The following is a 58,908-nucleotide window of genomic DNA, read 5'->3' as shown; positions in this document are numbered from 1 at the left end:
TTGGTTTGTGTCCTAAGGAAACCAGGCTCTGAGCCCTTGCAGCCATCCCTCGCAGCCAGAGACCTTTCTTGGGGTCACAGTCTTCAGAATAGATCCCGCTTCCTGGAGCCCCTTGACATGTCCACCTCCTCAGGCTGAGCTCAAGACTCTCTCCTGGGCTGGATTCAAGGCTGCCTCTCCCAGCCTCAGTCAGTGACATAAAAGGACAGGCCTAGATCGTTTTTCTATGGCCCCTTGCAGCTCAGACTTTGATTCTAGTGAAATATCCAAGAATACAAACTATGTTAAGTCAACAGAGCGGTAGATCCAGAATCCAGCTCTGTTTCTCTTTGAGGCGATTGTTACTGAGTTCCTGGATCTGAATCAATCCATTTAGAGCCTGCAATGCCTCGAGTAATCCCCATTCTTCTTTCAGTCCAGTCAGTATTTCTCCCTCTGCTTTGTTCCCATATTCAAGAAGTCTCTTCTCTGTAAACCAGACTAAACGTCTTTCTTTCTCTGCTTACCTGAGTGCGGGCCCCTGTTCTTACCTCAGCTGTTTCTTACCTGAAAACCTTTCATTTCTTAACCTCATTGTTTTCTTACCTTCCTAGATGTCTGGGCCTTTTTCTTGTTTCCTCAACACCTGAGTCAGGCCACTTCTGGAGGTTACTGGATTGCATTTCATTTATCATTAACAAGTAATACATGGCTAGGGACAAGGAACATAAATAAGTCAGAGCTCCAGCACTTCCAAGGCTCTGTTGGTTGGATGAAGCAGACAAGAACTGATAATGATACAGTGGTGGAGATGTGTACAGAGGCTAGGAATAGGACCATTCTACCTGGGAGGAGAGAGATGGGAAGAGCTTAGAAGAGTCACGGAAGATCTTGATCTAGGGCTTTAGAGGCAAGTTTAAGTTCAAGTTTGTTGGGCAAAGAGGTGGGGAAGGGCATAGACAGAGGGAACAGCATGCGCAAAGGCGGGAAAGTGAATGCATTTCCCAGCGCAGTTTTCAGTGTAAGTGCAGTCACGTAGCTGCTGGATCTTCTCTCCTTACACCCTACTCCATTAAAAGTTGATAGAGGGGGCTTCCCTGGTGGTGCAGTGGTTGAGAGTCCGCCTGCCGTTGCAGGGGACGCGGGTTTGGGTCCCGGTCCGGGAGGATCCCACATGCCGTGGAGTGGCTGGGCCCGTGAGCCATGGCCGCTGGGCCTGCGCGCCCGGAGCCTGTGCTCCGCGACAGGAGAGGCCACAACAGTGAGAGGCCCGCGTACCGCAAAAAAAAAAAAAAAAAAAAAAAAAAGTTGATAGAGATGATAAAAGATATTTGCCCACTTAAAAATCATCACCCACAATTTTGTGCTAAGGCTGTAGGCAAGCCCTTATATTGAATTTAAGATGTACCTTGATACCCTTTCATTCTGTACCAGATGTGTCAAAAATTCTGTCAGCCCTCTGTATGCATGGGTTCTGCATCCGTGGATTCAACCAATCTCTGATCGAAAATACTCGGAAAGAAAAATTCCAGAAAGTTCCCCAAACCAAAACTTGAATTTGCCCTCTGCACCAGCAACTATTTACATAGCATTTACATTGTACTTGGTGTTATAAGTAATCTAGAGATAATTTAAAATATACAGGAGTACAATGAGGTATCACCTCACACCAGTCAGAATGGCCATCATCAAAAAATCTACAAACAATAAATGCTGGAGAGGGTGTGGAGAGAAGGGAACCCTCTTGCACTGCTGGTGGGAATGTAAATTGATACAGCCACTATGGAGAACAGTATGGAGGTTCCTTAAAAAACTAAAAATAGAACTACTGTATGACCCAGCAATCCCACTACTGGCCATATACCCTGAGAAAACCATAATTCAAAAAGAGTTATGTACCACAAAGTTCATTACAGCTCTATTTACGATAGCCAGGTCATGGAAGCAACCTCAGTGTCCATAGACAGATGAATGGATAAAGAAGATATGGCACATATACACAATGGAATATTACCCAGCCATAAAAAGAAACGAAACTGAGTTATTTTTAGTGAGGTGGATGGACCTAGAGTCTGTCATACAGAGTGAAGTAAGTCAGAAAGGGAAAAACAAATACCGTAAGCTAACATATATATGGAATCTAAAAAAAAAAAAAAAAAAAAAATGGTTCTGAAGAACCAAGGGGCTGGACAGGAATAAAGATGCAGACACAGAGAATGGACTTGAGGACATAGGAAGGGGGAAGGGTAAGCTGGGACGAAGTGAGAGAGTGGCATGGACATATATACACTACCAAATGTAAAACAGATAGCTAGTGGGAAGCAGCCACATAGCCCAGGGAGATCAGCTCGGTTCTTTGTGACCACCCAGAGGGGTGGGATAGAGAGGGTGGGAGGGAGACGCAAGAGGGAGGAGATATGGGGATATATGTATATGTATAGCTGATTCACTTTGTTATAAAGCAGAAACTAACACACCATTGTAAAGCAATTATACTCCAATAAAGATGTTAAAAAATAAATAAAGTATACGGGAGGATATGCGTAGGTTATATGCAAATACTACATCATTTTGTATAAGGGACTTGAGCATCTGAAAATTTTGGTATCTGCAGGAGGTCCTGGAACCAATCATCCACAGATAAGGAGGGATGACTATACTAAAGATATCTGGAACAAATAGATGGGAAATGTCAAACAATTCTGCTGAGGCAGAGATGAAATTCAGTGTCTCTGCAAGTATCCTCTTTGCAATGACTTTACAAAATGTAGTTTTGACCCTGCTTTCTGTGTAGGATTTAGTAGCTGATTTTATTGTCCCCAGATGTATCACTTCCCTGAGTCAGTGTTATTGGGCATTTGAAAGGTTTTCCAGTGGGGGAAAAAAAATCTCTTTGGATCTGGCTGCAGCAGTTCTTAACCTCTTTTTGAGTCCCAAACCTCTTGGGAATCTGATGGCAGCAATGGAGACTTTCTCCAGAAAATTTCATATGGGCAAATACACACCAAATTTTGCATCCCATTTCAGTGGGTTCATGATCTCCTGAAGCCAATTTGTGTATCCTGTAAGGTCCCATCGCCCCTAGATTAAGAACTCCTAACCTAAAGGCAACGACCAGGCAAACAGCATTGGGAATATCCAATATGTATGTGTTCCGCAGAGCAGTAGCTCCTTTTGAAGGCAATGGGTGTGCTGAAAAGAGGGCAGCTATAATCCACACAGACCTACAATTTACCCTAGCTTCATCCTATTACCAGCTGGTGCCAGAGCAAGTTAATTAAATCTCCAAGTCTCACTTTGCTCATCTGTAAAATGGAGATAAAAATACCTCTCACTCAAAGTTATCATGAGGCTTAAATTAAATCTTGGGTGTAGATTTAGCAGTCTAATATAGCAGGCACTCGGTAAATGGTAGTTCTTATTAGTACATGTAAAATGCATGTGCTAGTCTTTGCTCCAAAACCTGCAAGTTCTATTACCCTAGGGAAATCTGTTTGGAATACTGTGCAGGGGATCCCTTGTGGGAGTAGAGACAGCTATAAAAAATGCCTCTTGAGGACACGTCTGGACCTGAGCTGTTGCCTCTGAGGCCAGTGGCTAGATCAGACTCGACTTTAAGGTTTTTCGTAGATCTGGAATCTAGTATTCTTTTACTTTTCACCTAAACATCAGATTTTTAAAACAACAGGGTGTATAAAGTCACATTTAATTAGCACATTTATTTATTCTTTTATGTCCAGAAGCCTTTAGGATCTTTCTCTAAATTACAGCCTAAACTTGATGCAAGTCTTAGTACATTATTATCATTGGTAAGGTTTTTTACTTGTTTTTTCTAATTGAAATTTTTATTGAGATAATTGTAGATTCACATTCAGTTGTAAGAAATAATAGAGAGAGATCCTTTGGACACTTTGCCAGTTTCCCCTGATGGTAACATTGTGCAAAATCGTAGTATTCAATATAATATCACAACCAGGGTACTGACATTGATACAATCCAGTGATAGAGTTTCCCAGTTTTACTTATACTGATGTGTGTGTGTGTGTGTGTGTGTGTGTGTGTGTGTGTGTATTAAATTTTATACAGTTTTAACATGTGTAGTTTCAAGTATCCACCACTATGGTCAAAATACTGAACAGTTCCAATGCCACATGGATCCCTCATGTTGCCCTTTTGTACCCAAACCTTTTGTCCCACTCTCAACACCTGATAACCAGTAGTCTGTCCTCCATTTTTAAATGTTGTCAATTTTAGAACATTACATAAATGGAATCATATAGAATGTAATCTTCAGGGATAGTTTTTTTCATGCAGCATAATTCCCTGGAGGGTCATCCAGGTAGTTACGTGTATCAATAGTTCCCTCCTTTTTATTACTATGTAGTGTTCTACAGTATGGATGTATCACAGTTTGTTTAACCAATCATCCTTTGAAGGACACCTGAGCTAACTCCAATCTTTGGCTATTACAAATAAACTACTATGAACATTTGTGTACAGGTATTTATGTGAACAGAAGTTTTCATTTCTCTGGGATAGCTACCCTAGAGTATAATTGCTGAGTGATAAAGAAATTACATGTTCAGTTTTATAAGAAACTGCCAAACTGTTTTCCAGAGTGGCTGTAGCATTTCACTTACCTACCAGCAATGCTCCTCAGCATTCTTGCCAGCATTTGGTGGTGTTATTTTTCTTTTAGCCATCCTGATAGGTGTGTAGTTGTTTTATGGCTGTGGAATTATTTGAGATATAGATTATTTCTTCAAATAGATGCAGCCAAGTAATTAGGGGCAACTGCAGAAAAATAATTCCAAAGTCTTTCTTTAAACATCATAGCTGAACCCCACAGTCCGTGTTCAGAAAGAGGTAAGGTCATGAGTGAAAATGAGAAAATGATTGAACTGCTATTATTCATTTAAAAAGGTAATTTTGTTTATAGAGTAGCTCCCACTTAGATGAACAATGTTCTAATCAATTAAATTGATTATCCAAATAAAAGTAATTAAGACACTATTAGGAATATAATAAGCTCAATTTTAAAAATTCAGACATGACAATTTTATTAGAAATAAAAGAGATGTCCAAGGTTCTGGTCTATTACTCCTTCAAGATTTTATGATTTCTATTGGTCTTAACCACTTTTAAGTGTAAAGTTAGAATATTGTGTTACATCACCATCCTCCATCTCTGGGGATCTTTTCATCTTGGAAAACTGAAACTGTATCCATTAAACAGTAAGTCCCTTGTTTCCTCCCTCTCCCCCAGCTCGGCACCCACCATTTTACTTTCTGTCTCTGCAAATTTGACTATTCTAGTTACCTCATTTAAGTGGAATCATACAATATTTGTCGTTTTGTACTTAGCCTATTTCACTTAATGTCCTCAAGAAGGAGAACAGTATGGAGGTTCCTCAAAAAACTAAAAACAGAGCTACGATATGATCCTGCAATCTCACTCCTGGGCATATATCTGGAGAAAGCCATAATTGGAAAAGATACATGCACCCCAAGGTTCATAGCAGCACTACTGACAATAGCCAAGACATGGAAGTAACCTAAATGTCCATCAACAGAGGAATGGATAAAGAAGATGTGGTGTATATATATACATACATACAATGGAACATTGCTCAGCCATAAAAAAAGAATGAAATAATGCCATTTGCAGCAACATGGATAGTAAGTCAGACAGAGAAAGACAAATATCATATGATATCACTTATATGTGGAATCTAAAAAAATGATACAAATGAACTTATTTACAAAATGGAAACAGACTCACAGACATAGTAAACAAACTTACAGTTACCGAAGGGGAAAAGTGGGGAGGGGAGAGGGATAAACTAGGAATGTGGGAGTAACATATACACACTACTATATATAAAATAGATAAATAGATAAAATAGATAAACAAGGACCTACTGTATAGTTCCCTACAGGGAACTATACTCAATATTTTGTAACATATATATCTATAAATAACTGAATCACTTTGCTGTACACCTGAAGTTAATACATTGTAAATCAACTTCAATCAATCAATAAAAAACAAAAAAAATCATCTATGTTGTAGCATTTGTCGGAATTTCCTTCCTTTTTAAGGTTGAATCATATTCCATTGTATGGATAGACCACACTTTGCTTATCCATTCATCTGTCCGTGGACACTTGGGTTGCTTCCACGTTTTAGCTACTGTGAATAATGCTGCTATGAACATGGGTGTACAAATATCTCTTCAAGATCCTTTTTTCAATTCTTTTGGGTAGATACCCAGAAGTGGAATTGCTGGATCATATGGTAATTCTATTTTTAATTTTTGAGGAACCACCATACTGTTTTCTGTAGCAGCTGTACCTTTTTACATTACCACTAACAGTGCCCAAGAGTTTCAATTTCTCTACATCCTGGCCATCACTTGTTATTTTCTGGGGCTTTGATAGGAGCCATCCTAGTGGGTGTGATGTGGTATCTCAGTGTGGTTTTGATTTGCATTTCCCTGGTGACTCATGACATTTAGCATCTTTCCATGTGCTTGTTGATCATTTGTATATCTTCTTTGGAGAAATGCCTATTCAAGTCCTTTGTTTTTAAATCGGGTTGTTTGGCAAGGGATTTTAAAAGGTCCATTAGCTATGGTCCCTGCATTTTGTGGCTGACATCTAGTAGTGGAGACCATCACAGAAGCAAATCATTCAAACAATGTATAAATGAGACAGAAGAGCCAGACTGAAGGCTTCCCTTTCTCGAGGACACCAGTATGCTGTGGTTTTCAGTGGAGAAAGGGAAAGGTCAGCTGCTTCACCTGGATGCAGGGGGAGGGTGACTTGTTTGTTTTTACCTCATATCTTAAGTAGCAAGTTTCCAAAGAGGCTCAAAAATTGTCAGTGATTAATTCAGGAGCATCATCAATTTAAATATACTTGGGAGGTATGGTTGGTAACTTTATTTCTCATAAGGCAGCCCCCCAACATTTGCTTCTTTTTAAAAGCCTTGAGCAGCTTTCTCAACAAGCCACGTCTATTTCGGCCATGAATTTTCATCTCAGGTTGTCACTTAGAGGTATAATCAATGTAGACGTTGCAATTTGCTCAGAGAGCAAAGTCTGTGATGTCTTAACTGAGCACAGGACAAGGCTGTCATACTTCTCTTTTAAAAGTGAGAGTCCTTGGAATCAAGTGGGAAAACAGTTTGATTTTCGCTCTGGAAAGTTCTCGCTGCAAAGAAAACAGACTGCCCTTACTGCAGTTGAATTTATGGATTCTGGTTAGATTCTCAACTCATGGATGAAAATTAAGAGACTTGAATGTTATCCTAAATAAACCACATTGCATCCAGATGGAATGTTTTGATAATAATGGGCTGGTCTTAGGAGAAGCTTGTGTTGGAAAAAGGGTGAGGCTAAGTATCATTAGAGATGTTTCATGGAACCCATCTGGCTGACACATCCTTTCCCTGAAAGTGTTTCCACCCCTTGAATGCAATCCTTTGCAGAATACTTCATATCTAAGTGGGTGGGATAAGAGGGTGAGAGGGGATCAGTGCCAACAGTGAATGACTTAGGAAAGCTATGAACCTGCCATTGGCCTGGAATATGGTATCTGGGTAGCACTAGATTGTTTTGCCAAAGAGCTATTTCTCTTCTACTGGGAAGACTTGGTCTGGAGGTTCAAAGAAATAGTTGCTGCTTTGGCCCGTGATCACTCAGATGAGAAAACTCCTGTGTTTTTTGTTGTTGTTGTTGCTGTTTTGGTTTTTCGTTTGTTCGTTTTGCTGCACACAGCTTGCAGGATCTTAGTTCCCCGACCAGGTATTGAACCTGGGCCCTCAGCAGTGAAAGAGCCAAGTTTTAACCACTGGATCGCCAGGGAATTCCCACTCCTCGGGTTTTGATAGAAGAGTACTTTTAGTTCAGAAGCCAGATTTATGGCCATGGGCAAAGAGAAAGCCCATGTCTACAGTCTACCAGGGTTATTAGGGTGGCTATGCTCCTCAGAAATCCTTCTAGAGAAGTCCCATGGAAATCACTTTCTAGCCTCCTTTGGATTCTAATTTCTCGATCACCCCAACATTTCTTTCCCCACCTTTCCTCAAAACTAGAGACTTGCCATGAATTGTTTAACAATCATCAGAGTTTCCTTCCCTCAAAATGCGTGGAGAACTAAAAACCCAAGGCATATAAGAACGAGGATAAACCCCAGAGCAATTAAGTCCCTGGCAATCACCACGTTACGTAGATGAGCTGGATCAGACTTGGTATCAGCAGAGTGGGTTTAAATATTCCCCTGTTTGCTAGCTGTGGGATCCTGGGTGATTCCCTTAAATCTCTGAACTTCAACTTCTTCATCTATAAAATAGATATAATACCAATATCATACTGTTATTATCAGCATTACCTGTATGGAAGATGTCTATAACAATATTCTGTTAAGGTGTCCTGTGATTGTTCTTAATCTAGGGGCATTTGTGTCTAAAACTGCAAGCTTCCAGAGAGGGATTTTGGTTTCCTAAGTGTATTTATTTAACTGAATGTGCAGGTAATGACCAAGACTTTATAAACAATAAAAATTCCCCTAATTTTTAATAATTGTTAAATGTTATGATTCTCTGCCCCCTCCCCCCACCACACACAAAGAAAACCACTTTAGAAGTTTTCTAAACAATCAGATTTTTCAAAGACAAGCAAATCACGGATTTGGAATATTTTCCCAATTATGATTCACCCAAACTGAGTGAAAGGGTATTTACTTTGGAGGAGAGACGCTTACACTCTAAAGTGCCTTTTTATTACTGGTAACTCCAAACTTGTTCATCAGACTTTCATCGTATGTAGTTGTGCCTCAGGAATCTAGGACTCAAATCCACATTCATGTGACACACCAGGAGATCACACAATTCTAATGTCTCTGAGGTTTTTAAATTTTTAATTATTACTAAAAAAAAACACCCATGACAAAATTGGGACTCCTGTCTATCTCCCACCAGAGGTTAGCAGTTTGGTGACTAGTCTCCCAGAAATTTTTTCTATACATATGCTACCGGATATATAATGTTCTTACAAATAATAACATATATATATACACTGGTATTTCTTGATTCACCACCAGTTTAAGACTTCATCTTGTCCATCAACAGATGAATGGATAAAGATGATGTAGTACACGCACACGTGCGTGCGCGTGTGTGCTCGCAATGGAATACTACTCAGCCATAAAAAATGAAATTTGCAGGAACACAGATGGACTTGGAGGGCATTATGCTAAGTGAAATAAGTCAGCCAGAGAAAGAAAAATACTGTATGACATCACTTGTATGTAGAATCTAAAAAATACAGCAAACTAGTGAATATAACAAAAAAGAAGCAGACTCACAGATATAGAGAACAAACTGGGGGGGGAGGGGGCAAATAGGGGTGGGGGAGTCAGAGGTGTAAACTACTGGGTGTAAGATAGGCTACAAGGATGTGTTGTACAGCATGGGGAATAGAGCCAATATTTTGTAATGACTGTAAATGGAGTATAACCCTTACAAATTGTATAAAAAATTTTAAAAAAATTTTAAAAAGACTTCATCTGTTGACTCCCGATCATGAAAGATGAGGAGTTAGGTAGCTAGCACTTCCCTCCACCTGCCCCCACTTTTGTAGTTACTGTTTTCAGTTCTTCTATTTGTCCTTTTAAATATTTTTTCTTGAAACTGTCTTTGCTTTTCAATCAGTCAGCCTGAAACACGTGACCCCTCCAAGTTAGATGAAGGAAGATATTGGTACTCTACCTTCTGCTCCACTCCTCTACATCCCCACCTGCATCTTTTTTAAAAATTAATTTATTTATTTGTTTTTGGCCACACCCCACAGCATGCGGAACTTCCCACAACAAGGGATCGAACCCCTGTCCCTTGCACTGGAAGCAGAAAGTCTTAACCACTGGACCATCAGGGAAGCCCCCCAACTGCATCTTTTGTCTGCTGAACTTTGACAGTGTCAAGGACAACATTCACCATCTCTTCTGCATGTAGAGTTACTTGCCTGTTTTGTCTGTTGGTTTCATGAGTTGTTTCAGAATCAAGATCAAAATCACACCACATCTTGTTTGCTTCACATTTGGTCATGAGTTTCTTACACAATTTTTCCCCTGTTGTTTCTAATTGCCTTACTTACTTTCTTCTTATTGATGAGAAACAGACATATTTTCTTCATCATGTCATTAACATCATCTGGCTTCTTAGTCATCCTATTACGTGGATCTATTTCATTCCTCTTGTTGAAGCCGTTCTACCTGAAGGTCTCTGCCTTTCTGTTCTAATATGGCACAAAGAGCTTTCCAGCTTCAGGGATTCCTTTTAATTGGAATTCTGGGTTGGTTCCACCATTTTTTGTATCTTATGTCTTGCTCTTTTTCTGGTGGGGGTTGGAGATAGATTGTTTTCATCCTTTTCTGAAAGAGTACATTCTCTAACAGCTTTGCTAGTATTTGAAAGGTAATTCCTCTGAGTTTATATCTGAAAATATGATTATGCTTTATATGGCTACAGAATTCTCGATTCTAAGTAATTTTCCTTCAGAACTTTGAAGGCATTTTTCCATAATCTTCTAGCATTCTGTGTTCCCAGAGAGAAATCTGATGTTAGTCCGATTCTCATTCTTTTGAAGGTAACATTTTTTCTTTCTGGAAATTTTTAGGATCTTCTGTTTATTCTTGGCGCCTGAAATTTCACAGCATTGAATGTAGATATTGGTCTTTTTCTTATTTATTCTGCTTGGCATCCAGTGAGCCCTTCAACCTAGAGATTCCTTCAATTCTGATAAGTTTTCTTTCATGATATCTCTGGTAATGTCTTTCCCTGTGTTTTCTCCTCTGTCTTCTTTTTTGGAACTCCAGGTACTCAGATGATGGGCCTCCTGAATTGATCCTGTCTCTTATTTTTCTCCCAACTTTTTCATCTCTCTGTAACTTTCTGGTCAGTATTCTGAAAGATTTCCTTATCTTTATCTTCAAACCATTCTCTTGAATTTTTTTTCCTGGCAATCATTCAATTTCTCAGATTGTTCCTGGTTCATAGCATCTTCTTGTTTTATGGCTGCAATATCTATCTTTTCAAATATGTTGAGAATATAAGTTAGAGATTTAATTCCCCCTACCTTCTCTGAATTATATGTCTTCTAGCAAAAGTTGTTGTTTCATTCACCTTGGCCTTTCCCTTTCATCATGCTGATTTTCTTCTTGTGCTTGATCATGAAAATTTAACAACAGGAGCCTGGGTTAATTTTTCTGAACAGTTGGTTCAGATTTCTTATATATATACATCTATGTGTTCCCATTAGGATTCTCCCATGAATAGATTAGCTGACTGGGTGTGATAAAAGGTTTCATGACCAGCAGGTGAGTAAGAAGAAAGTCATTCTGATTCTTGATCTTTTGTACATGATTTATTTTTACTCTCTGGAAATTTGTAGGATCTTTTCTTTTACCAGAGTTTTGAAATTTCACAGTGATGTGCTTTGGGCATAGGTTAATTTTCATGCATTTTTCTGGACCCCTCGCTGGATCCTTTAAGTTTGGAAATGTTTTCTGCTGCTTTGGGAAATACTCGAATTATTCCTGTGATAATTTTCTTTTCTCTATTTTTTCATTCTCTACTTCTGGAATAGCTCTATTCAGATTTTGGACCTCCTGGATTCCAAGATTTATATAACCTTTTTTATTTTATCTTCATCATTTTGCCCTACTTTATGAGAGATTTCCTCAACTTCATCTTCCAACTCTACTGTTGAGTTTTTCATTTCTACTATGTATTTTTAATTTCTAAGAGTACTTTTTGTTCTTGGGTTTTTTTAAATAGCATCCTATTTTTGCTTCTTGGAAGCAATAGCTAATTTCTTGAGTATACTAATGATACCAGGATTGTTTAATTTTTTTTCTTTGTATGACTTTTCTTCCAAATCTCCCACCAGTGCTATTTGTCTTGCCTCTATTATGTCAAAGACCTTCCTCAAATGTTTGATGATTCCTGGTGGCCCTTGGCCTGTTCTTTTTTTTTTTTTTTTTTTTGTGGTACGTGGGCCTCTCACTGTTGTGGCCTCTCCCGTTGCGGAGCACAGGCTTGGGACGCGCAGGCTCAGCGGCCATGGCTCACGGGCCCAGCCGCTCCGCGGCATGTGGGATCTTCCCGGACCGGGGCACGAACCCGCGTTCTCTGCATCGGCAGGCGGACTCTCAACCACTGCGCCACCAGGGAAGCCCCCTTGGCCTGTTCATTTAAGAGTGAGGTACTAAAAAGCTGATCGGAAGCTCTGAGACCCTGGGATAATCTGACTGGTTGTTTCCTTGTGGAGCCAACAACATCAGTGTCTTTAGGTCTTTTCTCTTGGGGTAGTCAGATTTCCCAGAGAAGGATCTTCTAGTCTCCTACCTGGAGGATCTACACCTGGCTGAGAGCATTCCATTTACCCAGTGGGGTGTGGGGATGAGGGGGTGCTCACTGTTCTCTATGTAATTTATTTAATTTCCCTGCATTCAGCACGATAAATCTGCTTTCAACATTGCCCAGTGTATTCTAGTACAAAGACCTTTTTCACCCAATTGAGAAAACTTCCAATTTACTGCCAGGGGAAGGATCAGATGATCAGCTCCCTGGAGTAAGAGGACATAATGGTTTCTTTTTAACTTTTAATTATGGAGAACTTCAAATATCCACACAGGGCAAAAAAAAACCCAGAATAGTATAATAACTACCCCTACCATGGACCCATCACCAGCCATCACCACATTGTCAGATGCACAAAATATATTTCTTTTCTACTTCCCTTATCCCATATTACTTTGAAACAAATTCCAAACATCATTGCATCTGTAATCATTCAGTACATAGCTCTTTAAAATGACATTTTACATTAACATAACCCTAATATTAAACCTAAAAAATTAACATTTAATATCAAACCTCAATTCAATGTTCAAGTTTCCAATGTCTCAAATATCCAATGTGTTTTATTTTTACATTTGTTGTAATCAGAATACAAATAATACAAATACACATTCCAGCTGGTCAATATGTCTTTTATAGGTTCCCTCAATGTGCAATTTTTTATTTGAAATTTATTAAATAAGGAAACTGAGTTGTCTGTCCTGCAGAGTTTCTTCCAGTCTGGATTTTGCCAGTGGCATATCTGAAGTGCAGCTTCACATTTTCCTCTGTCCTCTGGATTTCCTGTAAATTGGTAGTTGGATCTAGGTGCTTCTTTCTAATGTTGTCTCTTCAAGTCTACCGGTTCTTTCCTCTGTCTCCTCCATTCTGCTGTTGAGCCCACCCAGTAAAGTTTTAGTTTCAGTTATCATATTTTTCAGTTCTAAAATTTCCATTTGGTTCTTCTTCATCTCTTCTATTTCTCTGCTGAGACTTCACGGGCTCTAGGCTATCACCTAAATGAGGTCTTTTAAAATGCTAACACATGGTAGCATGGCAGAGCGTGGTAGCCAGCCTCCAAGGTGGCATCCAGTGATCCCTGTCTCCTGGTTGCACACACCTGTGTAGCCCCTCCCACTTTCTATGAGGGTTCGTTTGTACAACCAATAGCAGATGGCAGGAGGGGTGCTATATCCCGTCTGAGATTAGGTTATAAAGGTCTGTGGCTTCTGTCTTGGGCACTCTCTTTTTTTCTCCCCCATGCACATACCCTCAGATCACTTGTTCTGGAAGAAGCAAGCTGCCCTGCGGTCAGGTGGTACCTGAGGCCCTGCTCTGCCCCTTACTAAAAGATGCAAGACAAATTAGATAACCTTGTGAGCTCCAGCTTCTTTACTTGGAAATTGATCATTTTTGCCTCACCTACTTCTCAGGTCATGAGTCTCATGTAAAATAAAATACATGCAAACATTATATGACTATTAACTTATCTAATCCTTATTTCACAGATGAAAACCTGAAGACCAAAGGAGTGAGAAGAATTGACAGGTGAGGCACAGAGAGAGCAGAGGATTTAGAAAAGGAGCCAGATCTGGAGTCCAGAGCTTGCAACTTCAAGTCCAGTTATCTTCTCTGCTATGCCTAAAGGGTCACGTGCTATTATGGTTAAACAGTCACTCCACGTTTCAGATGAATTCCACAGCAGATGAATTATGGATCATACGTGGTTAACCAAGAGACTGACATTTCTTCTACGGTATATAACAAATTGGGGGTAAATGCATGAGGGTCAGAGTTTTTCCGTTTAGCTTTTACATCGTGAAATTGACAGAGCCAGTTATTCCTTCCTTCCTGTCTGTTTCTCTGCCAGTCACTGCAACATGCCTAGTCCAAGCAGGTGGGCATCCAGCCAGAAGGTGACCAACACCATCTCTTTGCACCCAAACCATGTACAATAGGCAAATAACTCCTGTATTTAAAACCCTGCTAGACAAGTTGGTATCAGTATCTTTAAACTATAAATACTCCTTTGCTGTGCAATTTTAGTAAAGAATAGCTGAGAGAAAAGAGGCTAACAGTTAAGAACCAGCAAGGCCAGACCATTTGGGCAACAGTGACTAACCTTGACAGGGCTTCAAACTTTTTTTAATTAAAATTTTTTTCTCTCAGAGAAGTATTTTTGTAAGCCACCTCACCTTCTGCCTTCCCCTCTGATAGGGGGAAAAAGTGATGTTTTAAAATGTTGAAAAAATCTGATCCGAATCAGGTTAAAAAAAAAAAGGGAGGGGTATGTTGACTCAAACTGGAAGGGAAACTGCAAACATAAAACTAGTTGTCCTGGGGACCCTGGTCGGGGAACTAAGATCCCACATGCCACGTGGTGTGGCAAAAAAAAAAAAAGTCCTGCTAGAGTGGAAGGATTATCTTTTCTCTCATTCTTAGTTTTGTCTTTCATTTTTTAAAGTATATTTATATATCATAGATAAGACATTATATATACACTAGTAATATATTTGATATATAATTTATATATTTTTTGCATATTTTTAACTTAAAAATTCAAATGTTATACACTATCTTGACAGAATGAGATGTAATAGAGATTTTGGATTTAAATAATAACTAGTTATGGTTTAGTTTTTCACTCTTCATGTGTGTCAGTTAAGATTCTTTCAGTTGCAAGCAACAGAAACTAACTATAGCTACTTTAAGAAAGACAATCTAGGGAATTCCCTGGTGATCCAGTGGTTAGGACTCAGCGTTTTCACTGCCGTGGCCGGGGTTCAATCCCTGGTCAGAGAACTAAGATCCTGAAAGCCGCGTGGCGCAGCCAAGATATATATCTCTCTATATATAAGACAATCTATGGGAGGAATATGGGAGAATGTATAGGACCAAAGGGCAGCCTTGGAGAAGCAGGAAGCAGGCAACCACTGAGGACATCCACTCCACTGAGTGTAAAGACTTGCCGCTGAAGCAAACACTTCCTAATTCTCTGTTTATTCTGGGCTCAATGCCTGGGTCTCAGATTCAAGGTCCTCAGAGAATGAGATTCTGCTTAGCCAAAGATGTGCCCAACTAGGAGGTTCTGAGCTGATGAACAAAAGAGGGAGTTGAGAGGAATCTCCCAGGTCCCCTCCATTTTCATGTGGGAGAGCAGAACCCTTAGAGGATCCCATCCCCCCAACACAGCCCTCAGCAGCTGGCGGAGTCACCCCAAAAGGAGATGAGGATACTGACTGGAAAGCCCAGTGTCCACTGAATCATAGATTTGTTCTCACCACTGGATGAGAAGCTTGTGAGACCACAAACTGCCTTCCAGCCATATTTTGGATGGACACCCACACATCTTTCCTCCTTACCTGTCAAGGATCAGCAAAGACTGTGCTTTGGGCATGACATTTCCATGTGACGCTTTAGAGCAAAATATAACTTGATTTAGTCTCTACACTCACATCATACAAATCGAGTCCAATCCTCCTTTAAACATACCCCACATCCATTCCCACACCACCTAGTACTGTGTTTCTAGGTCTTTCCCATCCCAGTCACTCTCTCCCTTTGACCACTGCCCACCCAGCTCTCCTTGAAGAATGTTCTATATTAACAGGCATTACATGACAAGGAAAAGGGAAGGAGGCCCACAGTCAAATAAATATAAGAAATATTGGTTAAATTGCAACTCAAAGTTTGTCTAGGTAGCTATAGACCATCCCACTCTGAAGATCTTCCTTGAAGATCCTGAAAGGTAACCACTAAACCACATGTTCTTAGGAGATGGATTCCACGTGGCTTTAAGGTACAAATGGTTTAACTGCATTTTTGATAGATGGAGGTGAAAGTGTGGAAATTTTTATTATCATTCAAGTTTTAAAAGCTTTATACCTGTGGTACACCAAGGGGAAGGGGTTCTTAAAGAGGTGACTCTTTGGGTCTGGTCCCTGATTTAGGAGTTGTGGAGCTTTGGTATGTGTTTGTTAAGTGCTTTAAGAATTCATGGTCTTGGTCCCGGGCTGGTAAGGTTGTGACAGTTTCTTCTTCCTTCAGGGGAGAAGAGACACTGTTATACCTTCAGGCCCTCAGCACATTATTCCTGCACAATTGACTCCTTCACATCTTCTGTGGATTAGAATTTGCTCTGTCAGACTTGAGGCTCCCTCAGAGGAGAGATCAAAGGAGAGAAGCATTGAACTATTGTTCAGGATGGACCTTAAATGCAGTTTGTGTGTGTGGTGAAACATATATCCCGTAAAATTTACCCTTTTTCACCACGAAGTAGACAATTCAGTGGCATTACTTCGCCACCACCACCGTCTGTCTCCAGAGCTTTATCATCATTTCAAACCAAAACTCTGTACCCATTAAACAACTCCCCGTTCCCATCTCCCTCCCAGCCTCTGGCAACCACCCTTTTACTTCCTGTCTCTATGAATTTGACCACTCCAGGTCCCTCATGTAAGTGGAATCATACAGTATTTGTCCTTTTGTGTCTGGCTTTTTTTTTTTTGGCCGTACCGCGAGGCATGTGGGATCCAGTTCCCCTAACCAGGGAGCGAACCTGTGCCCCCTGCATTGGAAGGGCAGAGTCTTAACCACTGGACCTCCAGGGAAGTCCCCTGTGTCTGGCTTTTTTTTTTTTTTTTTTTTTTTTTGCAGTACACGGGCCTCTCACTGTTGTGGCCTCTCCCGTTGCGGAGCACAGGCTCTGGAGGCGCAGGCTCAGTGGCCATGGCTCACGGGCCCAGCCGCTCCGCGGCATGTGGGATCTTCCCAGACCGGGGCACGAACCTGCGTCCCCTGCATCAGCAGGCGGACTCTCAACCACTGCGCCACCAGCGAAGCCCTCTGGCTTATTATTAAAAGCAGTTTCACTATAAAGAACATTAACCTTACACTGAGTTACAGGTATGATAGGTGTAGCAATTGCTTCTAGATCAGAAGTCTTTAACTTGGAGCCCTTGGAGGAGTCCTCAGGAGCCATCTCCCCTTTAAGGGATGAGTTTCCTAATTACAAGGTTTTCTTAGGAGGCTTTAACCCAGAAGATGCTAATCACTGTTCTGGGTCTTCTCTGCTTTGAGAGCATCCTCTTGGTCCCAGATGAAGATTAGCTGCCACTCATTAGGAAGAGCTACCAATCTGGTCATATTTACTGTATGGCTCTGGATTTTGCTAATGATTCAAGTGTGACACCTAACAGAGTGTAAACCCCTAGTCCCATGTTTACCTGGCCACTTAGGAACTTTGATCTCACCTTCCTCATATGAAAAATATCTAATCAAAAACTACAAAGAGTCAATGAATCTACGACAAAGGAGGCGAGACTATACAATGGGGAAAAGACAGCCTCTTCAAAAAATGGTGTTGGGAAAACTGGACAGTTTACATACAAAAGAATCAAACTGTACTACTTTCTCAAACCATATACAAAAATAAACTCAAAATGGATTAAAGACTTAAATATAAAACCTGAAACCATAAAACTTCTGGAAGAAAACACAGACACCAGTCTTAGTAATATTTTTTTTTGGATAGGTCTCCTCAGGCAAGGGAAACAAAAGCAAAAATAAACAAATGGTACTATAGAAAATGAAAAAGCTTTTTGCATAGCAAAGAAAACTACCAACAAAATGAAAAAGGCTGCCTACTGGATGGGAAAAGATATTTGCAAATGATATATCTGATATGGGGTTAATATCCAAAATATACAAAGAACTCATACAACTCAGCATCAAAAAAAAAAAAAAACCTAATTAAAAATGGGCAGAGGAACTGAATAGATATTTTCCCAAAGAAGACATACAGATGGCCAACAGGCACATGAAAAGATGCTCAGCATCACCAATCATCAAGGAAATTGCAAATCAAAACCACAATGAGCTATCACCTCACACCTGTCACAGTGACTATTATTAAAAATACAACAGGGCTTCCCTGGTGGTGCAGTGGTTGAGAGTCCGCCTGTGGATGCAGGGGACACAGGTTCGTGTCCTGGTCCGGGAAGATCCCACATGCCGCGGAACGGCCGGGCCCATGAGCCATGGCTGCTGAGCCTGCGCGTCCGGAGCCTGTGCTCCGCAATGGGAGAGGCCACAACAGTGAGAGGCCCACATACCGCAAAAAAAAAAAAAAAATACAACAAATAAAAAGTGCTGGGGCTTCCCTGGTGGCGCAGTGGTTGAGAGTCTGCCTGCCGATGCAGGGGACACGGGTTCGTGCCCCAGTCCGGGAAGATCCCACATGCCACGGTGCGGCTGGGCCCGTGAGCCATGGCCGCTGAGCCTGCATGTCCGGAGCCTGTGCTCTGCAACGGGAGAGGCCACAACAGTGAGAGGCCCACGTACCGCAAAAAATAAAAAAAATTTAAAAAAAATTTTTTAAAGTGCTGGCGAGGGTGTGGAGAAAAGGGAACCCTCGTGCACTGCTGGTGGGAATGTAAGATGGTGCAGCCCCTGTGGAAAAGAGTATGGAGTTTCCTCAAAAAAATTAAAAACAGAACTACCACATGATACAGTAATTCCACTCCTGGGTATATACCCAAAGAAAATGAAGACACTAATATGAAAAGATACATGCATCCCAATGTTTATGGCGGCATTATTTACAATAGCCAAAATATGGAAGCAACCTAAGTGCCCACTGATAGAGGAATGGATAAATGATATGATATATATATATACATACATACATACACACACACACACACACACACACACACACAATGGAACATCACTCAGCCGTAAAAAGAATGAAATCTTGCCATTTGCAACAACATGGATGGACCTAGAGGGCACTGTGCTAAGTGAAGTAAGTCAGACAAACACAAATACTGTATGATTTCACTTATATATGGAATCTAAAAAGCAAAACAAACACAACAGAAACAGAGTCATAGGTAGAGAGAACAAACAGGTGGTTGCCAGAGGGAAGGGGGGTGAAAGAAATAGGTGAGGGATATTAAGAGGTACAAACTTCTAGTTATAATATAAATGAGTCATGGGTATGAAATATACAGTATGGGGAATATAGTAATATGTAATATCTTTGTATGGCAACATATGGTAACTAGACTTACCTTGATCATTTCCTATACATTTAAAAAGGTATAGAAATATCAAATCACTATACTGTGTACCAGGAACTAACGTAGTATTATAGGTTAATTATACTTCAAAAACAAGCAGACTCGTAGAGAAAGAGATCAGATTTGTGGTAACCAGAGGTGGGGGGGTGGGAGGGGAAGGCAAATTGGATGAAGGCGGTCAAAGGGTAAGAACTTCTAGTTATGATAGTTATTAGGAATGTAATGTGCAACATGAGTAATATAATTAACACTGCTGGGACTACCCTGGTGGCGCAGTGGTTAAGAATCTGCCTGCCAATGCAAGGGACACGGGTTTGATCCCTGGTCCAGGAAGATCCCACATGACGCAGAGCAACTAAGCCTGTGCACCACAACTACTGAGCCTGCACTCTAGAGCTCACAAGCCACAACTACTGAAGCCCGCACACCTACAGCCCGTGCTCCGCAGCAAGAGAAGCCACCACAATGAGAAGACTGTGCACCACAACAAAGAGTAGCCCCCACTCACCACAACTAGAGAAAGCCTGTGCATAGCAACGAAGACCCAACACAGCCAAAAATAAATAAATAAATAAATAAATTAATTAAAAAGACACTGCTGTATGTTATATACGAAAGTTGTTAGAGTAAATCTTAAGAGTTCTCATCACAAGGAAAAAAAATTTTTTCTTCTATTTCTTTTATTTTATACCTATGATATGATGGATGTTCACTAAACTAATTGTGCTAATCATTTCATGATGTATGTACATCAAATCATTATGCTGTACACCTTAAACTTATACAGTACTCTATGTCAATTATGTCTCAATAAAACTGGAAGAGAAAAACCACAATGGGGTACCACTCCATACCCATTAAAATGGCTATGATCAAAAAACAAAACACAAGAAAACAAACAAAAACAACAACAATAACAAAAAGAAACAGAAAACAAGCGTTGGTGAAGATGTTGAAAAATGGGAACCTTTGTGTGTTGATGTAAAATGGTATATACACTATGGATAACAATATGGTGGTTCTTCAAAAATGAAAAACAAAATTACCATATGATCCAACAATTCCACTTCTGGGTATCTATCCCAAAGAGATAAAAGGAGGAATTCGGACATATCTGTACTCCCATATTCATAGCAGCATTATTCATAGTAGCCAAAAGGACAACCCAAGTGTCCATCAATGAATAGATGAACAAAATGTAGTATATCCATACAATAGAGTATTATTTAGGCTTAAGGGGGGAAATTTTGACAAATGCTACAGCACAGATGAAACTTGAAGACATTATGCTAAGTGAAAAAAGCCAGTCACAAAAGGACAAATACCATACAATTCCTCTTATGAGGCACTTAGTAGTCAAATTCACAGAGACAGAAAGTAAGATGGTGGTTACCAGGGCCTGGCGGGGAGTCGGGGGAGTGGGAAACGGGGCAATTTATTGTTTAATGGGGACAGAGTTTTCATTTGGAAAAGTTCTGGAGATGGACGATGCTGATAGTTGCACAACAGTGTAAAATGTACCTAATGCCAGTGAACTGTACACTTAAAAATGATTTACATGGTAGGGACTTCCCCAGCGGTCTAGTGATTAAGACTCTGCCTTCCAGTGCAGGGGCTGCGGTGTGATCCCTGGTCAGGGAACTAAGATCCCACATGCTGTGGGGTGTGGCCAAAAATTAAGAAAAAAAAAAAGATTTACATGGTAAATTTTATGTTACATATGTTTTACTATAATAAAAAGCTTTTAAAAAGTATCTAATGCTCTCTGATCATTATTCCCTGCTCCTGCAGGAATTTTGGGAGCCTTTTGTTGAGTTCATTCCCAATCAACATATTCGGGAAAGAGACAAAATGCAGTAAGTAGCAAAAAGTTTGTTCAAAAGCTGGGCCTGCCTTCATTGTTTGTATTTCTCAGTACAAAGTCACTTTAGCATCATACTCCTTTCTTCCCCCTCTCCCTCCCCCAAGAGAGGTGAGTAGGGGAAAACAAAAACAAGAGTGAAATTCTACACCAGAGGCAGCAGGACAAACTTCTATGAGATTAATGGGTCTAGAACAGCTTCCAGGAGCCAGGAAGCTGCCACTCAAAGGTGGCCTGGATAACATGGATGGGGAGAAACTCAGGGCCAAGTCAAGAGAGAAGCCCGCCTGTCCATCACCCACATCCCAGGAACAGCTCAGGTACCTGCCAGGTGATCACCTGCCCAGGAGGTCTGGGCACTTACCTCAGAGAAGTGTCTCTCAGTAATGTTCAGAGCAGTCAGGGCAATCTGACGGTTCTCGTGAAGTTGCAAAGCCTCAATTCTATCAATCCCACCGAGTCCTTCTATCAGCAGACACATGTTTTCCTTCTGAGAAATCTTCTCTGCTGCCTGTGGGCCATAGAAGAGTGAGACTCTAAACCAAAGCCCTTAGGACGTGGGGCTTCACCTCAGCAGAATCGGACGAAAGCCACCCATTCCAGAATGGGTGGCTGTAGTGTTATTTTCACAGACTGATTTAAAATTGCATTGTCTTCCTCTCATTTTGGATATTTGTCATCTGTCTATTGAGGTTTATCTTCACTGCACAAAATACAGTTTTTTGTGTTTTTTTTTGCTGAATATGCCATCATCTATATATCCATCACTAAACACTATTTGGTAGGTATCTCCCTTCTAATTAATGGAGATTGTTTTAAAAACAGAGAAAAGGGGCTTCCCTGGTGGCGCAGTGGTTGAGAGTCTGCCTGCCGATGCAGGGGACACGGGTTCGCGCCCCGGTCCAGGAAGATACCACATGCTGCGGAGCGGCTGGGCTCGTGAGCCATGGCTGCTGAGCCTGCGCGTCTGGAGCCTGTGCTCCGCAACGGGAGAGGCCACAACAGTGAGAGGCCCACGTACAGAAAAAAGAAAAAAAAAAAAAAGATTAAAAACAGAGAAAAGAATGTGCAAGTGATGCTATGTAAATGCAGATGTTCTGGCCCTGCACTCCCTGGAAAGCCTCGAGGGGTCGGGCAGGAGACCCTGGGTGACAGAAGCCACACCATGGCAACTAATGAGGTCCCTGGAAACAAATGATGTGATTTGATTTAATCCAATGCTGATCGTTGGATTTCTCATCCATGGGTATTCACTCACTCAACATTTGTACATATACTACGAGCAAGGCACACAAAACTAGAAATAAAGGTAGGATTTAGAGAAAGCCTTTTCATAACTCACACTATCGGGGGAGACAATAATTGCTGTAGTATAGAAAGTATAATATCCCGGGATAAACCATATTGGAAAAGAATATAAAAAAGAACGTATATATTTGTATAACTGAATCACTTTGTTGTTCAGCAGAAATTAACACATTGTAAATCATCCATACTTCAATAAAAAAATTAATTTAAAAAAAGAAAGTATAATAAATGATCAGAGTTTTAATTTATAGAAAGAAGATGTGCACAAGAGGCTTGGAAAGTATCAAGTTCTTAATGGATAGTATGGTGCCAGGGTCCATCACAGGGTAACAGCATCCCCAAGAGAAGGAATGGCAAGGACAAAGTTGTGAGGGAATAAGTGCTGCATATTTATAGAAAAGGGAGTGGTCCAGCTAAACAGAATATTTGGGGGAAGTGGAGAGGGAGAAAGAAACAACTTTGGCATCCTGTAGTGTTCTGCTGACTATTTTGTGAACAGAAATAAAAACAAACAAATGAACACAAAACCCAAACCTTCCTATGGATCAAATTAAATATTGTTTAGGCCATAATTTATCTGATGAGAGTTTGCACTTCTGTCTAAGCCTTGATACCTTCTAGTCCTATCTGTACATCCAAAATGAGCTCTTGGCTTTCAGTGAAAAAATGGAGGTAAGAACTAATGTGCTAGGTGAGCCTCCAAGAAAACTGGGAAGTGGGGGATGCCCCAGGGCAGTAGGAACCCTGGAGAAGGATTCTGGACTTTGACAGAACAGCAGATGGCCCCCAAGTTACTTCAGAGAACCACAACTGCACTCTGCTGCCCACTTGAAACTGTTTTCTATCTCATCTTGATTTCTCTCAGTGTCCCACGTGCCACTATCTGATATAGGGGCTTCAGTGGTCCATCAGATGGGATTTGCCCAGACTCTCCCAAGAAAAAAAATCCCAAGTGTTTAATTCAAATGAATGAGATGAACTTAAATTTCTATAGCCCCCCAAGTGTGCTTTCACACGTTTTTTATGCCCAACTTTGCCTCTGGCTGCCAAGTGGGTACTCTGTGTCTGTGGTTTGCTCAAAGTCTAAGCGTCTAATTGGGCTGTTTCCAATCTGTTCTTGACTCAGGGCAGTTCTTTCCAGGACAGTTACATGAAAAGGATGCTTTAAGTGAGCTTTTAAAAGGAGCCCTCTGGGGACTTCCCTGGTGGCCCAGTGGTTAAGCATCTGCCTGCCAATGCGGGAGACACAGGTTCAAGCCCTGGTTCGGGAAGGTTCCACATGCCATGGAGCAACTAAGTCCATGTACCACAACTATTGAGCCAGTGCTCTAGAGCCCCCAAGCCTCAACCACTGAAGCCCGCATGCTCTGGGGTCCGTGTGCCGCAACTACTGAGCCCACGTGATACAACTACTGAAGCTCTCACGCCTAGAGCCCATGCTCTGCAACAAGAGAAGCCACCGCAATGAGAAGCCCATGCACCACAACGAAGAGTAGCCGCAACTAGAGAAAGCCTGCACGCAGCAATGAAGACCCAGCACAGCCAAAAATAAATAAATAAAAATAAATAAAAGGAGTCCTCCAGTGTTACTTTGAAACTTTTCAAATGGCTTAGTCACATATAAAAAGACCTTAACCAAATGAATATTGCCAGCCTCCACGATGGCCTGAGATGATCCCAGCCTCTGGGCATTTATGCCCCTGTGTAGCCCCCTCCCACGCTGAAATGGACTGATCTGTGTAACCAATAGGATGCTGTTGAAATAACCTCCTTCTCAGGTCATAAAAGACATTGGGGCTTCCACTTTGCTTTCTAAGGTCACTTGTTTCAGGGGAAGCCAGTTGCCATGATGTGAGGGCACCCAAGCAGTCCCAGGGAATCCATGTGGTAAGAATAACTTTCTAGGCATGTGAGCGAGTCATCCTGCAAGCTGATCCTCCAGCCTCCACCAAGCCTTCAGATGAAACTGCAGCCCCAGTTTCCATCTTGAACTTCATGAAAGACCCTGAGCCAGAACCATCCAACTATGCTGCCTCCAGATTCCTAACCCCAGAAACCATGTGAGATAATAAATGTTTGTTTTAAGCCACCAAGGAGTAATTTGTTGTTCGGTATACAACCGACACAAATAGTATGTAAATATTGGCTTAACTTACATTTCAGAAATAAGACTTTTCTAGAATTCTAATTCAAGGCTTTGTGGTCCATTTTCCCAGCCACATAGCTGAATGGAAAAGGAACTCTAGTATGGTCCCTCGAGATCTATCATCACTAACGTCCTGCTGCTTCCTTCAAGTATATTCTATGTTTCAGTCTTCCAAAAGAGCCAGCCACGTGGTTCATTGACTATTTTTTTCCTTGCTTCAGACCTTTGATTTGTTTCTCCATCTCACTCAGAGCAAGTCCACGTTCTCACAGACCTTCCGTGATCTGGCCCCTGGGTCCCTTGAGCCTGTTTCCCACCACCTTTCATCCCTTTGTTCTGCTCTGGCCACACCCCCCTCCTTGCTTTTTAAGGTTTCCTTCACCTAGAGTGCTCTTTCCCAGGTATCCACAGGACTCACTTCTTTCAGGTCTTTGCTCAAACGTCCTTCCTCAGTGAAGTTTCTCCTAACTACTACATATAAGAGATAACCATCCCCTCTCCACTCTGGGCCATCAGTAACTACCCCTCTATCAGATATATTTTACCCGTAACTCTCTATCTGATGTGTCTGTTCCCCTCCCCACTAATACATAAGCTCTATAGAACAAGGACTTTGTTTTGTCATTTCCTGAACATCTAAAACAGTGCTGGGCACACAAACACTTATCTGAGAAAATGAAGATGATGGACCTTCTTTGAAAGGCCTCTTGTCTTGTCATCCACAGGATGTGTGGACAAAGGGAGGGGGGTGAGGAAGTGGAGAGGAAAAGAGAATCCTAGTTAGGTTTTAAGGACCAAATTAAACATCTTAATTTAGAGACTGCTATTTAGAAACCCACCTGTTCAGAACAGCTCACCTGGAGGATAAAAAAGAGGATGTCGAGAATGATGAGAACAATTTTGGTGTCTGGGATGGTGAGAAGATTTATTAGTGGCTCCAGGACTCCAGCCTGGACAAGCTGGATCAACTGGTCCACGGTGCCCCCAGTTGTGAAGTTAGCCACTGTCCAGACAGCCTCTTTCTGGACTTTAAATTCTCCCTGCAGAGAGAGAACATTTCCATTCTTGACAGATCCTGAGGAATTTAAATATAGTGATGCAAACATGGTTCAATTTCTAGGTAGGCTGGACTACCTAATTCCCAGGACTATATGTGCAATTTACACAGAATCCCTTGACAACCTGCCTTTAGTTTTTGAGCAGAAGACAGCATCTTTGAGAAGCCAAGGAGGAGGAAAGGCAGACTCATGTGGGGTCTTAGAGGGAGGTTCTAAGTTCAAACAGACTCACTTTCTTAAGGCAGGTTATCGGAAAAAGAGAACCAACATCACCCAATCAATACAAATTAGGGATTTTAGGTTATAGTGACCCATGTCTACATCTCTAGTCTTTCTGCTCCAGTAAAACTTTGGACAAGAAGCTCCAGAGCTACAAAGTTGAGCACACTGTCTGGAGGGGACAGAGGAAAGCCACTGAGATATCACTCAATGCATCCCTTACATTTATAAAAAGCACTTGGCCCAGAGAGAAGGGAGTCATTTATCACAGATCCTTCTATCCCTTTGCAGGAGGAGTTATTCCCATTTTATGGCTGGGGAAAACTGACTCAGTTTAAAACAAAGTTAAAAAAAAGAACCACCAAAAAAAAAAACCCCAAAAAACAAACAAAAAAAAAAACGTATGGCTCCAAGCAAGCTATAGTTCAAAAGGTGCAGTTTGAAAAAAGATTACTTCTTGATTCTGACTGGATGTTTCTGATTAGAATATGTACAGACTCACAGCAGGATAGGAAATGTCCAATAGACTGGAAGATGCCATGATTTGGGTAGCAAACCTGGGCTAGCTTTTTGTACCTAATGCACACCTGGGAACCCACCAGCCAACCTGAGAGCAGGACACGGCCAGTGCCTCCTTTTCCCCATCCTACTCAGTAACCTCTGCCCGCAACCCCAGGTCACCACTCCTGACTTGTTTCACAAGTCGATGGTTTAAACATAGCTCATCCACTAAAAGGTGACAAAAAGAAATGCTGACACTCGTAATTGCCCTGGGGAAAGGAAGTGGGAATCAGGAGGAAGAAGGAAGCTTTATTGTATTTCTACTGTTATATCTGGATTTTCTATATATATTACCCCTTTCATCAATGTGATTTTTACACTGCAAAGGCCACGTTTCTTCAGTGTATAATATCACTGTAACCCGAAACGTTTTGCCTCCTAAAACAAAACAAAACCAAACCTCATCCCTTTTTGCCAAGGAGAGTAGATGGCACATTCTTTTAATGCTAGAGATAAGCCAGTATTTACCAGCTCAAGATTCCTCTGGATATTTGAGCTGTGGGATCACCTTTTCACTGGCCAATGCTTGCTGAGCCTTCTAAATTTTTAATGGATTGTCCAAAATGGGATGCCCCTTTCTTTTTTTCAGGGAGAGTTAGGAAACTTAATGTTTCATAGGTTCGTCGTGATCTCAATTAGTTTTGCTTCTCAGCCTGCCTCTGAAGAGCTAAAGGAGCTCAACACAGGGCCTGTTGGAGAGTAACCTTTTGTCATGTGGGTCACTTACGTTTTCTAGAACAGCCACCAAGGGAGGCAGCACACCGCAAGCGATCAGCTGCTGGATGTGCTGGCGGGGCCCCGCGGCCACGTTGCTTAGGGCCCAGGCTGCCTCCTTCTGGATGGAGGAGCGGGGGTGTGTGAGGAGCTGGGGCAGCACAGCTAGGATGCCCGCGTCCAGGGCCAGCTGGGTCTGGTGGTCCGTGCCTGTGACAATGTTCCCCACAGTGCGCAGAGAGGGGGTCTGGAAGAACAAGGTGAGAAAGTGTCACCAAGTACCGTGAATTCATCACCATGGAAGGTGACCACTGCACCAAGCTCCGTGCCCTCCCAAACATCCGTCGTGCTGTGCTGATGGTTTTCTGGAAGCCTGTGAACAATGATTATATCCACGATCCTTATTAATTCCGTGCATCCATGGCTGTTTACATAGTTTAAAGGTACTCGCCAGCCTCCCAGTAGTTCCAGCTCAAGTGGGATAGAGGTCAAGAGATATATTATCAAATGATGCCGTCCTTTTCATATCCTTACATTGGGAAAATTGGTAAATTGATGGTTGTCTTTACAATGTAATAATTTCTACTGAATTTGTATTTAGCACGAGTATCAAGTTTCTGTTGTAGGGACTTCCCTGGTGGCGCAGTGGTTAAGAATTCACCTGCCAATGCAAAGGGACACGGGTTCCAGCCCTAGTGTGGGAAGATCCCATATGCTGTGGAGCAACTAAGCCAGTGCTCTACAACTACTGAGCCTGTGCTCTAGAGCCCGCGAGCCACAGCTACTGAGCCCGCAAGCCACAACTACTGAAGCCCATGTGCCTAGAACCTGTGCTCCACAACAAGAGAAGCCACCGCAATGAGAAGCCCGTGCACCGCAACCAAGAGTAGCCCCTGCTCGCCGCAACTAGAGAAAGCTCGCGCGAAGCAACAAAGACCTAATGCAGCCAAAAATAAAATATAAATTAAATAATTAATTAATTAATTAATTAAAATAAATAAATAAATAACTACTCAACAACCACAAACCACTTTGGGAATGAGGCTGGTCCCTATAATTAACCTCATTTTTTAAAAAAAGTTTCAAAAAAAATAAAAAATTTAATTTAATTTTAAAAAGTTTCTGTTGTATATGTTATTAGAGCTAGTGAAATCTCAGTGGCATTTTTGTTTTGGTGTATTCATAAAGCTTCTCTCAATAACTTTGAAGGTCCCCAGGATGGGTCTATGATTGGGCTTAAGACAACTGTCCTAGGAGGGCTGACTGTGGATTTATTTTGGTTTCTCTGCATGGCAGTGGCAGCCCCAGCATAGCCCATCAACAGTTCTAGAGTTTTCCTAGCCTATCATGCTAGGTATCTGCTACTCGAGTGAGAGATGTCGGAAGTGCCATAGGCCAATCACAGCCTTGCCAGGACTGCCGCAGTTGGGCCCCAAGCCCCCACGATAAACAACTTCTTGAAGATGTTGTCTTCACACCTTCCATGCCCCCAGCACTATCCCCAAACTAACCTTGACTTCTGAGGAATGCTACCCTCATCTCAGAACAGATGATTGCTAAGACTGCATAATATACAATATTAGGCATAGAAATCAAAAGGGGTACCCATGCTTCAAACTACATTTTCAAGAAGTATATTATGTAAGTGACATATGTCTCAGAGTCAAGTATTTGACCTTGGTTTTACTTACTTTTCACCTATATCTGAAGTAGTCTAAGAGAACCAGCTGGGGAGAAGATAAGGGGGAATTATCTTTTATACTTGAGTAAGAAAAACAAATGTTACGAGCTTCACGTTAAAACACACACACACACACACACACACACAAACATGCACAACAACTTGTTAACATCTACATGCATAGACCAGTAGAATGAAAGGCCACAAAAGAATAGTTCACTGGGTGGAGGGATTATAAGCAATTTTAATTGGTGCTCTTCTATCTTTTCTAGTTATCAGACCAAGAAAAAGTAAGTCACTGAATACCCACTAGGATTTTGGATCAAAGTCAATTCAAGTCTTTGGCTACAGTGTAGCAGAGACCAGGGAAATGCAGATGAACAGCTTTGTTCCAGGTAAAGGATGAACGTCAGCTGGGGAAGGCTGGGGGGTGGGGAGAGAACAGAACCTGCTCGAGTGACGATGACCCACAGACGCTAATCTGAAGGCCCCTACAGAGACGACACGACCCGGGACACTTACCAAGACATTGAGTTCTGAGCTGCTCATGAGCTCAACCAGCCTGGGCAGGACCCCCGTGTCCACCACTTGGCTGATGCGTGTATCACACCCATCAGTGAGGTAGGACAGAGCCCAGCAGGTGTCCGAGAGAACCTCTCCGTCTGGGTGCCACAGGAGGTGGAAGAGGGCAGGCAACATCTGCTTCACTGCGTGATCAGAAGGGTATGGGTTCTTGTTCCGGCACAGGTTGGACAAGGTCCACGCGATGTTCCGCAGGAATGTGACCTGTAACGAGGAGACTGTCTCCAGCAAGGGGTGCAAAGAAGGAAAACACCAATGGCAATGTGTCCTGACCATCTTTGATCAATAGGATTGACCTGCATGAACCCAAGCCTTTGAGCTTCAAACAGGAATTTATTCTAGGTAATAAGTATAGGAGGAACACAGAGAATGAGCTTTGTTTTATATGCAAACGTCAGATGGAGGTTTCCTTATATTCTTCAAAATGTCCTTCCCCACTTGACTCGATTGATGACCTAATTTCATTTCTCATTGATGAAACAAAGATCAAGCAGGAGTTACTTGGTCTTCCCACCAGCCTATGAACTCTACCAACATGTCCTAACCACGTTTTTGACCTTCTAGTTGAAGATCAGTCTTCCCATCCGTCCCCAGGATCGCCTCTCTCCTCTGGATCAGACCCACCAGTACAGAAACACACTCTGCGACATTCAACCCCTACCCTTGGCACCTCTCCAGCCATCACCCCACTTCTATTTTTCAGAATCCATCCTCAAGGAGGCATCCATATTCACTGTCTATCTTCTTCTTCTACCCCTTCTAGTCTGGTTTCTTCCCCTACTTCTTTGGAGCTAGTGATGAAATCAGCTCCTTCCAAGTCACCAAATCCAAGCTTTTTGAAAAAGCTCTTTTTTGCCATCTGTGATACCAAGCCTGGTTTTGTATTGCCAAATGGGCTGTTTCTTCTCATTCTTCTTGGCAGGTTCTACTGAGTTCTGGATTTCAGAGCCCTCAGGACTTGGTCCTGGTTTTCCTCACACTCTAGAGCAGAGGTCAGCCAACTTTTTCTGTAAAAGGCCAGATAGTAAAGTTTTTCAACTTTGCAGGCCACGTGGTCTCTGTTGCAACTTATCCATTCTTCCCTCGTAACACTGCAAAAGCCACAGCAATATGTATGTAAATGAATGGGTGTGGCTGTTTATTTCAAATAAATAAAACTTTATTTAAAAAAACAAGCAGTTGGCCAGGTTAGATTGGCTGATCCCTGCTCTGGTTGACCTTGCCCAGCTGGATGACACATACATGCACAATCATCTAGACAGACCTGCATATCTATCTATCTGTTGTTGCTGCAATGGTGCCTCTCACTGGCTTCAACTTAATAGGTACAACTAAGGCTCCGATTCCTTCTTCCCTCTATCCTCCCCACATCTCTAGGAGGACAGTGCTCTAAACAAACTAACCTGAAACCCGAGGGCATCCTCGCTTCTTTCTGTCTCCCCCTTCTATGCCCATCAGAGCAGCAACCCAGGTCCATCTGCTTCTCCATCTTCCTCTGCTATAATCCTACAGCAAGCAGCCAGAATGGTCTTTCTGGAAAATCAGGCCACTTTACTTCCTGCCTTGAAATCCTCCAAAGCCTTCCTTTTGCCACCAAGATGATGTCTAAGTCCCTCGTCCTACTTGTCATCTTATATTGCTCTCTCCTTGCAAGCTCCCTTGGTCATGCCAGCCTTTTTCCGGTTCAACCATATCAGGTTCTCTCTCACCTTGAAGGCAGGGCATGTATTCCCTTGACTTTTGGAAGCTGCCTTTTCTTCATTTTTGTTTGAGGCAAATCTAGAACCCAAATTTCATTCCTAACCCAGGAAGTCCTCTAGTGTTGCCACAGCAATCAACTTGGACCCTAAGCTTCCAACCTAAACCCTATTACCCAGGAACAGATCTGGTGAGCCACTAATTCTGTCTGTGCCCCTGGAACAGAGAGCTCAGTCATCTACTTTTGCAGGACTGTAAGCTTAGAGAAACTTGAATGGATCTCTTCTAATCCTCAACGCCCCCCGCAAAGAGAGATCAGCACTACTGCCCTTGAGGACAAATTTGGATCAACTTCTACCCAAAGTAATATTCAGTCCTAGGCCTTGTTCATCACTGCTATCGTTAGGGGGCTGGGCAGCAACCACATGGCCTAGCATTGATTTGGAATTACATACCCCATTTCCCAACTTTGGGAACCTGTTACCTAACTAGGTTACCTCATTAAAAAGACACTCACTGGGGACCTCCCTGGTGGTCCAGTGATTAAGAATCTGCCTTCCAATGCAGGGGATGCGGGTTCGATCCCTGGTCAGGGAACTAAGATCCCACATGCCACGGGGCAACTAAGCCACACACTGCACCTACTGACCCCATGCACCACAACTAGAGAGAAGCCTGTGCACCACAACGAAGAGCCCGCATGCCGCAACTAAGACCCGATGCAGCCAAATAAATAAATGAATAAATAAAATTAATAAAAAAAAGACATTCACTGGTATACTTGATGAAACCAGGGTCAGCAGATGTGGAATGGCATCACTCAAGATAACGTCGTCTCTGAATTTTGGTCCATCACCTACAAATAGACAAGAACATGACACTCAAAGAGAGAACAGAGAGTCCTGGGGTGGGTGAGTAATTCTTCACAAGTCTCTGCAAAGGGGGAGAGGCCAAAACTCCTTCCTGGGTTGGGCAAGTAGTATAGCCATGAACTAGACCCTGGGTCTCTGACATGTTGGTTGAGTAGGTGGCCTGACGTGGAAATCAGGCACCACACAGCAGGGATTGCTATAAGCAGAGTCTCTGGACCCATCAAGGAGCCAGCCAACTGGGCCCAGGCAGTGCACTCTAAATGCTGGTGGCATTTCACAGCATGGTTCTCAGGAGACAAAGGCCACTATGGACCAAATTGTCTTCCCAGAAGGCTTTGACATGGGGCAGTAACTTCCAAATGCAACTCAGAACAAAGTCTGGGAGATGGATAGATTCTAGCCATCAGTTGTCTGCTACTTTGGCTAGAATATCAATTTTAGACCCTAGACGTCTCAGCCTGTAATTCTTCAATCATCAGGCAAGGTATAAGTTATACTACACCACCCGATTTTGCCTGTTCCTTACTGCACTAAGCAAAATGAGAGACGAAATCTCTGTAATAGTTGCTTTATTTCTGCAAGCTTTTAAAAAGTAGACTTATTTTATATTCTGTGTTTGCTAATTCCAACCTCTGAAGTCCTTGGAGGTCTAATCACATTGTTTGCTTCTGCTGACTCAGTCATAGTGGATTGTTGACTTTCTGAACTTGAAATTGCTAATATTTGGCTGACCTTAATTTGTCAAAATCCTGAGGGGCCTGACTGAGTTTGTTTCCCCCCGAGAGTGTCACATTTATATTCAGCCAGGGATCCTGGAGTTCCTAACCTGACAGCACTCACTCCCCAGCTTGTGTTTTCCCAGACCACGCAGGGAATACAGCATCCAGTCCCAAATCCATGAGGCCAGTCTTAGGATTGCGTTTTCAGGGGAGACTTTTATCCTAAACTAAGCAGACATTTTCGTGTGTATTCCCTGGGCAACTTTCACTGAAGGTAGAATTCTTTTAGGGTACTGGGTGATGTAAGGGTCTGTCATAAAATCCCCACATTGCATGAGCCAAAGACTTGTCTTTTGTTCCTGAAGCCACTAAGCCCTGAGGCTGTAGGACCCCAGTCTTGGCAGGTGTCCCTAGGCAGCCTTGAGCTTCATAACATACCATGTCTTCTAGCTTCAGCTTCAATTTTTGGCCTCTGAACTTGACTCTGAATTTCGGAAAGGCCCGTTCTACTCTTCCCAGCATTGCTAGGTATTTATACTTAAAGTGTCTGATCTACAATACTACCCAAAGGATTCCTATCGCATGCCACTCACAAGGCCCACCATTTTCTTTGCCCCTTGCCCCCCACCGAGGGGAGAGGCTCACCTGCTATATTACCAAGGGCCCACACTGCCTGTTCACACACAGTCATATGAGGGGAAGACAGGAGCTCAACCAAGGGCTGGATGGCCCCTCCGTCCACGACAGCACGCGTCAGCTCCGAAGTACCGGAGGCAATATTGGTCAGAGCCCAGGCTGCCTCGAGCTGCAAGCGGGGATGAAGGGATGACTTCAGGAACTCCACCAGCCTGGGAATGAGCCCTGCATCAACAATCAGCTTCAGAGGAGGGTTCTTTTCCCGGGACAGCATTTTCCTTCGCAGTGTAAGAGAAAAGACAAGAACATGTCCTGTGAGGCAGGTAAGAAGAACCTCCTTTATGGATGTTCTTGGCATTCCTAACTATCAAATGAAACAAACTGCTGGGCCAGAGCTCCTTCATATCCTAGAGTTCAGCCTGTAGCACTCTGCAGTGATGAAGCAATATTTTTCCCTTTAGTTATTATCTATGAGCCGCCATTCCTGTTGAGGCCAATTTAAATTAAGCCATTCATCTCTGACCACAGTTGCATATCTTAAGTTGTTCTCAAGGACAGTGTAGAGGAGCAATTTCATCTCACTTTTGGATGGACTGGCCTTTTCTTATATTGTGTGGGCATTTTGCCACTGCCAAGAAACCAAATAGGCTGCTGGAACCCATTTCTAGCTATGCATCTGTCAACAATACAAGTCTGTTTGGCGATACCTGGCTGCCTGGGTGGCCTGGAAACATAGTTCTGGATCTGAGGCATTGACACCATTGATTATTTCTTGTAGGGTGAGTCTGACCTGCAAGGAGACATACATTCAAGTCAGAGTCTCTGCCAAAAGGAACCATAGGTCATCTAGTCTAGCCATCTATCTGATTAGAAGAAGCTGGCTTGAACACTATGTCTCAATGGGTATGCTGGTCTGTATTAGGGGAAGGAAGAATATTTGGTGGTCTCACTGATTTGTGGGACACTCCCCATGCTCTGGGGGATAGGTAATTCCTATCATCACTTGGATCCCCAGCACCTTTTTATCCCATGCAGTAAGAACATGCTAGTGGGTGGCAGCAAAAATGGGAGAACAAGGACCTCAAAATTCTCTCCTCCAGAAAAGCAACAAGAAACCTGAAAAATAGAACCAACTTTTTTAGAACTCTGGAAACTGACCAAAGGTTTGCAGCAATTTGTTTTATTCAAGCTGAAAAGGGTTTATTCAAGAAAAATGTCTAAATCTCAGTAAGAATAGCAAGGCTTATGGCATTTTGCCTTGTCTTATTCCCACTCCTCCTCCCCCAGCTCTGTGGTAGCTTTGAAAACCAACAGCCCAGCAGCCACTGGAGGAGGCAGAACAGGTTGGTGCTCCCTTAAAGCCTCATTCCCAGAGAATTATTATTATTCGATGCTTCTCGTGGTTTCCTGGGAGATCCCATTTGTAAGATTCTATTTTATTTGACTCAGAGCTCACACAATGCAAAAAGTCTTTTCCCTGGAGGCATTTGTTAAAAACAGTTAGAGGAAGTGGTTCAACTTCACAGCTGCTTGGGGAGGGGGGTGGGGGGGGTTAGATAACAGTTGGGGGCAAACAATAGACTAACCAAAAAACTTAAAAGGCAAAGCTGGGAATGAGATGTTCATTGGGACTTTGAGAACTCCAACATGTTCCTGAAAATCTAGAAGGTCACATGCATCTATAGAACTGTTGCACATGCTCACAGAAAATGGAAAAGACCCTGAGGTCTCACCTCTGGCTGACTTTGAGGCTCTGTGCAAGCAGGAAGTGAAGGTTTAAGGCAGCATTGTCAACTTCCTGGTTGAATGTTGAAGGCATGCCCCAACATGCACACAGAATGCCTTGGCAAAGATTGGGTGAATTTTTGCTTCCAAGTGTGTAAGGAAATCTGTCCAATCATTAGCTGACCACTAAGCTAACTGAGCAGAGAATTCAGTGTCTACACATGACAAAGAATACAAAAACTTTACAAAATCAACTCAAAAGTCACTGAACAAACGAACAATGAGCAACAACAACAAACCTTGGGCAAGGGGTGGGGGGGGCAGATCTTATATCCAAAGTTGCCACATTATTGTAAATGACTAGTTGTTAAAGAAATTACAAGACATTCAAAGTATAGCACGTATACAAGCAAAAAACAAGACAATTAATAGAAACTGTCCCTGAGGAGCCCAGACATTGGACTTACTAGACAAAGACTTTAAATATGTTCAAAGAACTAAAGGAAAGCATGTCTAAAGAACTAAAGGAAAGTCTAAGAATGATGTCTTAGAGACATAAGAATGATGTCTTAGACACAGAACAAATCATCAGTGAACTTAAAGATGGGTCTATTGAGATTAACCAGCATGAGGGAAAAAAAGAATGAATAGATCTTAGCCAAAAGGCCAAGAAGCAAGAATAGTAGCTATTCCTATCAGTTTAATATCTGTCACATCCTCTATCCAAGGACAATATATTAAATGGATTTTTGGAACTAGGAGATGGAATAGAACTTGCTCCATCCACTCCACGCATTGACCCAGGTATTACTGTACTTCCAGGAATAGTGCACCCCCTCTGAGGGAAATAAAGACTGTGTTTTTTAATTTTTTAAGACAAAAAAAATGAAGATTAAACTTAACAGAGCCTTACAGATCAACAACATATGCATAATAGAATGGAAAAGAGAGAGAAAAGGGCAGAAAGTATATTTGAAGAAATGATTTCCAAAAACATCACAAATTTGATGAAGAAATTAATTGACACCTCTAAGAAGCTTAATGAACTTCAAACAGGAAAAATTCCAAGAGATCTACACTTAGACACATCATAAAATGTTGGAAGCCAAAAACAAAAAGAGAATCTTGAAATCAGGAAAAGAGAAGCAACTCACCATACACAAGTCCTCAACAAGATCAAGAGCTGATTTATCCCCAGAAAGCATAAATGACATATTTAAAATGCTGATAGCAAGTTTGTCAAGCTAGAATTCTATACATGGCAAATTATAATAAAATGGAGAAATTAAGACATTCTCAGATAAACAAAACCTGAGAGAATCCATTGTCAGCAAACTCACTCTACAAGAAGAGAGTTCTTCAGGTACTAGAAACTAGATAATAACCAAAGACATGAAGAAACCAACAACACCAGAAAGGCAAATATAATAGTAAAAGACAGTATAGGGCTTCCCTGGTGGTGCAGCGGTTGAGAGTCCACCTGCCGATGCAGGGGACATGGGTTCGTGCCCCGGTCCGGGAAGATCCCACATGCCGCGGAGCGGCTGGGCCTGTGAGCCATAGCCGCGGAGCCTGCACATCCGGAGCCTGTGCTCTGCAACGGGAGAGGCCACAACAGTGAGAGGCCTGCATACCGCAAAAAAGAAAAAGATAGTATAGTAGATAGCCTCATCCACCATCAGGCAGAGAGCAGAAGCAAGAAGAACTACAATCCTGCAGCCTGTGGAACAAAAACCACATTCACAGAAAGATAGACAACATGAAAAGGCAGAGGGCTATGTACCAGATAAAGGAACAAGATAAAACCCCAGAAAAACAACTAAATGAAGTGGAGATAGGCAACCTTCCAGAGAAATAATTCAGAATAATGATAGTGAAGATGATCCAGGACCTCAGAAAAAGAATGGAGGCAAAGACTGAGAAGACGCACGAAATATTTAACAAAGACCTAGAAGAATTAAAGAACAAACAGAGATGAACAATACAATAACTGAAATGAAAACTACACTAGAAGGAATCAATAATAGAATAACTGAGGCAGAAGAACGAATAAGTGACGTGGAAGACAGAATGGTGGAATTCACTGCTGTGGAACAGAATAAAGAAAAAAGAATGAAAAGAAATGAAGACAGCCTCAGAGACCTCTGGGACAACACTAAACGCAACAACATTCGCATTATAGAGGTCCCAGAAGGAGGAGAGAGAGAAAGGACCCAAGAAAATATCTGAAGAGATTATAGTCGAAAACTTCCCTAACATGGGAAAGGAAATAGCCACCCAAGTCCAGGAAGCACAGAGAGACCCATACAGGATAAACCCAAGGAGAAACACGCCGAGACACATAGTAATCAAATTGGCAAAAATTAAAGACAATGAAAAATTATTGAAAGCAGCAAGGGAAAAATGACAAATAACATACAAGGGAACTCCCATAAGGTTAACAGCTGATTTCTCAGCAGAAACTCTACAAGCCAGAAGGGAGTGTCATGATATACTTAAAGTGATGAAAGGGAAGAACCTACAACCAAGATTACTCTACCCAGCAAGGATCTCATTCAGATTCAATGGAGACATCAAAAGCTTTACAGACAAGCAAAAGCTAAGAGAATTCAGCACCACCAAACCAGCTCTACAACAAATGCTAAAGGAACTTCTCTAAGTGGGAAAAACAAGAGAAGAAAAGGACCTACAAAAAAAAACCCAAAACAATTAAGAAAATGGTAATAGGAAAAAACATATCGATAATTACCTTAAACGTGAACGGATTAAATGCTCCAACCAAAAGACACAGGCTTGCTGAATGGATACAAAAACAAGACCCATATGTGTGCTGACTACAAGAGACCCACTTCAGACCTAGGGACACATACAGACTGAAAGTGAGGGGATGGAAAAAGATATTCCATGCAAATGGAAATCAAAAGAAAGCTGGAGTACCAATACTCATATCAGATAAAATAGACTTTAAAATAAAGAATGTTACAAGAGACAAGGAAGGGGCTTCCCTGGTGGCTCAGTGGTTGAGAGTCCGCCTGCTGATGCAGGGGACACGGGTTCGTGCCCTGGTCCGGGAAGATCCCACATGCCGCAGAGCGGCTGGGCCCGTGAGCCATGGCCGCTGAGCCTGCGTGTCCGGAGCCTGTGCTGTGCAGTGTGAGAGTCCACAACAGTGAGAGACCCGTGTACCGCAAAGAAAAAAAAAAAGAGACAAGGAAGGACACTACATAATGATCAACGGATCAATCCAAGAAGAAGATATAACAATTATAAATATATATGCACCCAACATAGGAGCACCTCAATACATAAGGCAACTGCTAACAGCTATAAAAGAGGAAATCGACAGTAACACAATAAGAGTGGGGGACTTTAACACCTCACTTACACCAATGGACAGATCATCCAAACAGAAAATTAATAAGGAAACACAAGCTTTAAATGACACAATAGACCAGATAGATTTAATTGATATTTGTAGGACATTCCATCCAAAAAAAGCAGATTACACTTTGTTCTCAAGTGCACATGGAACATTCTCCAGGATAGATCACATCTTGGGTCACAAATCAAGCCTCAGTCAATTTAAGAAAATTGAAATCATATCAAGCATCTTTTCTGACCACAACGCTATGAGATTAGAAATGAATTACAAGGAAAAAAACGTAAAAAACACAAACACATGGAGGTTAAACAATATGTTACTAAATAACCAAGAGATCACTGAGATCAAGAGATCACAGTTGCCTATCTCCACTTCATTTAGTTGTTTTTCTGGGGTTTTATCTTGTTCCTTCATCTGGTACATAAATCAAAGAGGAAATTAAAAAATACCTAGAGACAAATGACAATGAAAACATGATGATCCAAAACCTATGGGATGCAGCAAAAGCAGCTCTAAGAGGGAAGTTTATAGCTATATAAGCCTACCTCAAGAAACAAGAAAAATCTCAAACAATCTAACCTTACACCTGAAGGAACTAGAGAAAGAAGAACAAACAAAACCCAAAGTTCGCAGAAGGAAAGAAATCATAGAGAGCAGAAATAAATGAAATAGAAACAAAGAAAACAATAGCAAAGATCAATAAAACTAAAAGCTGGTTCTTTGAGAAGATAAACAAAATTGATAAACCATTAGCCAGACTCATCAAGAAAAAGAGGGAGAGGACTCAAAACAATAAAATTAGAAATGAAAATGGAGAAGTTACAACAGACACTGCAGAAATACAAAGCATCCTAAGAGACTACTACAAGCAACTCTATGCCAATAACATGGACAACCTGGAAAAATGGACAAATTCTTAGAAAGGTATAACCTTCCAAGACTGAACCAGGAAGAAACAGAAAATGAACAGACCAATCACAAGTAATGAAATTGAAACTGTGATTAAAAATCTTCCAACAAACAAAAGTCCAGGACCAGATGGCTTCACAAGTGAATTCTATCAAACGTTTAGAGAAGAGCTAACACCCATCCTTCTCAAACTCTTCCAAAAATTTACAGAGGAAGAAACACTCCCAAACTCATTCTATGAGGCCACCATCACCCTGATACCAAAACGAGACAAAGATACTACAAAAAAAGAAAATTACAGACCAATATCACGGATGAATACAGATGCAAAAATCCTCAACAAAATACTAGTAAACAGAATCCAACAACACATTAAAAGGATCATACACCATGATCAAGTGGGATTTATCCAGGGATGCAAGGATTCTTCAAATATGCAAATCAATCAATGTGATACACCATACTAATAAATTGAAGAATAAAAACCATAGGATCATCTCAATAGATGCAGAAAAAGCTTTTGACAAAATTCAACACCTATTTATGATAAAAACTCTCCAGAAAGTTGGCATAGAGGGAACCTACCTCAACATAATAAAGGTCATATATGACAAACCCACAGCAAACATCATTCTGAATGGTGAAAAACTGAAAGCATTTCCTCTAAGATCAGGAACAAGACAAGTATGTTCACTCTCACCACTATTATTCAAAATAGTTTTGGAAGTCCTAGCCACAGCAATCAGAGAAGAAAAAGAAATAAAAGGAATACAAATTGGAAAAGAAGTAAAACTGTCACCATTTGCAGATGACATGATTCTATACATAGAGAATCCTAAAGATGCCACCAGAAAACTACTAGAGCTAATCAATGAATTTGGTAAAGTTGCAGGATACAAAATTAATGCACAAAAATCTCTTGCATTCCTGTATACTAATGATGAAAAATCTGAAAGAGAAATTAAGGAAACACTCCCATTTACCACTGCAAGAAAAAGAATAAAATACCCAGGAATAAACCTACCTAGGGAGAGAAAAGACCTGTATGCAGAAAACTAGAAGACACTGATGAAAGAAATTAAAGATGATACCAACAGATGGAGAGATATACCATGTTCTTGGATTGGAAGAATCAATATTGTGAAAATGACTATACTACCCAAAGCAATCTACATATTCAATGCACTCCCTAACAAATTACCAATGGCATTTTTTACAGAACTAGAACAAAAAATCTTAAAATTTGTACGGAGACACAAAAGACCCTGAATAGCCAAAGCAGTCTTGAGGGAAAAAAGTGGAGCTGGAGGAATCAGACTCCCTGACTTCAGACTATACAACAAAGCTACAATAATCAAGACAATATGGTACTGGCACAGAAACAGAAATATAGATCAATGGAACAAGATAGAAAGCCCAGAGATAAACCCATGCACCTATGGTCAACTAATCTATGACAAAGAGGAAATGATATACAATGGAGAAAAGACAGTCTCTTCAATAAGTGGTGCTGGGAAAACTGGACGGCTACATGTAAAAGAATGAAATTAGAACACTCCCTAACACCATACACAAAAATAAACTCAAAATGGATTAAAGACCTAAATGTAAGGCCAGACACTATAAAACTATTAGAGGAAAACACAGGTAGAACACTCCATGACATAAATCACAGCAAGATCCTTTTTGACCCACCTCCTAGAGAAATGGAAGTAAAAACAAAAATAAACAAATGGGACCTAATGAAACTTAAAAGCTTTTGCACAGCAAAGGAAACCATAAACAAGACAAAAAGACAGCCCTCAGAATGGAAGAAAATATTTGCAAGTGAAGCAACTGACAAAGGATTAATTTCCAAAATTTACCAGCAGCTCATGTAGCTCAATATCATAAAAACAAACAACCCAATCCAAAAATGAGCAGAAGACCTAATAGACATTTCTCCAAAGAAGATATATAGATTACCAACAAACACATGAAAGAATGCTCAACATCACTAATCATTAGAGAAATGCAAATCAAAACTACAATGAGGTATCACCTCACACCAGTCAGAATGGCCATCATCAAAAAATCTACAAACAACAAATGCTGGAGAGGGTGTGGAGAAAAGGAACCCTTTTGCACTGTTGGTGGGAATGTAAAGTGATACAGCCACTATGGAGAACAGTATGGAGGTTCCTTAAAAAACTAAACATAGAATTACCATATGACCCAGCAATCCCACTACTGGGCATATACCCAGAGAAAACCATAATTCAAAAAGACACATACACCCCAATGTTCATTGCAGCACTATTTGCAATAGCCAGGTCATGGAAGCAACCTAAATGCCCATCGACAGACGAATGGATAAAGAAGTTGTGGTACATATATACAATGGAATATTACTCAGCCATAAAAAGGAATGAAACTGGGTCATTTGTTGAGACGTGGATGGATCTACAGAGTGTCATACAGCGTGAAGTAAGTCAGAAAGAGAAAAACAAATATCGTATACTAATGCATATATGTGGAACCTAGAAAAATGGTACAGATGAACCAGTTTGCAGGGTAGAAATTGAGACACAGATGTAGAGAACAAATGTATGGACACCAAGAGGGGGGTGGGGGGTGGTGGTGTGATGAAGTGGGGGATTGACATGTATACACTGATGTGGATAAAATGGATGACTAATAAGAGCCTGCTGTATAAAAAAAATAAATTAAATTAAATTTAAAAAAAAAAGAAAAAAGAAAAATAAGGAAATGCATAGAACAGACCTGACCCAACACACAGCTTGGAGCCAAAAAAAATAAAATTAAATTAAATAAAAAAATAAATAAATAAGACAGTATAAATGTATTTTTATTGTAAGTCTTTCTTCTGACTTAAAAGACAACTGCATAAAGCAATAATTATAAACCTATATTAATGGGCACATGATGTGTAAAGAGGTAACTTGGATGATAATGAGAGCAAAAGCAGGGAGGGAATAAAGTTATATAGGAGTATTGTTTTATATACTATTGAAATTTAAATGGTATTACTCCAAACTAAATAACCAATGGATAAAAAGAAGAAAATTCCAGGGAACTTAGAAAATACTTTGAGATGAGTGGAAAAAAAACATACAATATACCAAAACCAATGAGACGTAAATAAAGCAGAGCGCAGAGGGAAATATGTAGCCATAAATGCAAGTATTGAAAAAGTAGAAAGCTCTCAAATCCATGACCTAACTTCCTACTTTAAAATATTAGAAATGAAAGAAAATGAAACCCAAAAAATATCAGAAGAAAGGAAATATTAAATACTAGAGTGGAAATAAATGAAACAGAATGAAAAAAATAGGAAAAAAATAATCAATGAAACCAAAAGTTGGCTCAAAAGAGCAAAATAAATGACAAATCTTTTTTTTTTTTTTTTTTAAATTTTTTTTTTATTTTTTGCTTTATCACAAATTTAATCAGTTATATGTATACATATGTTCCCATATCCCCTCCCTTTTGCGTCTCCCTCCCACCCTCCCTATCCCACCCCTCCAGGCGGTCACAAAGCACCGAGCTGATCTCCCTGTGCTATGTGGCTGCTTCCCACTAGCTATCTACCTTACGTTTGGTAGTGTATATATGTCCATGCCGCTCTTTCACTTTGTCACAGCTTACCCTTCCCCCTCCCCATATCCTCAAGTCCATTCTCTAGTAGGTCTGTGTCTTTATTCCTGTCTTACCCCTGTGTTCTTCATGACCTTTTTTTTTCTTAAATTCCATATATATGTGTCAGCATACAGTATTTGTCTTTCTCTTTCTGACTTACTTCACTCTGTATGACAGACTCTAGGTCCATCCACCTCATTACAAATAGTTCAATTTCATTTCTTTTTATGGCTGAGTAATATTCCATTGTATGTATGTGCCACATCTTCTTTACCCATTCATCCGATGATGGACACTTAGGTTGTTTCCATCTCCGGGCTATTGTAAATAGGGCTGCTATGAACATTTTGGTACATGTCTCTTTTTGAATTATGGTTTTCTCAGGGTATATGCCCAGTAGTGGGATTGCAGGGTCATATGGTAGTTCTATTTGTAGTTTTTTAAGGAACCTCCATACCGTTCTCCATAGTGGCTGTACCAATTCACATTCCCACCAGCAGTGCAAGAGTGTTCCCTTTTTTCCACACCCTCTCCAGCATTTATTGTTTCTAGATTTTTTGATGATGGCCATTCTGACTGGTGTGAGATGATATAAATGACAAATCTTTAGCTAGACTGACCAAGAGAAAAATAGATGAGACTCAAGTTACTAAAACCAGGAATAAAATTGGGAACACTACTACTAAATTAACAGAAATAAACAAGATTAGAGATGCTATGAAAAAAGTATACAAACAAATTAAATAATCTAGATGAAAGGGACAAACTCCTAGAAACACAAACCAAAAGTGGCTAAAAAATAGAAAATCTGAATAAACCTAAAACAAGAGATTGAATTATTAATTTTTTTAAAATTCCACAAAGAGAAGCCCAGATACAAAAGGCTCCACTGGTGAATCTTTACAAACATTTTAAGAAGAAATAACAGCAATCTCTCACAAATGCTTCCAAAAAATAGAAGAGGGAACTTTCTAGCTCATTCTATGAGTCCAGTATTACCCCAATATCAAACTGGACAAAGATATTACAAGAAGAAGTACAGACCAGTATCCCTCATGAATATATCTTAAAATCCTCAACAAATTCTAGAAAACAAAATACATCAACACATGAACAGGATTATACATCATAATCAATTGGGATTTAACCCAGGAATGCAAGGGTGGTTCAACCTATGAAAATCAATGTAGCACACCATATCAATAGAATATATGGGGGAAAAAAAAAACACGATCATCTCCACAAATGCAGGAAAAGCATTTGACAAGATCCAGCACCCTTTCATGATTAAAAAAAAAGAAAAGCATTCAACACAAACTAGGAATAAACAGGAACTTCCTCAATCTAACAAAGGCATCTACAAAAAACTCACAGCTAGGGTCATACTCAATGGTAAATGAATGAAAACCTCCCCCCTAAGATCAGGAACAGCATAGGATATCCACCCTTGCCACTTTTATTCAACACAGTATTGAAGTTCAAGCCAGGTTAATTAAGCAAGAAAAAGAAATTAAAGGCATCTAGATTAGAAAGAAAGTAGTAAAACTCTCTCCGTGTGCAGATGACATAATCTTGAATATAGAAAATCGTACGGAACCCACACACCAAAATTTAGAGCTAATAGACAAGGTTCAGCTAGGTTTCAGGATAACATACAAAGATCAGTTGTATTTCTGTACACTAGCAATGAACAATACAAAATTGAAATTAAGAAAATAAGTTTATTTACAGTAGCATCAAAAATAATAAAATACTTAGGAGTAAATTGAACAAAAGAAGCACAATGCTTATATGCTGAAAACTATTTTTAAAAACTAAAGAAGACAAGTACATTGAAAAATATCCTATGTTCATAAACTGGAAGACTTAACATTGTTAAGATAGCAATACTCCACAAACTGATCAATGCAATCTCCATCAAAATCTGAGCTTCCTTTAGTGAAAAAATTGACAAGCCAATTCTAAAATTCATATAGAAATGCAAGGGATCCCAAAGAGCCAAAATAATCTTGGGGGAAAAAAAGAACAAAATTGGAGGACCCACACTTTCCAATTTCAAAACCTACTACAAAGTTACAGTAATCAAGTCTGTTGTGCTGGCATAAGGATAAACATATAGATCAATGGTAGAAAATTCATAGTCCACCAATAAACTCTCACATTTATGGTCAACTGATGTTTGACAAGAGTGTTAAGACCATTCAATGGAAAAAGTATAGACTTTATGGTGCTGGGACAACAGGACATCTATATGTAGAACAATGAAGTTGGACCCCTACTCATACCACTTACAAAGATTAACTCACAATGGATGAAAGACCTAAACATAAGAGCTAAAACTATAAAACTCTTAGAAGGAAACATAGGCATAAATCTTGGTGACTTTGGATTAGGCAGTGGATTTTTAGATATGATACCTAAAGCACAAGCAAACCAAAGACAAAATATAGATAAATTGGACTGTTTCAAAATTTAAAACATTTGTGTTTCAAAGAGTCTATCAAGAAAGTAAAACAACAGCCCACAGAATGGGAGAAAAGATTTGCAAATCACATAACTGGTAAGGGTCTAATGTTCAGAATATATAAAGAGCTCTTTCAACTCAATAAAAAGACAAATTGGGCTTCCCTGGTGGCGCAGTGGTTGAGAGTCCGCCTGCCGATGTGGGGGACACGGGTTCGTGCCCCGGTCCGGGAGGATCCCACATGCTGCAGAGCGGCTGGGCCCGTGAGCCATGGCCGCTGAGCCTGCGCGTCCGGAGCCTGTGCTCTGCAACAGGAGAGGCCACAACAGTGAGAGGCCCGTGTACCGCAAAAAAAAAAAAAAAAAGAAAGACAAATTACTTGATTTTAAAAATTGTCAAAGGGTTTGAATAGACATTTCTCGAAAGGAGATATACAAATAGCCAGTAAGCACATGAAAAACTGCTCATCACCATTAGTCATTAGGAAAACATCAAAATTACAACAATACAACCTTTCACACCCATAAAATGGCTCTAATCCAAAAATGGACAATAACAAGTGTCGGTAAGGATGTAAGAATGTACAGTGATGCAGCTGCTTTGTAAACAGGTTTGGCAGCCTATCTGTTTCCTATTTGTACTGTAAAAACTTACCAGAAATTTAGTGGCTTAAAACAAAGTTACAGCCTACAGTTCTAGGGGTCAGAAATTCATGATCAGTTTCATTGGACTAAAGTCAAGATGTTGGCAGAGCTGTTTACTCCTGGAGGCTCTGAGATGAGAGTCTATTTTCTTGCCTTTTTCAGCCTCTAGTGGGGTTTCCTGTGTTGCTTGGCCTTTGACCCGTCTCATCTTCAAGGCACTACACGCTCATCTCTGTTTTTGCTCTGCCTTATCCTTCATCCTTCTTATTATTATAAGGACAGATGGGATTACATTGGGCCCATCCAGATAATCCAGGATAATTTCCACATCTCAAGATCCTTAATCTGGGGACTTCCCTGGTGGTGCAGTGGTTAAGAATCCGCCTGCCAATGCAGGGGACACGGGTTCGAGCCCTAGTCTGGGAAGATCCCACATGCTGCAGAGCAAATAAGCCCGTGCGCCACAACTACTGAGCCTGTGTGCCACAACTACTGAAGCCTGTGCGCCTAGAGCCCATGCTCCACAACAAGAGAAGCCACTGCCATAAGAAGACCGCGCACCACAACAAAGAGTAGCCTCCGCTCGCCACAACTAGAGAAAGCCTGCGCACAGCAACAAAGACCCAATGCAGCCAAAAAAAAAAAAAAAAAAAAAAAGAAAAGAAAGATCCTTAATCTAACCACGTGTACAAAATCCCTTTTGTCATATAAGGTAACATTCACAGGTTCTGGGGATTAGGACAGGGAGATATTGGGGGTGGGGGGACATTATTCAGCTCACCACAAGCACTGCCTCAAAGAGTTAAACTTAGAATTATCATACGACCCAGCAATTCAACTGTTACATATACCTGACAGAACTGAAAATATGTCCAGACAAAAACCTGTGCATAAAACGTTCATAGCGGGGACCTGGTGGTCCAGTGGTAAAGAATCCACCTTCGAATGCAGGGGACGAGGCTTCGATCCCTGGTCAGGGAACTAAGATCCAACATGCCACGGGCAACTAAGCCCATGCGCCACAACTACTAAGCTGGCACACCTCAACAAGAGAGCCTGCGTGCCGCAAACTACAGAGCTCATGCGCCCTGGAGCCTGCACGCCACAACTAGAGAGAGAAAACCCACACGCCACAACTAGAGAGAAGCCTGTGCACCACAACAAAGAGCTCACGTGTCACAACGAAAGATCCCGCATGCCTCAAGGAAGGTCCTGCATGCCACAACTAAGACCTGATGCAGCCGAAAAATTTAAAAACTAAAAAATAAAAATAAAATTTTTTGAGAAAAAAAAGTGCATAGTGGCATTACTTATAACACCCCAGAAATGGAAACAATCCAAATGTCCATCAACTAATGAATGAATAAACAAAATGTGGTATACAATGAAATATTACTCACCCACAAAAAGGAAAGTACTGACACATGCTACAACATCAATGAACCTTGCAAACATTTTGCTGACAGAAAGAAGCCTGGCACAGAAAGCTACATATTATATGATTCCATTTATGTGAAATATCCAGAATAGGTAAATCCACAGAGACAAAGTAGATTCATGGTCACCAGAGGCTGGGGGAAGGAGGAGTGAGGAGTGACTGCTTCGTGGGTGTGGGGTTTCTACTGAGGTCATGAGTATGTTCTGAAATTAGTAAGCGGTGATGGCCTCACCACCTTATGAACATACTAGAAACCACTGATTATATTCTTTAAAAGGGTGAATTCTGTGGTATGTGAATTAGAATTTTAAAAGGAATGTGCTAATATAGGATAAAAAAGAAAACTCTTTCATAGTTTTGTTTCATAGTTTCATCTTCCTTGGGTGGCAGGAATCCTAGGGACTCCTCTAGACGAATGAAGCTGGGTAGAGTAGGGTTCAGAGTCCTACGGCAATTCAAAGAATGATCACAGCCATCCCATTTGGTGGACAGTAGAACATCATGGGATCCATTTGCCCAGACTGAACCGATCTCTGCCCTCTAAGAGGCTTAATCCTAGCAGGATGCAAGGATGCACATGGATAGTTAACATAACAGATCATAAAAGACATGAAGACACAACACCATCAGAGTTCTAACCCTCCTAAGTCAGGGCATTCTGCAAAAGATTCACCAAAACAATACTGGCCTGGAAGTACCCCAGGATTTGCCTTGAGTGAGGTTGGGGCCGATGGAGAATGGAAGCTAGATGACAGCATTCAAGTCCTAGGTAAGACGTGACACGTCGAGTGACTATGTGCCTCCAGTGAGGGAGAACCTCCATGACCCCTCATTTCCTGTTTCCGGCTGAATGGCAGCAAGTGAATTTTCAATGAGACGCAGCATCTTCTCCACCCCGTTAGAACATAGATCCCAGACTCACAGCCACAAAGCTAATGACACTTAGCTTTCTGAAAACACCAGTTTAGTTCTAATCACCATCTCTCTACCCCTTTCCTTAAAGGAACTCCATTAGAGCTTGCAAGTTCTGACTCAAACATTTTCAACGCAGAGAAACTTACTAAGGATGTATTTTATACCCAACTGCTCTAAATGCCATGTTCCCGACGTACCCCTTTGGTCTGTTGCTCAGAAGGGTCAGGGGAGACATCCGTGATGTTTCTCCTCTTCAAGGACTGCTCATCCTTCTTGGCTTTCCGGAGCTCCAGGCTGACTGCTATCCTCTGCTGCCGCCTCATCTAATGAGGAAAAGAAAGGGAGCCCTTAGAGCTGGGAAGTCAGGTTGTCACCCTGTTTAGCCTTTAGAGCACACTTCAAAGCATCCAATTTCACTTTTACAGATGCAACAGGCTGGAAGAGTTCAGGTCACACAGCTAGTCAATAGTCAGCTCAGTTAGCCTCCTCTGCTTCTTTCTCCTCCTCTACCACCTCTAGAGAGAACGTCAATCTTCCTCCCAAAGTGAAGGAAGACCATGCACACCCACTGGCCAGCCAGGATTCTCAGGTGTAGAGACCTCTGAACAAAGCATCCCATTGCCCTGAATCTGAGCACATCTTCATTGGTGCTGATTACTTCCAGAGAAGCAGGCCTGTGCCTTCTAGCTGTGGGCACCCAGGTGGGGCAGGGGACTGAAGGGAGCACTCCGGCTCCAGATGTCCTTGACCATTTCCACTGTTGGGAATCAGCCTATAGGTCATTCAAACCTTGATCCAATCCCAAGAGTTTTACTTGGACACCAGCCTGAGGAAGATGGAAATTCTAAAAACAAACAAACCCCCCTTTTCTTCTTTTATCAGGCAAAACTCAGACCTTACAGTATTGAGAATCCTGGGGAAATGATCTAATCTTTACGGATAGATGAGTTTGGGGTTGAAGACTTTAAAATATTAATTATAAGGAAGTCAGTGTGTATTAGATACTTCTGGTTCCTTAAAGGAGCTATTTGAGCCTTGCTTGAAACTAGGGTCAATGGGAATTCCCTGGTGGTCCAGTGGTTAGGACTTGGCGCTTTCACTGCTGGGGACCGGGGATCAATCCCTGGTCGGGGAACTAAGATCCCGCAAGCTGTGCGGCGCAGCCAAAAAAAAAAAGAAAAGACTATAGGGTCATTGGGGTGTTATCCGGAAAGGCGGGGACACACTGGGGGTCTATGGAGCCAGTTGTCTTGTGGCTCCCATCACTAAGCGGCCCTTCCCCATAGAGAATTTGGTACCTTTGGCTTCTACCTTCTCATCTCCTGGTCCTTCCTGCTGCTGTCCCCATAGAGGGTTTGATTTCTTTGTTCTAATTGGTTTCTTTTAATCTGCGGTGGTCTTGGAAGCCAGACAGCCAAACTTGTTGGAAAGGGCATAAGTAAGAGGGATTTGGCTTTGGATGGTGTTCAACTGGGCAGCTATGCCCTTGTGCTCTCCTTATCCTCAGCTGCCTTTCAGATTCCCAAGGCGTAGCCAACTTGTTATGTCAGTCAAGATACATAGATATAGGACACAGAGCTAGACAGAAAACTTGGAGACCAGAGAAGCTGAATGAGAGATTCACACACAGCACAGCCTCCCTGGCCCAGCCCTCGTGCTCATCCCAGTAGAGAGAGCAGTCTGGACTTCTCACTTCTGAGTCCTATTTCTCTTCAAGGCATGCTGGTTGGTACCTGTATTCCCAACATCTTAGCTCCTTGGTAAGCCCCCTTGACATGCAGAGCTGCAGGTAAGCATCTATATACCAGGCCCTTGATGATGCTACCCAGGTCCTAAGAGGTAGGTATCAGCCCTGTTTTATAGGTGAAGAAACTGAGGCTCTGAAGTTCTATGAAATTTTCAGATATACAGAAAAGTTAAAAGGCTTATTCAGTGAACATCCATGCACTTACCCACAATGAACATTCTGCTATACTTGCTTGTTCACCCCATCTAGCCTACTCTCCACTATTTTTAATGCATTTCAACCACGTGCTTTTTACTGAGCCCATCCTTGATAGAGTAAGGTATTGGTTCATACTCACAGATGCATCTTTGCCACGATACTTAAATTTTCTCAGCCTCTCTTCCGGAGCTTCTAAAGTCGGCATATTGACTAGAAGAAGTAAAGCACCTGTAGGTAGGACAGTTCCAAAGAGATTTTCAGTGCCCAGTATGTGGTTACTGTGTTAAAGCCATCCGGGCTGTAAGCCCTTAAAGGACGCACAGTGGAACAGAGAGCAGCATCCACAGGCATCACATGCCAGTTCAATAGGCAATGAGCATCGTGGGAACTCAGAGGGGACCAGCCCTGGGCTACAGGAGGAAGGGATATCTTTTTAGGGGCAGTTTGGCTTGAACTGGGTTTTTGATGGCTAGGGTAGGCTGGAAGGAAAGCAGAGAACCCTTCCATGTGGCTGGGTCCAAGGAGTTCTGTACAGAGCCTATGTACAGGATGCTGAGGAGCCCAACCAGGCTATGACAGGAAGATGGTCCTCTTCTCCTATATCCGATCCACCAGCACATTAGTATAGGACTATCTCAAGCATGTCCCACTCCTAATTTTTTAGAGGACTTCCTCCACCCTGGTCCAGCCCACCATCATCTTTCACCCACACTATGGCAACTGCCTCCAAACTCTACTCCCTGCTTCTACCATTGCCTTATCCCAATCTGTTCTCTACACAAAGCCATGTGATCTTTTAAAAAGAAACTGACCATGTAATGTCCCCCACTTTTTTCCCGCCCTCTACTGGCTGGTTGATCTTAGAAGAAAACTCAAGTTCACCATGATGCCCACCCTACGTGAGCTGGCCTCAGCCCACTTTTACCCAACAATTCTTTCCTATCTAAGAAGCTAAGTATCTTCCCAATCTGTCTGTTTCATTTTCTCCATAGCTTTTACCACAACTCAATATTTTCTTGTTTGTGCATCTTCCCCTCCATACTCCCAAGGACAATGAGACCATGCGTGTCTTAGTTACGATTCCTCAGCCCCTTTACAATGCATGGCATGTAGTAAGTAGTTACTCAAATATTTGTTAGAAGAGGGTGGTGAGTGATAAGCTCACAAAGGGAGTTAGCCCTCCATTAGAGAAGGTTATTCAGATCAGGGCAAGTTTGGACTTCCTACAGGGCAGCAGGGAATAACCTTTCTTACAAGCATGCAATGAATATTCGTCTGTTTCTAAGTATACAGGATGGGCCAGACTACATTATACCGAAGAGAAAACTGGATAAAGATGACCAACAGACTCTCTTCTTGAGAGTAGAACAGCTGGGAATAATTTTGGTAGGAAAGACTAATTTAGACATATCAATTTGGGTGGGATGGTGTAGACAACTTGGAGAATTCTGTAAGTGAGGAGACAGCCAAGGAGAGAGAAGAGGAACTCTATCTGAGAACAGAACAAGAATTGAGTCTTGGTGACCTGCGTATTAGGGTCCAAGAAAACAAAGAGCCAGCAAGGGACCGGGGAAAGGAGGGAATTGGAGACAGAACAACAGAAGCACAGCCTCAGAGGCACTACCGGTTAACAGCGGCTACCATGCCAGGGACAAATCCATAAAAAGAAGCACCACCAGCCCCAGACAGATAGGAGAGCAAGCCAGCTGAGCCTCAGAGCTGAGGCTTCACTGCCGTGACTTTGCTTGTTCTAAGGCATTAGTCTCTTTAGGAGTTTGGGCAAGAATAGCTGACAATGTGTGCAAATCTGAGAGTGGGAAATGCAAATTACTTCCCAGAATTGACCAGTTGCTCCCTCCCCCCAGCACATCTCATCTGGAGAGGTGGAGAGTGACACAACGGGTCACACAATGGGTCACAGGAACATTTGCGAAGCTCTAAACATTCCATTAACAAAGTCACACTGGTCACCTCCACCACCCCAACCCCCAGAGAGTCAAGGAGCTTCGGTGACATCTATAGCCCTTCCATTGCTGTGTATTTACCAGGAGAAGCACCACGTATAAGTTGGCTTGAGACAATCTCAGGCTTTAGATTAATTTGGTTAAAAGTTCAAGCTGGAGGTAGATTGACCTCCAACAATACACCAGAAGCCAGCACATCAGGAAGAGGAAAGAATGATGCTGCAGGACAATCTCAGCCCTGGAGGCTCAGGTCAGAGAGTAACCATGTCCCATCCCTTCATCTACTTTAAAGTCATCTCCAATCCTGCCCCATCAGGAAAGAAAGAGTTGCTTTTTATGACCCAGTGACCCACAGGCAAATCATTGCTATTCATCATGACACCCTTGAAAACACCATCGCAAAAGAGTTTTCCAGTTGCTGTAATAGCCAAGGTCAAAAGGATGATCAGTTGCAACCCGAGATTTGGGTTTAAATAAGGAGCTATATGCTACATCTCTGAGAGGTAAGACATATGGCAATATAAATTTGGAGCAGGATAGTATTATGGGCCTATTTCAGACAGCAATGGCCAAAATGTGTTTATTACATACCAGGAATATTGGACACTTAGGATTAAATGAAGCAACATTATGAGGTATCACCCCACACCAGTCAGAATGGCCATCATCAAAAGTCTACAAACAATAAATGCTAGAGAGGGTGTGGAGAAAAGGGAACCCTACTGTGCTGTTGGTGGGAATGTAAATTGATACAGCCACTATGGCGAACAGTATGGAGGTTCCTTAAAGAACTAAAAATAGAACTACCATATGAACCAGCAATCCCACTCCTGGGCATATATCTGGACAAAACTAATTTAAAAAGCTACATGCACCCCAAAGTTCATTGCAACACTATTTACGATAGCCAAGACATGGAAGCAACCTAAATGTCCATCAACAGAGGAATGGATAAAGAAGATGTGGTATATATATACAATGGAATATTACTCAGTCATTTAAAAAAACACGAAATAATACCATTTGCAGCAACATGGATGGACCTAGAAATTCACTTCATACTAAGTGAAGTCAGGCAGAGAAAGGAAAATATCATACGATATCACTCATATGTGGAATCTAATTTTAAAAAATGATACAGGGCTTCCCTGGTGGCCCAGTGGTTGAGAGCCCGCCTGCCGATGCAGAGGACGCGGGTTCATGCCCCGGTCTGGGAAGGTCCCGGGTGCCGTGGAGAGGCTGGGCCAGTGAGCCGTGGCCGCTGAGCCTGTGCATCCAGAGCCTGTGCTCCGCAACAGGAGAGGCCACAGCAGTGAGAGGCCTGTGTACCGCAAAAAAAAAAAAAAAAAGATACAAATGAACTTATTTACAAAACAGAAACAGACTTACAGATATCAAAGACAAACTTATGGTTACCAAAGGAGAAACGTGGAGGGGAGGGATAAATCAGGAGCTTGGGATTAACATACACACATTACTATATATAAGATAGCTAACCAACAGGGACCTACTGTATTACAGGGAACTCTACTCAGTATTCTGTGATAACCGATATGAGAAAAGAATCTGAAAAAGAATGAATATATGTATATGTATAACTGAATCACTCTGCTGTACACCTGAAACTAACACAACATTGTAAATCAATTACACTCTGATAAAATTTTTTTAAATAAATTAATTAAAAAACTCAAAAAACATGAAGCAACATTAACAGTAAGGGAGAGAGAGCTCCATTTTGCAAGTGAGAAAACCTTTCCAGATGCCATTTGCCAAAGTTCCCACAGCTGTTAAGCCTCAGAGCCAGGAATCAGCCTATGTCTGACTCCTGCGTCATGCTTTGGATCACTAAACTTTGCAGCCGATAATCTGTAACAAGGTCAGATTAGGAAACACCAAGTCTCCACCGTGGGTGGCACTTAACACATGGGTGAGATGTTGGAAAACAGGAAAGCGCACCGTTTTAAGCAATGGAAACAACAGAGGCCGCTTTGGAAACACTCTGTTGCCACCTCATTGCTGCGTCTCACTCACTGTTAGGGGCCCGACCAACTCAGCTCATGAGACTGAATGTGCACAGAGGCCGGTTTGGTACACGGGGATGAAATGCTTTTGCTCCTTGAGAGACCCAAGGCAGGGCCTAGTTCTAGGACTGTTGCCATGGGAACCATGCATGCTTCTGCCACATCTCAGATGGTATGGCCATAAGGAACCTGGGAAGTGGATCCAGGGGTTCAGATGGCCGCCACTTTCCTTCAAATCAAATATGAATGGGAATTCCCTGGAGGTCCAGTGGTTAGGGCTCAGTGCTTTCACTGACATGGGCCCAGGGTTCAATCACTGGTTGGGGAACTAGGATCCCACAAGCTGCACGGTGCAGCCAAAAACCAAAAACCAAAAACCGAAAATCAAGTGGAAGGCCTTTATCAGGTGGCATAAGCAGGAAAGCCTGACTTCAGATCAGAGTCCTCCCTTGTCCCTGAAAGTAGTTTGAAAGTCACAGATTTGGCCACACCACTTCATTTGGGGACATCCTGCAAAGCCAGCTGCAAAGCAGATCCTTCTGGTTTTCACAAGCTTCTCTACTCACAGCTCAAATGTGATTCCTTCCCCTCACTTGGCTATTTCTAGCACCAGGAGAGCTGGCTACCCCATCATCCTTTACCAGTAGTATAATGAGAACGCTAATTTGGAGGCTTTGAGTTATGCACCAAAAGCAGAGTCAGTACCTTTTTTCACTGATTCTCTAAATTTGAGATCCAGAGAAAGCCAGACTAGTTACGTAGGCAAACATCATCAATGGAGGGGCTGACACCACCCCCGCAGCCTCAGGCCAGCTCTGCTACTCCCCACACTATGAGACCCCCTGCCCTGGGTGTCAGGTGGCAGAAGCCCACCCAAGGGACCCTCCCTGGCCACACCTTAGTAATGGCACTGGGTCACTTTCTCTGGTGGGAGCATTACAGGCCATTTGGTCTTTTCTGTCCTTCCCTAGGTCTAGCCAAACTTTCACTGTGAGCATCTTTCATGAACCCAAAATGGTTTTAAATTAAGATATGTCTCATCACCCCAGAGCTGGCTTCTATAAAGCAGGATTTTTCTGATTTTAACACATGCTCACGGCTTTAAAAAATGAAATACTTCAGGAGGGTACTGAGCATTAACCCCCCATAACCCCCCTCCTCCAAGTTAACCTCTGAAAACGCGCACCACCCTCTACACGCCCCAGCCGCTCTGCACGTGCCCCAAGGCGCTGATTGCAGGAGGGGAGCCGATCACAGACAGGGTTTGGCAGCATGCTTCTCCACTTCACCTGTACCGGAAACATCTTTCGATGTGTGTTCAGATCTACACCACTAACAGCCCCCTGTTCAAACAAAGCGGGATTTGTTTTAAGCTAAGACCACGCATTGGGTTGGAGTGAGTGAGGCTTATTCGGAAGGACTGAGCCGACCTCAGCTCCAAGGTCAGCAAGCAGACTCTGCTGGGGCTGGAGTGGGCCCCCGGGGAAGGGGGGTGGTCTCTAGTTCCAGGGTCCCCGTCCCCTCCATCGGCATTCTTCGGCTCCCTGCATGGCTTTACCAAATAGACGTGTCCTGACACCACCTTAGAGGCAGGGAGACACACAGCCATGCCTCCCTCCCCGGCCCATGCTGGCCAAGATGAGAGGCACGTGTCAAAGCAAGAAGGAAGCAAGGGGCTTCCCTGGTGGCGCAGTGGTTGAGAGCCCGCCTGCCGATGCAGGGGACACGGGTTCGTGCCCCGGTCTGGGAGGATCCCACATGCCGTGGAGTGGCTGGGCCTGTGAGCCATGGCCGCTGAGCCTGCACATCCGGAGCCTGTGCTCCGCAGCGGGAGAGGCCACTGCAGTGAGAGGCCCGCGTACCGCAAAAAAAAAAGAAGGAAGCAAGCAACCAGGCCTTCTTCCCGTGATCCACCTCCAAGGCTTGGAAAGGCTTTGTTCCCCAGGTGAGAACGTCCTGAGGGATATTTCAGGGAGTAGGACACCAGCAAAGACGCAGGGCACACGGATCTACAGGCTGCCGGCTGCCGCGCGGGTGACGCAGCCCCAGGCCCCCTGCCATCCCCCCAACCCCGCCTGGGCTCTGGAGGGTGAAGGGTCCCCACCAACTACCACCCCCTCCTCACCCATCCTGAAAACAAGCCAAGCGCCCCTTAGCACAGCTTCTGTCGACCAAGACTGAAGTTCAACAGGGAAAGGCCCAGCCTGGGCCTCCTGGGAGCCACTGCTCCAGGCAGGCCACCAGCTTTGGGGAGGGCATGACCGCAGCAACCTCTCTGGGGCCCCCAAACAGGTTCTAAGGTCCCGGGCACCCTCCACCCACCCATCACTCACCTGGCAGGGAGCCGCAGTCTCCAGCCCCCTGGTTGGCCTTAAATGCCCTCAGCAGGTGGCATGTCTTTGGGGGCATTTGGCCCATCCCCACGGGGCTGGTTTCTGACCAATGTCAACTGTTCTTGGAATCACGTGGGGAGCTCCGCCCACCCTGCCGCCAGGGCCCCACCCCAGAGACTGATTGAGCTGGCCTGTGGGTGTGGCGGGAGGCCTAGGTCTCCAGGTGACTCTCATGCACAGACAAGGTACAGATGGGAGCCTCAGAGGCACCGCGGACCTTCAGGCTCTGCAGCTGCAGCCTTGGAGACCCTCAGATAGATGATCAAGGGGCGAGGGGCGGCGGCATCTACCTCCAGGGAAGCGTTTGTATTCTGGGTGTTTTAAGGCTTCTGGGATTCAGCTGGATTGAGGGGCCTCTTCCTAAAATTGAAGGATTAGGCTTAAAGCTGCTGTCGAACAGTTAACAAATGTTTCTTCCCAAGGTAGGCAAAAGATTGGGTGGTGGCGAGAATGGGTCTGCCTCGTATCGAAATGGAAATAGGAACAAAATTTCATGTATTTCTTCAACAAATATTTATTGTCCCCACTGTGTTTCAGGCCCTGGCGTGCAACAGTGAACAAGATGACCTGGTTCCCGCCCTCCCATCAGGAGCAGAGATGGGCCTAGAGTGGGAATAGGAGAGTAATTGCGACAACACAGGGCAGGGGAGGTCAGGGAGGGCTTCCTGGGAGAGGTGATGCTAGAGCCACGTCTGTAGGCAAAGGAGTCAGCAGGTGAAAAATTGTGAGGAAAATGCTCCAGGCAGAGGGAACAGAATAGGAAAAGGCACTGAGGCAAGAAAACCCAGCCATGGGTCACTTGGGAACAGAGGCTGTTCAGGATTGTTAGAGGGACAATGGGGTGAGGTGCCAGGTCAAAGATGGCCTGGTGTACAGGGGAGGGGCAGAGGGAGCCATCCACTCTGGTCCAGGCAGTAGGGAGTTGCACTGTCTGTAGGGGATTTAATTTTTTTTAATTAATTTTTTAAAATAAATTTATTTCATTTATTTATTTTTGGCTGTTGGGTCTTTGTTGCTGTGCACGGGCTTTCCCTAGTTGTAGCAAGCGGGGGCTACTCTTTGTTGGGGGGTGCAGGCTTCTCTTTGTGGTGGCTTCTCTTGTTGCGGAGCACGGGCTCTAGGCGCATGGGCTTCAGTAGTTGTGGATTGCGGGCTCAGTAGTTGTGGCTCATGGGCTCTAGAGCGCAGGCTCAGTAGCTGTGGCACATGGGCTCAGCTGCTCTGCAGCACATGGGATCTTCCTGGACCAGGGCTCGAACCCGTGTCCCCTGCATTGGCAGGCGGATTCTTAACCACTGAGCCACTAGGGAAGCCCTGTAGGGGATTTTAAATCAATGATAAAACCAATTACATCTGTTTGCTTTTTGAGCCAGGAATTTCGAAGAGTGTCAGGGGGCTGCACCCACCTGTTACTCACTCTTTGAAGGTGTTTGGACTTTGTCCGGAGAGCAGCAGGCAACCCCCGAAGGTCCCAGCAGCATTGTGTTCCTATTTGCTTTATTTTTACTTTTTTCTTTTATTATGGAAAGTTCCAAATTTGTAAAAGGGGAGAGAAGCGTACAAACGAATCCTTGAGGACACTGAGGTTCAACAGTTACCAACTCCACCTTTCCTTCTTCTCCCCCCATCTTTTTTATTATGTATTTATTGATTTTGGTTGGTATGTTATAAAGGAAATCACAGGCATATCATTTCATCCATAAAGTTTCTGAATGAATCTCTAACAGATAGACTTAAAAACTAAACCAAAATACCATGATCACACCTACCAAAAGCAACATTCTTAGTGGGTCATTTTACAATATTTAGGCTAGCCTGGAGGGAAGGGGTAAGAGGAGGATTCTTCCCCAGGTGGGGCTAGAAAGAGGAGGTGTCTGACCCCAGGACACCCTGGTTACAGCAGGAGATGGGGGTGGAGAAATCGGGGTTCTGAGTTGGTGAAGCGTGG

General features: G+C 42.4%; 1 protein-coding gene across 1 annotated transcript; it reads right to left on the bottom strand.

Moving 5' to 3' along the window:
* Positions 1-16,293: 16,293 nt before the first annotated feature.
* On the bottom strand, positions 16,294-50,784 carry KPNA7 (karyopherin subunit alpha 7; the record flags this gene model as incomplete). The annotated part of the gene is made up of 10 exons (XM_079719067.1): positions 16,294-16,422; positions 21,689-21,835; positions 25,636-25,818; positions 27,344-27,577; positions 29,534-29,797; positions 32,065-32,147; positions 33,528-33,796; positions 34,226-34,308; positions 48,832-48,957; positions 50,719-50,784. The coding sequence occupies 10 exons, from the start codon at positions 50,782-50,784 to the stop codon at positions 16,294-16,296; spliced, it is 1,584 nt and encodes a 527-aa protein (XP_079575193.1).
* Positions 50,785-58,908: the final 8,124 nt, after the last annotated feature.

The sequence above is a fragment of the Hyperoodon ampullatus genome (assembly GCF_949752795.1).
Source record: "Hyperoodon ampullatus genome assembly, chromosome: 14".
Taxonomy (NCBI): Eukaryota; Metazoa; Chordata; class Mammalia; order Artiodactyla; family Ziphiidae; genus Hyperoodon; species Hyperoodon ampullatus.
This window is presented reverse-complemented; position numbering and strand designations above follow the sequence as displayed.